The following is a 69,996-nucleotide window of genomic DNA, read 5'->3' as shown; positions in this document are numbered from 1 at the left end:
ATTAGTGGGTCGGTGCTTTCATTTCCATTTTCCTTCATTTTTCGCTGTCAAACACACCCCCCATTTGCAAAAAGTCTCCATTTTCATTCGTGGTAAATAGAATATCAAGTGTTTTAATACAGAATTTTCCATTGAAAAAAAAGTATTTTTGAGTGTTAAAGTGAAGAGAATTAAGGTTGCTATCTAGTTGAGATTGAGATTGGAAAAGAAAAAAACATACATACACACAAAAGAAAATAAAGCTCCAAGCTTTCATCATACGTTTTGGTTTTTGTTGGTGGAGGATGAACATCACTGGGAATTTGGATTGCCCCTGTTCTGTTTGTTGAATTGCTTAAATGGTTCAATCAACTTTTGAAGGATATGAATTCATCAATTGGTGCAGCCATGGATTCTGCTGTGCATAGCTACTGATGGAGCTCTTCATGAACTGGTGATTATAGAATTTGGATTTGTTTGAGTCACTGAACATTGTTGAAGATAAGCTTGATCAATCTTCCTAGTCAAGTTTGATCAATATGCTGCAAGTGTTTGATTAGATGCCAATTATAAAAGCTGAAGCCTTATTAATGGTTGTGTCTCAGTTTGGACTTTTCTTTGAAGAGAGGAGAAGATGAGTGGGATTTGCTTCAGCTTTCTCTGTGGAAACTTTTAGAATTCAGTAGAAACAAACAAGGTATTGATACCTTACCCTCCAAAAGAGGCTATGACTATGACTCCTTGAGCTTCACTCAGTTGAGAAACTTGGGGAGCTGGACTTGAATTCCTAGTTTCTTTGTTTGATTCAAAAAGCCTCATAGTAGCAGGTACTTAGTTGCATCAATCTCAGTTTTTCCTATGCTAGTTTAGTTCTAGACTTCTAGCTACATGACTTAAATTGGTAACCACTCAATTTAGTTGAATCTTCTACTTGTTGTATTCTTGTTGTGTTTCTTGATTCAGTAACCTCTAAATCTTATCATCCAATGACTGTTCTGTTTTACCTCACCAAGTTGATGATTTCAATGATATATCTGTAGCTATGTTTGAATCCTCTCAGTGTATAAGTTTGCATAAAGAGCATTGTTCTTCATATACCTACTACAAAGCTTTGGCATTAGATTTAAGGGAGTGTTCATAGCGTTCTGATGATTTTTAGCTACATATATTTGCTTAATGGTTTTGTTCATTGATCAGGTAGCATGATCTTACCACTGAAGTGATTCGGATGACAATTGTAATAAGGCCTAAAGACGAAAGAACGTAGTCAACTGTGCCCCATCATTATGGCAAAGAAGTCTCAGAGGCGCTCCATCCGGTATGAGAAAGACAAGTCAGGGTGTATGTGGGGATTTATTAGTATGTTTGATTTCCGCCATGGTCACTCAACTCGCAAGTTGATTGCGGATAGAAGGCGAAGCAACAAGCATGTTATTGGTAAGAATGGTGTTAAACATTATATTTTCATAGATCTGTGTTCCAAATAGTTGTGGAGTAATTGATGTTTTTCATTCCAAAAAATTTTCTAGAATGCTATAAAACTTTTCATCAGAACATACTTTCCCTATCTACAATCATGACTATTTCATTTTTGCTCACTTATGCATGCTGTACATGTATCTACATCAAATACTACTACCTTAAACTTCTTATACTTGTGACTAATTTTATCATAAATTGTTGTAGTATCTACATATCATATTTGTGCAGGATAGCCTATCTATGATTATTGTGGAATATACACTTGTGTGTAGCTGTGCTTGATTAAGAAAAATAAATCAATGTCAATTATTAATTTACTTATTATTTTTTCCTTCAGGAGGTGTGCCTTCGAAGAACAAGTTTGAGATGTTGAGCGATTTGGATGAAGTTTCTCATGGCAATTTTGTGAGTCTGGTCATCCCTTGTATTATTCAACTGAAACTCATTACAAGTGAAAGTTAACAAATTTTAGGACACTAGAAGAATTCAGTTATTGCTACAAGGATGTTTGTGCATTTATTGATATCAATATGTCATGTTTCAGGACACTGTAGAGAGTAAGAGGCCAACAGTGAAAACTGGTGCTGTTAAGCATAGTGTGAAGAAACTTATAGAAGAAGAGATGTTCATTGATCAAACCACAGAGAAGGATGTATATAATGCCAAAGTAGAACCAAATGGATCCAGATTAAGATGTGAAGTTCCGCAGCAGACGGATTACAAAAGGAAAAAGAAATCTAGCAGTAAAAGCTGTGATATGGACATTGATTATCTGAATTTGGATGCAACCATGAAATCCAAGTACTTGCATAATCAACACTCTCGGCGGCAATCAAAAGATGATCTTGATCTGGATAACATAATTGAAGAGTTTTGTCATTTTAAAGAGTCTTGTTCTGTGAAGCATGGCAATGATAGAGGAGTTCATAGTCAGTCAAACCAGAAGCATGCAATTTCTGAAAACATTGCAAGAGAGGTAATTCATGAATTTGTGAATCAGATGATACTGAATGGCAAAGATCTGGCAGAAGCTAGAAAATACCTTCATTCCCATGAACTTATGGAAGCACTTCAGTTTATAAGCTCAGACAAGGAATTGTTTCTTGCACTTCTACAAAACCCAAATTCACTTTTGTTGAAATGTATACAAGAGTTTGCGAAATCTCATGGGAGAGATAACAATGAATATAGTTCTGTTACTTGTTCCAACTTCACTGAACAAGATCTTGGAAATGAGGAACAAACAAGGGAGACTGTAAACCACAAGAAGCATAACTTCTTCAGGAAAAAAACAAAGTCTCAGCCGAAAAATCCAACAAATGAGAATGGCAAAACTGAGACTTCAAATAGAATTGTAATTCTGAAGCCTGGATCAATGGGGTTGCAAAGTTCTGAAACCAGAAACAACATTGCCTCATCCCTGCAATCTCATGATACTGCCAAACACAGCAGTCCTTCTGCAAGAGGTAGTTCACATTTTTCGCTTACAGATTTAAAAAACAAGTTGAAGCATGCAATGGGGAGAGAGAAACATGCAAGTCCTGAAGGCATCTCAAAAAGATACCCTGCTGAATGTCAAAGGCCTAGCAACAAAGCCATTCTTAAAGACAATGTTGGAATGAGATCTCCTAACAAAGATCATTTCTTCCTTGAGAAAATTGCAAGGCCTACTAAACTGAAAGATCCGGAGTTGATTGTTGAGCAAGAAAGTGGTAGTTATAAAAAGAAAAGGGCATCTCACTTATACACTGAGGCCAAGAAGCATCTGTCTGAGATGATAGGTAGTGGTGATGAGAACATGGACATGTCGAGTAGGCAGATTTCCAAGACCCTTGGGAGAATTCTGTCCCTTCCGGACTACAACTTTTCGCCCTTTGGCAGTCCTTCAAGGTGTTGGGAGCAACATTTTTTGACTGAACAGACAAGATTTTCTACCTCGGATAAAACTTGGGAGGCTTATGACAACATGTCCCCCAAACAGGCAACCTTTGTGAATAATTTAGCTCAGGAAACTGATAATCCAGAGAAGCAGTCAACTATATGTGACAGAAGCTCTAATAATTTAGTACGAGAAATTAAGTTGGAATCCAATTTTCCTGATGAACTTAGTCATGTTGATAAAGCAGAAGGCTACTGTGCTGTTAAAGACGAGATAGTTGTCGAAGGTAACGTTATAATTTAAGTAGTAGATGCATGCATGTTTGTATTTAGTCTATTACTTATGGAGTTCTTATAATTTATTTGTGTGCAGGTGATGTAGAATCTGAAAAAGAGATCAATATCTTGGAATCTTTCTCAGAACCAATTCGCCTCAGCATTAGAAATGAGGATCAGAGTTGTGATATCTTAGAAATTACTGAGGTCAATGCTTCACCCTAGTAATGTTTCATATTGCATTAAGTTTTTACACAAATCAATGGTTTGAGAATAAATTGATCTTTGTATTTATGTTGTATTCAATATCCACAAAACTGTATCTAAAGTCTAGACTATTATTTGTTCCTTCAACAGGACGGTATAGGCGAAAACCAACAATCTACCCCACCATCATCATCTCACTCCTCATTCACAAAGAAAACTGAAGAGCTAGAAAGTGGTGCAGAAATGTGTGGGAGGCCAAGTCCTGTATCTGTTCTTGATACACCATTCATAGAGGATGAAATCAGCCCCGGTTACTCCGAATATCAACCTAGTAAGAATTCATGCACTAGTGCTATCTGTGGTTGGCAAATTAAATTCTTAAGGAGGTTGCTATATCATGCTTCTCTTGACAATGCATAACACATGGTAGCATACCTTTTCTGATTGCTATATTTATTTTAATCTAACATCAAATTCATTCTTGATTTTCAGTTCAAGTAGCAGTACAGCCGCTAAATATTGAATTCGAAGAACAAGACTATTCACCTGTGAACCAAATCCAGAAAGGAAAATATTGCCTTGAAGAAAATGAATTGATATACAAGTACATCAAAGCAGTCCTGCAAGCCTCTGAATTGACTATGGATCAATTATTGATGAAATGCCATTCCTCGGATAAGATACTAGATCCTTCATTGTTTGATCAGGAAGAGCTTCCAGCAAACCAGCTTTGTCATGATCAGAAGCTTCTTTATGACTGTATCAATGAAGTTTTGATGGAGGTTTGTTGGCATTACTTTGCTGTCTCACCTTTTGTATCCTTTGTGAAGAATCTTAGCATAAGGCCAAGTCCAAACATGAAAGTGGTTATTGTCAAGGTTTGGGAAGCAATGTGCTGGCATTTCCTTCCCTTACCCCCGCCTCGAACTTTGGACAAAATTGTCAGGAAAGACATGGAAAAAAGTAGCATCTGGATGGATCTTCGGTTTGATGCTGAAGCCGTTGGTTTCGAAATGGGAGAGATCATTCTTGCAGAACTCATGGAGGATACAATATTGAGTTGTACATATCTGGATTAGACATTCTGATGCTTCAAACTGTTGTCAGTTTCGATTCGAATTGAAGGACAAGAAGAGTGGAAGCAATGTGTAAATGATTACTGATTACTGACTACTTCTTGTTCTTGCCACCTTTTATGTCCTTCAAAGCTTCATTCATGGCATTTCTGAGATAATAAATAGTTAAAACAGTTAGTGAAGATACTCGAATATGGGCAAGAAGTAAAAGGGAAGCAAGTTGCAACTGCTTCTTGCAAAAGTAGAAACAAAATTCTTGTCTTTAGAGTGACAAAGTATGAGATTTCTTGGGACCAAAGGTGTTTGATTGTAGATTCTGTGGGGTTTGATTTTCTGATTAATTTAGTTGGTGTGTGCTATAATTTTGTTTGGTAATCATCCTTACTTGTTTTGTGTATTTTATTTTTGATCAAGTTGTTGAATTTACAAGCTTTAAAATTGTAACATTGAAGTTAGTACTATACTAATGAGTAATGATTATCTCTGCTATACTAATTCCTTTTATCAAATACAAATAAAAATGACTAAAAAGACAAATAAGTCTTTGAATATTTACACTTCATACATATTAATTTTTGAAGGAAAAAATAAAAGTTTTCTACTATACCAGACGTATAAAAGTTATGTTCAAATTAAATCATTTTACCGTCATCATAAAAATTAATACGCCAATAATATGTTCATATCTGTTATCATAAAGAACTTTATTAGTAGTTTTTTTTCAAAGATTAATATATAAATATTGAGAAGTCCATTTGTCATTTTATTTTAAAAATATGGAAAATAAAAATGGTCTGGTTAACTAAAAAAAAGAGTAAACGATAAATAAGTCTCTGATTTTTTATTCCGAAAATAAATAAATTTTCGACTAATTAAAAATACAATAACATCGGTCATTTTTTAAGAGCAAGGCATCTAAGTCCCTTTAAAGGATTAATTTATCTTTATATATTTTGGATGGAAGAACTAAAAATTTATTTGCCTTTATATATTTTAGAAGATAAAATTTAAATATTTCGAAATTTAAAAGGTAAGATTTTTGTATTTTCAATTGGTGGGAGAGTTATGTATATTAAGGTTCAGTTTGGGTAACCAACTTAATTAAGCTATTTTTGATAAAATAACTTAAACAATAAATGACGGTTAAAAGTAACTTATAAATAAGTTATTTTGTGTTTAGATTTTTAACTCTAAAAGTACTTATTTTATAGAAATGTGATGAAAAATAGAAGTATTATGAGAGAAGTTATTTCTTTTAACTTCTCTATAAGCTCCTAAATAACTTCTTAATAACTTTTTAAAAAGTTGCAATTTGGTTTTGAAAATTGCACCAGACATTAATACTACTATTTTTCATAAGTCAAAAATTAAAAAAAGTTACTTCTAAAGTTTTCAAACGGACAGTAACTTATTTATATTTTAAAAAAAAAAAGAGAAACTTTTTTTTGTGAAAAGAAAAAGAACGGATTGATTTCCCACGTGTCCATGTCAAAGCGAAGGCGTATAGGGCGGGGCTAAAAAGTAAAAACAAAACTATATAAGAGTCTGAAACTGAAGGAAGGGATCTCCCCCTTCGTCTTTCGCATCTGACATGTCATCGGCAAATTCCTTCTCACCACGAAGAAGCTTTTCGCCGTCAGAGTGAGTAGATGCCCTCATTTAGAATATCAACTCCATTCATATCTACTTCATCAATTTTTCCTTCTTATCCTTCACAGAGATGACAAACAAGAAATTCTTGACACGGCATCATCAGCAGCATCACCTCCTCGTTATGATCCACTCAATCCTTGTTATAAACCAGGCATTCTCGATACAATTTACAAGGATCTTCCACCTCCTTCTCCCCAACCTAAGTCAGTACTTGCATTGCATGCCCTAATTTTTATATATCTCACTGCAATTCAGTTAATATAATTTATTGTCCTTCACAGAGATGGGATATCTCCCAAACCAGAGGCGTCTAAGTGAGTACATGCCCTAATTTAGATGAGATATCAATATCAATTCCATTCATATACATTCATTCTTAATTAATTGTCCTTCACAGATATGTGAGACCGAAAATTTTTAGCAATATACCATCAGCAGCAGCAATAGCAGCCAGAGTCCCCTATGCAGGCTATACTATTACTGAACCAATAATCATTCGAAATCGGCCCAAGTATCTTAATCCTCCTTCCCCCGAAGACAAAGAGCTATCTGAGTCAGTACTTGCATGCCCTAATTTATATCTCAATTCAATTCAAATTAACATTTAACACATATTCTTAATCACTTTTCCCTTATTACCCTTTACAGAGAAGAGAAAGAAAGGATTTTTGAGCGTCGTTGTCATTGGCATATTTTGGCTATGAAACACTACAATGACACACGAAAGGAAGGGGTTAGTTCATTTTCTTCTCATCTAATTAATAAAAAGTGGAAGCTGTAAAGTTGCACAACTACGTGAAGTTGATAATCGAGAACTATTAAATAATTGGATAGATTTGACTAAATTGTTATCTATCGGCTTTCCGCTATCAATTTCATGTGAAATTGACTCCACCTGAGTTTCTACCGTAATAAAACTCCAAATGGCAGTATACAATACTCAAACCTTTTATTATAAAATAAAGGTCTAAGTTGTCAAGATAATGGACTAGACAAGACACCAACATTTTGTTTCCTTTGTTCCTCTAACATGTATGTTTCCCTGCTGCCACAAGATTACAAGCTCCATCACCATCACCCACAACTTGAACTACATCTTCCTTCTAGCATGTTGCTTCATGATTTGTTCTTTCACAATTTTAGATGTACCTTCCTTCCCTTTACTAACAAATGACTCCATTCTCCCCTTATGCACCACCATCTCCATGTCAAAACACACAGCATTGTTCGATTTTTTCCTATGTGAAACATGTTTCTACTTAATGTAGAGCCTACCTTTTTTCGTTATATTAATGTTTTTTCAAAAAATTCTTTGTTATTATCTATTTTGTAGGAAGATGAGTATAAGATTTCGACGTCCTCGATTCCCAAGAGAATGGTTCAACCTTATATTACTCTTGGCTTCCTTCATAAGTTGATGTGGGAGGGGAAGCCTATATCAACCGAAAAGTCCGATTCCGCCAAGTATTTTTTTGGTGCAGTCCATGAAATGAATCCTGATGAAATGCACGTAGCATATGCCAAACGACTTAAACCAGGCATCTTAAATGAATTTCTCTAGTCTTTTCTCCCTCTTGATAACTTTACTTTTACCATCACGAATTATTGAACACATTGACTCCCCCACCTTTTCCTGGCAGATCGTTTCTTGGATCTTGATCCTGCTCTACTTCCTACACGCTGTGAGAGATGTGATATTAAGGATCATGATGACTTTAGGCAAGTCTGTGTCAATTAACTTGTGTTTTATTTTATTTTTTCTTTTACTGTAAAATTTTGTTGTTTTGTAATTGAAGGCAAAGAGATCAAGATTAGGAAATAACAAATTTCTGTCTTGGATCCAGCTTCAGAGATGGACTCGAGTAGGAAATAACAAATTTCTGTTCATATATCGATTGATGTTTCAAACATTTAGTTGTTCTTTTAAGTCTATCCTTTAATTGTTGCCTCTTCGTTTTATGTTTTCTTGTGGTGCCAATTGCTTATGTATAAGTACACTCATTCATATTGGTAAAGATTGAATCCCTCCTATTCTTTTCAAGTTCTAACATTATTCTTCTATGCTAAGGCCATTTCTCAAGCTTATGTAAACTAGAAAAAAAATATTGCTGGTCACTGAAAACTGTATTTGTTTAAATTCTTTTTAAGTAGAATCACACCATCTAGGGACACCAACCGTAATGAAGGTGGTGGTATGGAAGAAGAGATGCACAAAAAGAAGAATCGTGATGATGCTGGTGTTATTGAAGATGAGACACCCAAAAAGAAGGCAAAATTTGAAGAAGGCTCGGAGAAGGTGAAGAAGCAATTTCATGTTTTTCTTTGTTTTTAATGTTTTTTCTTTTAAGAACTTTTTGACGTTTTACTGTTTGATTAGTTGCATTAACCTACACCAGTTTAATTATCCTGGAACTCTTCTCAACATTACTATTGCTTTCAGATTTGTGCATATCCGTTTCTTTTTTTTTTTCTTGTTTTTCTTCTCTTATTTCTTATTCTTGAAATTGCAGATGGATGATATGAGCAGTGAGCCATCTAAAGAATAATAGAAGGAACGAATTCGAGATCTAGTATAGATTAAGACCCGTTTTGATATGCATCAACTAAGATACGCTAATGGTATAGATGTTGTTAAATTGATTACAGCAATAACTTTTACTAGACTTATGATACTACTAAATTGTCCTAGTGTGTTGTTATGTACCAAGTTTAATTTGGGAATTTAAGATATTCTCTTAATGTAGTAGGATTTTTTCTTTATCCTTTATGCGTATATTTTGGCAAACTAGTATTTTGCTATATGTGTGTGTGTGTGGCTTCTCCTCGTTAGTATAATATATATTGTGACTAAGTAATGCTATCAAATCTGATTATAGGTTTAAAATTAACTTGTAAATCTGTAATCATAAAAGATAGTTCCTATTATATTTTTATTAGTTTTTATGCAAAAATAAAATTTTTGGACTTTACTATGAGTTTTTGTATTTTTCTGTAATTTCAGGTATTTTCTGGCTGAAATTGAGGGACCTGAGCAAAAATCTGAATCAGAGGCTGAGAAAGGACTACAGATGCTGTTGGATTCTGACCCTTCTGCACTCGAAGTGGATTTTCTGGAGCTAAAGAAGCCCAAATGGAACGCTCTCAATTGCGTTAAAAAGTAGACATCTTGGGCTTTCCAGCAATATATAATAGTCTATACTTTGCCCGAGATTTGATGGCCCAAACTGGCGTTAAACGCCAGACCCTTTTCTGGCGTAAAACGCCAGAACTGGCACCAGAACTGGAGTTAAATGTCCAAACTGGCACTCAAGCTAGCGTTTAACTCCAAGATTGGCCTATGCACGTGAAAGCTTCAAAGCTCAGCCCAAATACTCACCAAGTGGGTCCCGGAAGTGGATTTCTGCACTATCTGCACTTAGTTACTCATTTTCTGTAAACCTAAGTTACTAGTTTAGTATAAAAACTACTTTTAGAGATTCATTTTGAAACTCATGACATTTTTTACATTCTATATTGTATCTCCTACGGCATGAGTCTCTAAACCCCATAAGTGGGGGTGAGGAGCTTTGCTGTGTCTCAATGGATTAATGCAATTACTACTGTTTTCTATTCAATCACGCTTGATTCTGTTCTAAGATACTCACTCGTATTTCAATATAAAGAATATGATGATCCGTGACATTCATAATCATTCTCAACTTTATGAACGCGTGCCTGACAACCACTCCCGTTCTATATGATCTCAATATAGTCATTGGGCGACAGCTTGAGTGTGTATCTCTTGGATCTCTAATCCACGGACCGAGTCCGTGATATTAGAACCTTCGTGGTAGAGGCTAGAACCAATTGGCAGCATTTCTGGGATTTGAAAAGTCGAAACCTTATCTGTGGTATTTCGAGTAGGATCTGGAACGGGATGACTGTGACGAGCTTCAAACTCACGAATGTTGGGCACAGTGACGGTGTGCAAAAGGATAGAGAGATCCTATTCCAACACAAGTGAGAACCGACAGATGATTAGCCGTGCGGTAGCTGTACCTGGTATTTTTCATCCGAGACGAGAGATCCGATAGTTGATTAGCCGTATAGAAATCGTGCCTGGTATTTTTCATCCGAGAGGACGGATGGTAGCCATTGACAATGGTGATCCACCAACATACAGCCTGCCATGGAAGGAAGCCATGCGTGTTTGGAGAAGAAGACAGTAGGAAAGCAGAGATTCAGACGACAGAGCATCTCCGGAACCTCAACCTGTTCCTCATTACTAAATCACAAGTATCATTTGTTTCATGTTATTTACTTTTCATAAACAAAATCACTTTATCACTAATCTACTGACTAAGATTTACAAGATAGTCATAGCTTGCTTCAAGCCGGCAATCTCCGTAGGATCGATCCTTACTCACGTAAGGTATTACTTGGACGACCCAGTGCACTTGCTGGTTAGTTGCACCGAAGTTGTGAAAAGTGTGATCACAATTCCGTGCACCACAAACTAACAGCAAAATTAAATTAACAACAAGATTATAAAAAACTCTCATGCTTAAATACATCTCAAGTTAGAAAACTTTCCATATGCCTGGTTCATATAGAAATCCCTAAGCTGGTACTCGGACTAAAAGAAAAGAAAATATCAAGTCTTATCCCTCAAAAAATGCTACAAAAGTGAGGAGAAGCAATGTTTAAAGAACAAAGACCATCTTTCCTACATTCTTTTCCACCATCGGGGCACAAGTCGGTAGACATCGTCTCAGGAATAATCTCGAACATCTCCTATAGGGTCCGAAAACACAAGCTCCTCTGGTACCTCTCTAAATAGAACTCCAGTGGTGGCAGACAAGTCGAGATCCTCCATCTGGGGGGTGGGGGAAGGAAAAGGAAGGGGTGAGAACCTATATGGTTCCCAGTAAGGCGACACCGTGAAAACACATCTCTCTCGTGAAACCTAGAGTTCTGCCTCTATCGTAACGACTCGCTTGTTAAGTTTCTCAGCTATTTTCGTATAGCAGACTTTGACATAACTTTATCTTGGCATCTTCCGTTGGGGTTAATGCCGCTCCATATGCAATTCTGTATGACTATTGTTCCTAGGTTACTATCTTAATCCAAGATTTGGAGAAATTGTAATTATAAAACTTTAAAACACAAACCTAAATTTATTCATTAGATTCTTATATATATATATACGAAAAAGCTATACATCCATGTAAAAATTACATGGATGGTATCCAAGTACCTTTCACTCCACGCGTTTTACCTCAGCCACACACTCGTTTGTTTTACACGCGCCTCATATAATGTATATAACATAATCCTTATTTTGCGTGATCAACATTTCTCATCGTAAACCTTTCTCAACGTAAACCTTTCCATATAATTTATTGTCCTTCACAGAGATGAGATATCTCCCAAACTAGAGGCGTCTAAGTGAGTACATGCCCTAATTTAGATGAGATTTCAATATCAATTCCATTCATATACATTCATTCTTAATTAATTGTCCTTCACAGATATGTGACACCAAAAATTTTAGCAATGTACCATCAGCAGCAGCAATAGCAGCCAGAGTCCCCTATGCAGGCTATACTATTACTGAACCAATAATCCCTTCGAATTGGCCCGGGTATCTTAATCCTCCTCCCCCCCGAAGACAAAGAGCTATCTAAGTCAGTACTTGCATGCCCTAATTTATATCTCAATTCAATTCAAATTAACATTTAACACATATTCTTAATCACTTTTCCCTTATTACCCTTTACAGAGAAGAGAAAGAAAGGATTTTTGAGCGTCGTTGTCATTGGCATATTTTGGCTATGAAACACTACAATGACACACGAAAGGAAGGGGTTAGTTCATTTTCTTCTCATCTAATTGATAAGAGGTGGAAACTCAGGTGCAGGCAACTTCATCACTTAATGTTGATAACTTTACTTAAAGTTAATAACTGAGAGCAGTTAAATAAAAATACAACTCTCAACTATCAATTTCAGGTTTCACGTGAATTTGACTACATACAATACTCAAACCTTTTGAAATATTATGAAATAAAGGTCTAAGTTGTCAAGATAATGGACTAGACAAGACACCAACATTTTGTTTCCTTTGTATGTTTCCCTGCTGCCACAACACTACAAGCTCCATCACCATTACCCACAACTTGAACTACATCTTCCTTTTAGCATGTTGCTTCATGATTTGTTCTTTCACAATTTTAGATGTCCCTTCCTTCCCTTTACTAACAAATGACTCCATTCTCCCCTTATGCACCACCATCTCCATGTCAAAACACTCAGCATTGTTCCATTTTTTCCTATGTGAAACATGTTTCTACTTAATGTAGAGCCTACCTTTTTTCGTTATATTAATGTTTTTTCAAAAAATTCTTCGTTATTATCTATTTTTGTAGGAAGATGAGTATAAGCTTTCGACGTCCTCGATTCCCAAGAGAATGGTTCAACCTTATATTCCTCTTGGCTTCCTTCATAAGTTGATGTGGGAGGGGAAGCCTATATCAACCGAAAAGTCGGATTCCGCCAAGTATTTTTTTGGTGCAGTCCATGAAATGAATCCTGATGAAATGCACGTAGCATATGCCAAACGACTTAAACCAGGCATCTTAAATGAATTTCTCTAGTCTTTTCTCCCTCTTGATAACTTTACTTTTACCATCACGAATTATTGAACACATTGACTCCCCCACCTTTTCCTGGCAGATCGTTTCTTGGATCTTGATCCTGCTCTACTTCCTACACGCTGTGAGAGATGTGATATTAAGGATCATGATGACTTTAGGCAAGTCTGTGTCAATTAACTTGTGTTTTATTTTATTTTTTTCTTTTTACTGTAAAATTTTGTTGTTTTGTAATTGAAGGCAAAGAGATCAAGATTAGGAAATAACAAATTTCTGTCTTGGATCCAGCTTCAGAGATGGACTCGAGTAGGAAATAACAAATTTCTGTTCATATATCGATTGATGTTTCAAACATTTAGTTGTTCTTTTTAAGTCTATCCTTTAATTGTTGCCTCTTCGTTTTTATGTTTTCTTGTGGTGCCAATTGCTTATGTATAAGTACACTCATTCATATTGGTAAAGATTGAATCCCTCCTATTCTTTTCAAGTTCTAACATTATTCTTCTATGCTAAGGCCATTTCTCAAGCTTATGTAAACTAGAAAAAAAATATTGCTGGTCACTGAAAACTGTATTTGTTTAAATTCTTTTTAAGTAGAATCACACCATCTAGGGACACCAACCGTAATGAAGGTGGTGGTATGGAAGAAGAGATGCACAAAAAGAAGAATCGTGATGATGCTGGTGTTATTGAAGATGAGACACCCAAAAAGAAGGCAAAATTTGAAGAAGGCTCGGAGAAGGTGAAGAAGCAATTTCATGTTTTTCTTTGTTTTTAATGTTTTTTCTTTTAAGAACTTTTTGACGTTTTACTGTTTGATTAGTTGCATTAACCTACACCAGTTTAATTATCCTGGAACTCTTCTCAACATTACTATTGCTTTCAGATTTGTGCATATCCGTTTCTTTTTTTTTTTCTTGTTTTTCTTCTCTTATTTCTTATTCTTGAAATTGCAGATGGATGATATGAGCAGTGAGCCATCTAAAGAATAATAGAAGGAACGAATTCGAGATCTAGTATAGATTAAGACCCGTTTTGATATGCATCAACTAAGATACGCTAATGGTATAGATGTTGTTAAATTGATTACAGCAATAACTTTTACTAGACTTATGATACTACTAAATTGTCCTAGTGTGTTTGTTATGTACCAAGTTTAATTTGGGAATTTAAGATATTCTCTTAATGTAGTAGGATTTTTTCTTTATCCTTTATGCGTATATTTTGGCAAACTAGTATTTTGCTATATGTGTGTGTGTGTGGCTTCTCCTCGTTAGTATAATATATATTGTGACTAAGTAATGCTATCAAATCTGATTATAGGTTTAAAATTAACTTGTAAATCTGTAATCATAAAAGATAGTTCCTATTATATTTTTATTAGTTTTTATGCAAAAATAAAATTTTTGGACTTTACTATGAGTTTTTGTATTTTTCTGTAATTTCAGGTATTTTCTGGCTGAAATTGAGGGACCTGAGCAAAAATCTGAATCAGAGGCTGAGAAAGGACTACAGATGCTGTTGGATTCTGACCCTTCTGCACTCGAAGTGGATTTTCTGGAGCTAAAGAAGCCCAAATGGAACGCTCTCAATTGCGTTAAAAAGTAGACATCTTGGGCTTTCCAGCAATATATAATAGTCTATACTTTGCCCGAGATTTGATGGCCCAAACTGGCGTTAAACGCCAGACCCTTTTCTGGCGTAAAACGCCAGAACTGGCACCAGAACTGGAGTTAAATGTCCAAACTGGCACTCAAGCTAGCGTTTAACTCCAAGATTGGCCTATGCACGTGAAAGCTTCAAAGCTCAGCCCAAATACTCACCAAGTGGGTCCCGGAAGTGGATTTCTGCACTATCTGCACTTAGTTACTCATTTTCTGTAAACCTAAGTTACTAGTTTAGTATAAAAACTACTTTTAGAGATTCATTTTGAAACTCATGACATTTTTTACATTCTATATTGTATCTCCTACGGCATGAGTCTCTAAACCCCATAAGTGGGGGTGAGGAGCTTTGCTGTGTCTCAATGGATTAATGCAATTACTACTGTTTTCTATTCAATCACGCTTGATTCTGTTCTAAGATACTCACTCGTATTTCAATATAAAGAATATGATGATCCGTGACATTCATAATCATTCTCAACTTTATGAACGCGTGCCTGACAACCACTCCCGTTCTATATGATCTCAATATAGTCATTGGGCGACAGCTTGAGTGTGTATCTCTTGGATCTCTAATCCACGGACCGAGTCCGTGATATTAGAACCTTCGTGGTAGAGGCTAGAACCAATTGGCAGCATTTCTGGGATTTGAAAAGTCGAAACCTTATCTGTGGTATTTCGAGTAGGATCTGGAACGGGATGACTGTGACGAGCTTCAAACTCACGAATGTTGGGCACAGTGACGGTGTGCAAAAGGATAGAGAGATCCTATTCCAACACAAGTGAGAACCGACAGATGATTAGCCGTGCGGTAGCTGTACCTGGTATTTTTCATCCGAGACGAGAGATCCGATAGTTGATTAGCCGTATAGAAATCGTGCCTGGTATTTTTCATCCGAGAGGACGGATGGTAGCCATTGACAATGGTGATCCACCAACATACAGCCTGCCATGGAAGGAAGCCATGCGTGTTTGGAGAAGAAGACAGTAGGAAAGCAGAGATTCAGACGACAGAGCATCTCCGGAACCTCAACCTGTTCCTCATTACTAAATCACAAGTATCATTTGTTTCATGTTATTTACTTTTCATAAACAAAATCACTTTTATCACTAATCTACTGACTAAGATTTACAAGATAGTCATAGCTTGCTTCAAGCCGGCAATCTCCGTAGGATCGATCCTTACTCACGTAAGGTATTACTTGGACGACCCAGTGCACTTGCTGGTTAGTTGCACCGAAGTTGTGAAAAGTGTGATCACAATTCCGTGCACCACAAACTAACAGCAAAATTAAATTAACAACAAGATTATAAAAAACTCTCATGCTTAAATACATCTCAAGTTAGAAAACTTTCCATATGCCTGGTTCATATAGAAATCCCTAAGCTGGTACTCGGACTAAAAGAAAAGAAAATATCAAGTCTTATCCCTCAAAAAATGCTACAAAAGTGAGGAGAAGCAATGTTTAAAGAACAAAGACCATCTTTCCTACATTCTTTTCCACCATCGGGGCACAAGTCGGTAGACATCGTCTCAGGAATAATCTCGAACATCTCCTATAGGGTCCGAAAACACAAGCTCCTCTGGTACCTCTCTAAATAGAACTCCAGTGGTGGCAGACAAGTCGAGATCCTCCATCTGGGGGGTGGGGGAAGGAAAAGGAAGGGGTGAGAACCTATATGGTTCCCAGTAAGGCGACACCGTGAAAACACATCTCTCTCGTGAAACCTAGAGTTCTGCCTCTATCGTAACGACTCGCTTGTTAAGTTTCTCAGCTATTTTCGTATAGCAGACTTTGACATAACTTTATCTTGGCATCTTCCGTTGGGGTTAATGCCGCTCCATATGCAATTCTGTATGACTATTGTTCCTAGGTTACTATCTTAATCCAAGATTTGGAGAAATTGTAATTATAAAACTTTAAAACACAAACCTAAATTTATTCATTAGATTCTTATATATATATATACGAAAAAGCTATACATCCATGTAAAAATTACATGGATGGTATCCAAGTACCTTTCACTCCACGCGTTTTACCTCAGCCACACACTCGTTTGTTTTACACGCGCCTCATATAATGTATATAACATAATCCTTATTTTGCGTGATCAACATTTCTCATCGTAAACCTTTCTCAACGTAAACCTTTCCATATAATTTATTGTCCTTCACAGAGATGAGATATCTCCCAAACTAGAGGCGTCTAAGTGAGTACATGCCCTAATTTAGATGAGATTTCAATATCAATTCCATTCATATACATTCATTCTTAATTAATTGTCCTTCACAGATATGTGACACCAAAAATTTTAGCAATGTACCATCAGCAGCAGCAATAGCAGCCAGAGTCCCCTATGCAGGCTATACTATTACTGAACCAATAATCCCTTCGAATTGGCCCGGGTATCTTAATCCTCCTCCCCCCGAAGACAAAGAGCTATCTAAGTCAGTACTTGCATGCCCTAATTTATATCTCAATTCAATTCAAATTAACATTTAACACATATTCTTAATCACTTTTCCCTTATTACCCTTTACAGAGAAGAGAAAGAAAGGATTTTTGAGCGTCGTTGTCATTGGCATATTTTGGCTATGAAACACTACAATGACACACGAAAGGAAGGGGTTAGTTCATTTTCTTCTCATCTAATTGATAAGAGGTGGAAACTCAGGTGCAGGCAACTTCATCACTTAATGTTGATAACTTTACTTAAAGTTAATAACTGAGAGCAGTTAAATAAAAATACAACTCTCAACTATCAATTTCAGGTTTCACGTGAATTTGACTACATACAATACTCAAACCTTTTGAAATATTATGAAATAAAGGTCTAAGTTGTCAAGATAATGGACTAGACAAGACACCAACATTTTGTTTCCTTTGTATGTTTCCCTGCTGCCACAACACTACAAGCTCCATCACCATTACCCACAACTTGAACTACATCTTCCTTTTAGCATGTTGCTTCATGATTTGTTCTTTCACAATTTTAGATGTCCCTTCCTTCCCTTTACTAACAAATGACTCCATTCTCCCCTTATGCACCACCATCTCCATGTCAAAACACTCAGCATTGTTCCATTTTTTCCTATGTGAAACATGTTTCTACTTAATGTAGAGCCTACCTTTTTTCGTTATATTAATGTTTTTTCAAAAAATTCTTCGTTATTATCTATTTTTGTAGGAAGATGAGTATAAGCTTTCGACGTCCTCGATTCCCAAGAGAATGGTTCAACCTTATATTCCTCTTGGCTTCCTTCATAAGTTGATGTGGGAGGGGAAGCCTATATCAACCGAAAAGTCGGATTCCGCCAAGTATTTTTTTGGTGCAGTCCATGAAATGAATCCTGATGAAATGCACGTAGCATATGCCAAACGACTTAAACCAGGCATCTTAAATGAATTTCTCTAGTCTTTTCTCCCTCTTGATAACTTTACTTTTACCATCACGAATTATTGAACACATTGACTCCCCCACCTTTTCCTGGCAGATCGTTTCTTGGTTCTTAATCCTGCTCAACTTCCTACACGCTGTGAGAGATGTGATATTAAGGATCACGATGACTTTAGGCAAGTCTGTGTCAATTAACTTGTGTTTTTTTTTTTTTTCTTTTTACTATAAAGTTTTGTTGTTTTGTAATTGAAGGCAAAGTGATCAAGATTTAGAGATGGACTCGAGTAAGAAATAACAAATTTCTGTTCATATATCGATTGATGTTTCAAACATTTAGTTGTTCTTTTTAAGTCTATCCTTTAATTGTTGCCTCTTCGTTTTTATGTTTTCTTGTGGTGTCAATTCCTCATGTATAAGTACACTCATTCATATTGGTAAAGATTGAATCCCCCCTATTCTTTTCAAGTTCTAACATTATTCTTCTATGCTAAGGCCATTTCTCAAGCTTATGTAAACTAGAAAAAAAATATTGCTGGTCACTGAAAACTGTATTTGTTTAAATTCTTTTTAAGTAGAATCACACCATCTAGGGACACCAACCGTAATGAAGGTGGTGGTATGGAAGAAGAGATGCACAAAAAGAAGAATCGTGATGATGCTGGTGTTATTGAAGATGAGACACCCAAAAAGAAGGCAAAATTTGAAGAAGGCTCGGAAAAGGTGAAGCAGCAATTTCATGTTTTTCTTTGTTTTTAATGTTTTTTCTTTTAAGAACTTTTTGACGTTTTACTGTTTGATTAGTTGCATTAACCTACACCAGTTTAATTATCCTGGAACTCTTCTCAACATTACTATTGCTTTCAGATTTGTGCATATCCGTTTCTATTTTTTTTTCTTGTTTTTCTTCTCTTATTTCTTATTCTTGAAATTGCAGATGGATGATATGAGCAGTGAGCCATCTAAAGAATAATAGAAGGAACGAATTCGAGATCTAGTATAGATTAAGACCCGTTTTGATATGCATCAACTAAGATACGCTAATGGTATAGATGTTGTTAAATTGATTACAGCAATAACTTTTACTAGACTTATGATACTACTAAATTGTCCTAGTGTGTTTGTTATGTACCAAGTTTAATTTTGGAATTTAAGATATTCTCTTAATGTAGTAGGATTTTTTCTTTATCCTTTATGCGTATATTTTGGCAAACTAGTATTTTGCTATATGTGTGTGTGTGTGGCTTCTCCTCGTTAGTATAATATATATTGTGACTAAGTAATGCTATCAAATCTGATTATAGGTTTAAAATTAACTTGTAAATCTGTAATCATAAAAGATAGTTCCTATTATATTTTTATTAGTTTTTATGCAAAAATAAAATTTTTGGACTTTACTATGAGTTTTTGTATTTTTCTGTAATTTTAGGTATTTTCTGGCTGAAATTGAAGGACCTGAGCAAAAATCTGAATCAGAGGCTGAGAAAGGACTACAGATGCTGTTGGATTCTGACCCTTCTGCACTCGAAGTGGATTTTCTGGAGCTAAAGAAGCCCAAATGGAACGCTCTCAATTGCGTTAGAAAGTAGACATCTTGGGCTTTCCAGCAATATATAATAGTCTATATTTTGCCCGAGATTTGATGGCCCAAACTGGCGTTAAACGCCAGCCAGAGACCCTTTTCTGGCGTAAAACGCCAGAACTGGCACCAGAACTGGAGTTAAATGTCCAAACTGGCACCCAAGTTAGTGTTTAACTCCAAGATTGGCCTATGCACGTGAAAGCTTCAAAGCTCAGCCCAAATACTCACCAAGTGGGTCCCGGAAGTGGATTTTTGCACTATCTGCACTTAGTTACTCATTTTCTGTAAATCTAAGTTACTAGTTTAGTATAAAAACTATTTTTAGAGATTCATTTTGAAACTCATGACATTTTTTACATTCCATATTGTATCTCCTACGACATGAGTCTCTAAACCCCATAAGTGGGGGTGAAGAGCTCTGCTGTGTCTCAATGGATTAATGCAATTACTACTATTTTCTATTCAATCACGCTTGATTCTGTTCTAAGATACTCACTCGTACTTCAATATAAAGAATATGATGATCCGTGACACTCATAATCATTCTTAACTTTATGAACGCGTGCCTGACAACCACTCCCGTTCTATCTGATCTCAACATAGTCATTGGGCGACAGCTTGAGTGTGTATCTCTTGGATCTCTAATCCACGGACCGAGTTCGTGAGCTTAGAACCTTCGTGGTAGAGGCTAGAACCAATTGGCAGCATTTCTGGGATTCGAAAAGTCTAAACCTTGTCTGTGGTATTTCGAGTAGGATCTGGAACGGGATGACTATGATGAGCTTCAAACTCACGAATGTTGGGCGCAGTGACGGTGTGCAAAAGGATAGAGATATCCTATTCCAACACAAGTGAGAACCGACAGATGATTAGCCGTGCGGTAGCTGTACCTGGTATTTTTCATCCGAGACGAGAGATCCGATAGTTGATTAGCCGTATAGAAACCGTGCCTGGTATTTTTCATCCGAGAGGACGGATGGTAGCCATTGACAATGGTGATCCACCAACATACGGCCTGCCATGGAAGGAAGCCATGCGTGTTTGGAGAAGAAGACAGTAGAAAAGCAGAGATTCAGACGACAGAGCATCTCCGGAACCTCAACCTGTTCCTCATTACTGAATCACAAGTATCATTTGTTTCATGTTATTTACTTTTCATAAACAAAATCACTTTTATCACTAATCTACTGACTAAGATTTACAAGATAATCATAGCTTGATTCAAGCCGGCAATCTCCGTGGAATCGATCCTTACTCGTGTAAGGTATTACTTGGACGACCCAATGCACTTGCTGGTTAGTTGCACCGAAGTTGTGAAAAGTGTGATCACAATTCCGTGCACCACAAACTAACAGCAAAATTAAATTAACAACAAGATTATAAAAAACTCTCATGCTTATATACATCTCAAGTTAGAAAACTTTCCATATGCCTGGTTCATATAGAAAATCTCTAAGCTGGTACTTGGACTAAAAGAAAAGAAAATATCAAGTCTTATCCCTCAAAAAATGCTACAAAAGTGAGGAGAAGCAATGTTTAAAGAACAAAGACCATCTTTCCTATATTCTTTTCCACCATCGGGGCACAAGTCGGTAGACATCATCTCAGGAATAATCTCGAGCATCTCCTGTAGGGTCTGAAAACACAAGCTCCTTTGGTACCTCTCTAAATAGAACTCCAGTGGTGGCAGACAAGTCGAGATCCTCCATCTGGGGGGTGGGAGAAGGAAAAGGAAGGGGTGAGAACCTATATGGTTCCCAGTAAGGCGACACCGTGAAAACACATCTCTCTCATGAAACCTAGAGTTCTGCCTCTATCGTAACGACTCGCTTGTTAAGTTTCTCAGCTATTTTCGTATAGCAGACTTTGACATAACTTTATCTTGGCATTTTTCGTTGGGGTTAATGCCACTCCTTATGCTATTCTGTATGACTATTGTTCCTAGGTTACTATCTTAATCCAAGATTTGGAGAAATTGTAATTATAAAACTTTAAAACACAAACCTAAATTTATTCATTAGATTCTTATATATATATACGAAAAAGCTATACATCCATGTAAAAATTATATGGATGGTATCCAAGTACCTTTCACTCCACGCGTTTTACCTCAGTCACACACTCGTTTGTTTTACACGCGCCTCATATAATGTATATAACATAATCCTTATTTTGCGTGATCAACCTTTCTCAACGTAAACCTTTCCATATAATTTATTGTCCTTCACAGAGATGAGATATCTCCCAAACTAGAGGCGTCTAAGTGAGTACATGCCCTAATTTAGATGAGATTTCAATATCAATTCCATTCATATACATTCATTCTTAATTAATTGTCCTTCACAGATATGTGACACCAAAAATTTTAGCAATGTACCATCAGCAGCAGCAATAGCAGCCAGAGTCCCCTATGTAGGCTATACTATTACTGAACTAATAATCCCTTCGAATTGGCCTAGGTATCTTAATCCTCCTCCCCCCGAAGACAAAGAGCTATCTGAGTCAGTACTTGCATGCCCTAATTTATATCTCAATTCAATTCAAATTAACATTTAACACATATTCTTAATCACTTTTCCCTTATTACCCTTTACAGAGAAGAGATACAAAGGATTTTTGAGCGTCGTTGTCATTGGTATATTTTGGCTATGAAACAGTACAATGACACACGAAAGGAAGGGGTTAGTTAATTTTCTTCTCATCTAATTAATAAAAGGTGGAAACTCAGTTGTAGGCAACTCCACGTAAAGTTGATAATTGAGAGCAGTTAGATAAAAATACGACTCGCAACTATCAATTTCACGTGAAATTGACTGCATACAATACTCAAACCTTTTGAAATATTATGAAATAAAGGTCTAAGTTGTCAAGATAATGGACTAGACAAGACACCAACATTTTGTTTCCTTTGTTCCTCTAACATGTATGTTTCCCTGCTGCCACAACACTACAAGCTCCATCACCATTACCCACAACTTGAACTACATCTTCCTTCTACCATGTTGCTTCATGATTTGTTCTTTCACAATTTTAGATGTCCCTTCCTTCCCTTTACTAACAAATGACTCCATTCTCCCCTTATGCACCACCATCTCCATGTCAAAACCCTCAGCATTTTTCGATTTATTCCTATGTGAAACATGTTTCTACTTAATGTAGAGCCTACCTTTTTTCGTTATATTAATGTTTTTTCAAAAAATTCTTCGTTATTATCTATTTTGTAGGAAGATGAGTATAAGATTTCGACGTCCTCGATTCCCAAGAGAATGGTTCAACCTTATATTAGTCTTGGCTTCCTTCATAAGTTGATGTGGGAGGGGAAGCCTATATCAACCGAAAAGTCCGATTCCACTAAGTATTTTTTTGGTGCAGTCCATGAAATGAATCCTGATGAAATGCACGTAGCATATGTCAAACGACTTAAACCAGGTATCTTAAATGAATTTCTCTAGTCTTTTCTCCCTCTTGATAACTTTACTTTTACCATCACGAATTATTGAACACATTGACTCCCCCACCTTTTCTTGGCAGATCGTTTCTTGGATCTTGATCCTGCTCTACTTCCTACACGCTGTGAGAGATGTGATATTAAGGATCATGATGACTTTAGGCAAGTCTGTGTCAATTAACTTTTGTTTTATTTTATTTTTTTCTTTTTACTATAAAGTTTTGTTGTTTTGTAATTGAAGGCAAAGAGATCAGGATTTAGAGATGGACTCGAGTAAGAAATAACAAATTTCTGTTCATATATCGATTGATGTTTCAAACATTTAGTTGTTCTTTTTAAGTCTATCCTTTAATTGTTGCCTCTTCGTTTTTATGTTTTCTTGTGGTGCCAATTGCTTATGTATAAGTACACTTATGCATATTGGTAAAGATTGAATCCCTCTTATTCTTTTCAAGTTCTAACATTGTTCATCTATGTTAAGGCCATTTCTCAAGCGTATCTAAACTAGAAAAAAATATTGCTGGTCCAAACTGTATTTGTTTAAATTCTTTTTAGCAGAATCACACCATCTAGGGACTCCAACCGTTATGAAGGTGGTGGTATGGAAGAAGAGATGCACAAAAAGAAGAATTGTGATGATGCTGGGTGTTATTGAAGATGAGACACCCAAAAAGAAGGCAAATTTTGAATAAGGGCTCGGAGAAGGTGAAGAAGCAATTTCATGCTTTTCTTTGTTTTTATTGTTTTATATTTCTATATATGTGCCAATTCTAGAACAACATTCTTGAGAAAATAATCATGGTGACATTTGGCCAATTTCCATTGTAGCTACAGTTACAGGGCAACCCTTTTGGCAGGAGATGATCAAAGCATATCGTGCAGTAGATATGATCACTGTCAAAGGGTATTGGCCCAGCTAACAACTTTGCTGCATCTTTTAAGCACGTTTTAACATTTGAATGTTTGATTAGTTGCATTATCCTACACGAGATTAATTATCCTGTTAACTCTCCTCAACATTAATATTTCTTTCGGATTTGTGCGTATCTGTTTCTACGAGGAGTGCTAGGACCAGCAAGTTTTGTGATTTGTAGTCATCAATTAGTATTATTGGTGTTTTTAATGAGCAATGTTAGGGGCTAACAATTTTTGTGATTGTTAGCCATCAATGATGATTTGATGGTGAGAGATTGGTGTGAGATTTCATCTAATGGCTCAATAAAACTGCTGGCCCTAGACTTTTCCAATTTTAATAAAAGTGATGGCTTTTAAATTTTTTCTATTTGTTCTTGTTTTTTTCTCTTGCTTATTTAAATTTTAAATACTAAATTCTAAATTTCAATAATATAAAAATAAGACGTTAATTCAAAAGTATATTTAAAAAATTATATTAAACAACATTAATGTGACTTTTCATAAGTAAAAAGTTTAAAAAAAAAGTTGTTGAAGCTTCCCAAACAAACTCGGTGTTAATTAATATTGGCAAAAAATATTAGTCTCTAATATTTTTAATTTTAAACTAATACTATTTTTTTTACTAAAAGTATTATTCCATAACATTCTCGTTTTTAAATTAAGCACTAAGTTGATAATATGATAATTGAAATTTCTTAAAGGAACACTAGATATGAACATTATGTTGAGAAAACAAATTAGGAACATACGTACATTATTACTTTTTATTAATCTCCTGAAAAAAGTATATAAACAAGGCATATTAACTAAAATTGCAGGAGAGCCGTACATATCCCGAATAAAAAAATGTAGTGTTTTCAGAGTTTAGAGGTTGCGAGGTTGATGAGATCCCTCCTTAGAATCTTGCCAGATGGATTTTTGGGTACGGAAGATATAAAAGCGACCTTTCTAATTCTCTTGTATGGAGCCACCTGCATGCATCACACACAAGATATAATGTAACTGAGACGCTCACAAAAAAGGAATGCTTAGTTAATTGGATTCAAACCTGTTTTGCCACAAAATCCATGACTTCCTTCTCCGAAATGCTGCTTCCAGCCTTTCTTACAACATATGCCATTGGAAACTGCCCAGCCTCCTTATCCGGAAACCTGATGCACGGAACATGAATAATGAATGAATTAGAGACAGTATCCAAACGCTGTCTTAGAGATAACAAACGAAACACTAGACTTACGGAATGACAGCAGCATCAGCAATGGCTGGATGTGTGAGCAACAAGGCCTCTAGTTCTGCTGGAGGCACCTAAAATATTGAGAATAGGGGTCAATAACTTTTGTGATTTGTAGTCATCAAATAGCTATCAATGATATTTTTAATAGTGTGAGATTTCATCAAATGATGTAGATTACTCATTTTTTATTTGCTGGTTATATGTTAGCCAAAATTTAATAAAATTGCTAGTCCCTTAAACTTTTTCTAACAACATAATGCATGTGAATGAAATGTAAAATGAAGGTAGAAATTTATTGTCTTCTTATGAAAACAATAATTGACAACAAATATGAAGAGTTATACCTGATATCCCTTGTACTTGATGAGCTCTTTCAACCTATCCACAATAAATATGAAGCCATCATTGTCGATGAAGCAAACATCCCCTGTTCTTAACCATCCTTCTGAATCAAGCGTAGACGCTGTTGCTTCCTCGTTACTGAAATAACCTGCATGCATGCGCCATCACCGTTACTCTTAACACTTTCATCCACTAGTATGTTTCAGCTTTCAACTTTCAATGAATAAAAAGAGACTCATTTTTATGATATATCAATGCGCACGCTATATTATGGTAGGGCCAAGGAATCCACTAGCTCTTAAATCTTAATGATAAATCATAATCAATTCATATTAAGAAATTCCAAGTTTACCCCTCAAAAGGATAAAGAAATTCCAAACTCCAAAAACAGCTAAAACTAAAAACGTAAAAAAAGAGAGAAAAAGTTGACTAGGAAAAGCACTAACTAACCTAGTAACGTACCTTTCATGATGGTGGGACCCCTGAGCCAGAGCTCACCGGTCTGGTTCACGGAAAGGGCGAGCCCGGAGTCAGGGTCGACAATCTTAGCCTGGGTTCCCGGAGAGAGGAGCCCCGCCGTACCGTACCTGCGGCTCTCTTCCAAGGAGTCGGTGGAAGCACCAACTCCGGTGGACTCCGTCAAGCCATAACCCTGAAGAATGGTCACGTTCGGATACTTCTCCACGAAGCCTTCTATCACCTCTTTACTCAGCGGAGCTCCACCCGAAAGCACCGAATGCAAAGACCTCAAATCATACTTCCCCTTAATAGCGTCAGCGTTGTTGAGCATCGCTACCAGAATCGGCGGCACCAGCGGCAGGTACGTCGCCTTGTACCTCTCTATCGCCGACAACATGTCGTGCATCTCGAACTTTGACAGCACCACGATTGTCGCCCCCGCCGCCAGAAGTCCCGTCGCAAACGCCACCAACCCTGTTATTAACACCGTTAGTTTCTAACTTTCTATTTATCTTTTATTTTCTACTCAATGCAATTAAGAATTAATTTGTCGCAGATTTTGGAGTTCTATTTAAAGTTCTGTTACTAATTAATAATTTATCCTAACACTCATTTAAGACGAAGAATAATCTGGTATTCGGCTTAATTAAGCAAGTGTTAGACTATTTAATTATAACTCAAATGATATAATTTTTCAATATTCATTTAAAGGCCGTGAATTCAAGTGTTAGATTCAAATTTCACGGTATATGCATGCAATAATTTGTTACCTAAGAATACCTTCTAAAGAAAAAATAGAGTGAGTTAGCAGTTACTACCGTATATATGGAACATTGGGACAGTGCAGATGAAGGTCTGGCCCTCTTCGATGTTGAATCTGCCGAGAACGATCTGCACCATAGCCATGAGGTTGAGGTGAGAAGACACGACGCCCTTGCTGGGCCCGGTGGTGCCGGAAGAGTAGAGCAGGGTGGCCGTGTCGTCCTGGTTGACTCGCTCTTTGACTCGGCTTGAGCTGCTTTCTTTCTCCATCATGCTGCTGAGGGTGGTGACGGCTGAAGGGAAGCTGCTGCTGGTGTCGGCCTCCATGAGGATGATCGGGAGCGAGGGGGAGGCGGCGGCGATTTTCGAGGCTAGAGGAGGGATGGCGAAGGCGATGCGAGGCTTGGAGTCGTTGATTTGCTTGCGGATTTCGGCGGCGGTGTTGAGAGGGTTGGTGGTGGTGATGATGGCGCCGAGGGACATGACGGCCAGGCAGACGACGGGGAAGTAGATGCTGTTTGGGGAGAGGAGGAGAACGACGTTGCCCTTGCGGATGCCGATGTCGTAGAGGGAGGAGGCGACGGCGTCCACAGCTCGCCAGAGTTGGTGGAAGGTGAAGTGGTTGCCGGTGGCGGCGTCGATGAAGGCGATCCTGCCATGGTGGGCGTGTGATGAGATGAAGGTGGTAACATCCAAGGAGGGGTTCTGTGGGAGTGGAAGTGGCTTCCTTTTGCTGTAGAAGACTGAGTTTGAGCTGCAGAACCCACTTCTTGGATCTATATCTCTTCCTTCCTCCATTTTTGATCGCTCTCTCTTTCTTTCTTTCTTTCTTTTTTTTGTTTCTGTTATCAGATTATTAAATAAGGGAATAATTTATATTCTTACTTTGGGAATTGAGATCCAATCAAATTAAGTACCACGTTATTCATATGTCTCGTTACTATATATATTCACTTCTTTTCATACTAACATTACTTTTATTGTGTGTTTTTTATTGAATAAAAAAATATTCTGTGCTATGCATGTGGAAATTTTTATTCATACAAAGAAAATACCTTATTATTTTATTCACAATGAACAGGTAATTAATTGCAGAATATTTGTTATGATATTTAAGTTTTAAAAATATTATTTATATACTAAAATTAGTTACTAATATATTTATATATAAATATATATAATTTAATTTATTTTTTATGTATATTTATATTTAATATATATTTTATACTAATAATTAATTTTAATGATTAATTTTAATTTACATATAGCATAATTCTATAATTTTACTTATACAGTTTAAAAGTAAAAGAATGAATATCATGTTCCTCTATTTTTAGACAAATTAAATTATTATTAGCAGCTATTTAGGTAGGTGCACCTGTGATCCGTGGACTGTGGTTGTTAAAACTTTGACTCTTCCAAGTTAGAGAGTGGACCGACCAATTAAATGCCCACATTCATATTTAAATATTAAATAAAATGATAAATAAATCAAAAAAAATTATATTTTAAATAAATTAATTTTTTAAAAAAATATTAATAAAATTAATTATGATTATAAACATAGATAAATTAGTTAAATTAATATTTTTTACTTTAATTATAAAAATATTTTAGAAGTAACGTATCTATATTTATTATTTTATTAGTATTTTTTAAGAGAATAATGTATCTTAAATATATACATACTGAGCAGGGAGTCACCAAAAAAAAATACTGAGCAGGGAACCATGAAGACGGAAAGGCCAGAGACGTGGTCACTTTTGTTTCCTCATTTAAGTTTGTCATAAAAAAAATTCGTTATAATATAATAGAATTGAATAATTGGAATAAATTAAATTTTTAATCAATTGTTATGTTTAAAATGAAGAAAAATATCAGAAGACCAATGTTTTTTTTAATATTAGTCAATTTGACCAACATTTTATTTGTATATATCTAAACTTTCAAATTTAAAATTTATATTAAATATTTAGAATGTTACTCAATTTTATTAGTTATATAGTATATTACTCTAAAATGAATTATATAAAATTAATATAACTTTATTTTTATATTTGAAATGATTTCTTATTTTAGAATAACACATACAAAAAAATTTGTCAATATAAGATAAAATTAATGAGCTTTTGTGTATGGATTTTAATATGCAAGATGTTGGAGCTCTTATCAACAAAGTTCTATCTATATATATATATATATATATATATATATATATATATATATATATATATAAAGGGGAGTTTTTTGATGACCAAGATAATAATGTTTAAAAGTAGCTAAAGATTGACTCACAAATTAAAAGTTAACATGTGAAATGATTGAATATAGTAAAAAATATTCTAAGAATATGTTTTTGTGAATTATATTAAAAATGAAAAAAACTAAGTTATAAAAAAAATATAAATACATGGAAGGCAAAAAAAAAAGAAAAAAAAAGAAAAAACTGAAAAGTTAATAAAAATGGGATTTATTTAAATAAATTAAATAAATACTTTATTTATTGGAATAAATAATTATAAAAATTACTACAAAAATACATCTCCCATCTTATCTCGTTTATTTATACTGTAAACAATATAATTATGAATATATTTTGTTTGTATTGTAAATGATATATATAAAATTTGAAAAAGTACACGTATTTCGTTTATCATGTAAACAAGATACATTTCAAATGATCCCGTTTACCGTGTAAACAAGATATGTCGTATGTGTATTTATAAATATAAAAATATTAATAATTTAAATTAGACCAAACTCTTAAAATGTGACGTTTCAAATAATAGGAGAAATAGGCGGTTTCAAATAATAGGGAAGAGGGACTATTTCAAAATAACAAAGAAGATAGGTGGGTTGGTTTCTAAGAAAATAATGTGTTCATTTTAAATGGACAGTTTAAAATGACGTGATAGGTACAGTCGCCCATTAATTAATTAGTTAGTTAAAACCGTTTATCTTCTTTGTTATTTTAAAACTGTTCATCTTTCCTATTATTTGAAACTGCCTATTTTCTCTATTATTTGAAACGTTTCATTTTAAGAGTTTGGTCTAATTTAAATTATTAATATTTTTTATTATTTTTTAAAATAATATTTTTATATTTACAAATACACACATCTCGTTTACATTGTAAACGAGATCATTATGAATATTTATACCGTAAACGAGATAGGTGTATTTTTTCAAATTCCATATATCTAAATTTATAGTGTAAACGAAATATATTCATAATTATATCATTTACAGTGTAAATAAACGAGATAAGATTGGAAGACGTATTTTTGTAATAATTTTATAGTTATTTATTTCAATAAATAAAATATTTATTTAATTTATTTAAATAAAAAATCTCAATTTTATTAACTTCACATTTTTTTATTTCTTTTTTTTTCTTTTATATATATATATATTCTATAACTTAGCTTTTTTCATTTTTAACGTAATTCACAAAAGCATATTCCTAAAATGTTTTTCATTATATTCAACCATTTCACATGTTAACTTTTAATTTGTGAGTCAATTTTTGGCCATCTTTAGGCACCATTGTCTTGGTTACCAAAGAACTCCCCTATATATAATTGTTCCACATTCATATAAAAAAGGGTAAAAAACCATAATAAGCCAACTGGCTCAAAAAATAACGTAAATACGCCAAAGCAAAAATCGTTTCAGCAATAAGCCAGACCGCATTTTTATATAATTCGAACCAGCTTGGTTCGAACTAGAAATGGTAGTAATTCGAACCAGGGTGGTTCGAATTAGGTTATTTTATTTGTTAATAAATCGAACCAACCTGGTTCGAATTATGAATGAATGTAATTCGAACCAAGGTGGTTCGAATTAGGTTATTTTATTTGTTAATAAATCGAACCAACCTGGTTCGAATTATGAATGAATGTAATTCGAACCAAGGTGGTTCGAATTATAGGGAGAAAGGGTTTTCCGTGTAAATCGAACCGGGCTGGTTCGAATTACACAAATCATAGGTCGAACCAGACCGGTTTGAATTAGGGTGAGACTGACTGAGCTGTTTATCTATGGACGAGGCAGATCCGAATCGGCCAAAGAGGTATTATTTAAAGACAATAATTAAAATAAAATATTATTCAGTAATAAAAATTAAATATTGGAAAGTGTCCAAACTATGGAAAAAAAAGTACAAACCACTATCATACATGATTGAACTTTAAAGAAAAAAATACATGAAACATGACTCATCTAAACAGATGCGACCCAGTGCCACAGCGAGGGGGTACCCGTGCCCTCTGACCTCGGCGGATCAACGGCTCCACATCCTCGATGTCATCCTCGTCATCCGGTGGGGCAGGCTGTGCTGGTGGCGCAACATGCAGGGGTGTCGCCGAAATCCCTGCGACAGACTGTGATGCAGCGGTGAAGGCGGATGGAGGAGTACCTCCGAGACGGAACTGGTGACCAGCGGATGAGGATGGAGGCTCATTCAGATCAACATCTAACGGGGCCTGTGTGCCTGAGGTCTGACCACCACTGCGCGGAGTGGCCTCCCCCTGCATGATGGCGCTGATCTCGTCAAGGAAGCGTGGACTCCCGAAGTCCCCAACAAGCGTGTCTGACCCAATGAAGTCTGACCACTGTGATCCGGGGATGCGCCAAGGTGTCCCCCCCTGCTCAGGCTGGTCATCGGCTGGCACACCAACGAAGTAATCTCCAAGAGGGCCTGATCCAAGTACAGCATCACCTGTGTAAGCCCCGGCACCCATCCCTGTACCATACAACTCACCTGCATGACCATGATCGTGTGTGGTAGTACCAGCAGATGCAGCAGCCCCTGAACCACCCCCACCAACGGGCCGATGCTGATCGTCGGTGTCGTCCCGATGGTCAGGACGACCCCTCGCCCTACCTCGCCGGCCTCGTCCTCCGCCTCTAGCGGGACCGGCGTCGTAATCATCGTGCACACCAAGGTCAGGGAACCTCCACTCACGCTGGCTCCTCCGTGTCCCCACACCCATCCTCCTATCAACCCTACGCCTGTCCGGCACGTCCTCCTGACGATCCATGTCAGGAACTCGCCCCGGACCCCGCTGTGAGGCCTCTAATGGAATAGGAACTGCTCTAGGATCCCCCAACTGCGACTCCGGAGACAAGAACCTCTTACCATACTGACGCCACCAGTCAAGGAACGCATGCGAAGGACCGGGGTCGCCTACAACGTCGAACCTCAGCACACAGTCCTGACGAGAGTCCCAAAGGAGATGCCACCTCTGCAAAGTAGACGGGAACCATCGATCGCCGCCTCTGCCGTCCTTGGACATCAAAAAGTCAATGTTCAGGGCGGGATGCGGAATGGGCTGAACCCCACCAAACTGCGGAAGAACACGATCTATCTGATGCCACTCTATCACAGCAAAGTAGATCAGCGCCGTCACAGAGCGCCACAACGCCATATGCCGAGGCTCCAAAACCTCTGGATGCACAACCTGAAGTACGTCCGGAGTAGTATACGGCATCCATAGAAACTGCAAAAGGAACTCACCCTTGTCAGGGCAACTTTATCACACAACTAGAAATGCTAGATTCTAAAAGGAGACTTGTTAAGTAGCATACTCACCTCCCCATCCTGTAACATGTCTATCCTGAGCCTCCACATCTCCACTCTAGGACCCTTCTCGCTCCCGGAAGGGTTGTAACCTGACCATCTGCACCATACACATTTGTTACATGAACAGAAATATTAATGACTACGCAGTTATGTATGTCAAATTGAAATAGAGAAGGCATAGTATAGTACCTGGATGCCAATGGCCAGCTCGACTCCTCATATCCTGCTGGCCTAAATCGAGGAAAGCGCCAAAAGATCCAAGACTGGAGCAGCTGAAGCGGGCCCGCTAACTTGACCACATGTCTGTTTGCCACTCGGCACATGCACCGGTACAACCAAGCCAGTGCGGCGGAACCCCAGCTGTAGGTACCCATCTCCTCCAGCCTAGCTACGTACGGGAGCCATCTGATGTGAATCCGGTTCCCGGACTTGTCCGCAAACAGCTGCGTGCCCAACAACATCATGATGTACGCACGGGCATAACGGCGCACAGTCTCATCATCAGCATCCTCAGGGCACTCCCCGAAGGTCTCCTGAAACCAGCTGCAGTTCACTGCGTACTTCTGAACCTGGCTGGGAGGAGGTATAACTCCGAGCAACTCCTGGAACCAGACCCAGGCTGGACGGCCACCCTCGATGTATATATGGAACTCGGACAAGCACCCGCTCACGTAACGGCCGTCCACTGGCAAACCCAGCTGGTATGCCACGTCCTGGAGTGTGATGGTGCACTCTCCGAACGGCATGTGGAACGTGTGCGTCTCTGGACGCCATCGCTCTACGAAAGCACTGACAAGAGCCTCGTCTAGCCGGAACCATCGGTCGTTCAGCCTTGCAAGATGGTATAGACCTGCCATCTGCAAGTACGGAACGTATCTGTCATCAAGTCGCATGCCCTGCTGCCGCCGCATGCTCCTAATGCATCGCTGGGGCTGCTCACAAAATGAAACGCTCAGTTAGAACCGGCTTGAAATCCAACCACAACCATAAGCAGCATCATAAATCATCAACATACCATTCTGCTAAATAAGACCGCATAACATTACATGAAAGATAACCATAATAAGAAAACAAATCCATAGACCGCACAACTAAACCGCATAAATAAACCAGCCTAACGAGAATCACCTACCCTAAACCACTAACATAAACCGTTTGCATAAACCACTCGCAAAAACCGCTAACACAAACCACCAACATAAACCACCAACAGAAACCACTAACAGAAACCACTAACTTAAACCACTAGCATAAACCACTAACAAAAACTACTAACATTACCCACCTACATAAACCACTAACATAAACCACTAACATAAACCACCATCTAACCCACATGCAAAACCACTAACATAAACCACCAACAGAAACCATTAACTTAAACCACTAGCATAAACCACTAACTTAAACTACTAACATAAACCACCTACATAAACCACTAACATAAACCACTAACATAAACCACCATCTAACCCACATGCAAAACCACTAAGGCACAAATACCGCTAGAATAAAAAATATTTCCGTACTAACCTCCTCCTCGATGACCCCGGCTATATGAGCGACTCCGTCCAACCGATATAACCGTGCCGGATCGTCCCCAATGAGCAGAGTATTCCGTTCAGCTATTATTCGGAGAGAATCTCGGTCGTTTTCTCTGAGATTTTGTTGGGTAGGGGGGAGGAATAAGAGTTCGAATGAGGGTGATTCGAACTCCTTATATAGCCGAATCAAGAGTAATTCGAACCACCTTGGTTCGATTTATGAAGGAGAGTAATTCGAACCAGCTTGGTTCGAATTACATGCTTTGCAATGGTAGTAGTTCGAACTAGCCTAGTTCGAATTATGTGTGAGTGAAGTTCGAACCACCTTGGTTCGAATTACGTTGAAATAACAACCTCTAATTCGAACCACCCTGGTTCGAATTACTACCATTTTGAGTTCGAACCAAGCTGGTTCGAATTATATAAAAATGCGGTCTGGCTTATTGATGAAACGATTTTTGCTTTGGCGTATTTACGTTATTTTTCCACTCATTTGGCTTAATATGGTTTTTTACCCTATAAAAAATGTATCCAAATTATCCAAGTAATATTAGTCAAACGCGCTCTCTTCCCCCCCTCATTCGTTTGTCATACACGCGCTACATATAACGTGCTGTAACTTAAAACTTTGCTCAATATAAAGCTTCTGCTGCAATGTAAACCTTTTTCTCTGTTTGCGTCTTTTCTTCGCGTTCTTCCTTTTTGATATACATTGCTTTCATCGTTTTCCTCTGGTCCGTTCATCTTCTCGTTTTCTTCTTTCGATCTGGTTATATTGTATTTATCTTCTTCCTATTCTTCTTCTGAAACGAATCAAACTAACGAAGTTTGAATTATTCAATTTTGAATCGAATTGAATGGAATGCAATTGTTAATTTAAATTGAATTGAATTTGAATTGAATGAACGGAGGTGTACTGAATTGAATTGATAATCTATAAATTGTAGGCAGAGCTGTTTGAATTTGATTTTATATAATGGATTATGTTTCGTTCACTCGATACTATACAATTGTTTCACCATGAGTACGCGTTCGGTTCATTATGCAGAAAGCTGTTCGAATTTAATTTCATATAATGGATTATGTTTCGTTCACTCAATACTATACAATTGTTTTACCATGAGTACGTGTTTCGGTTCATTATGCAGAAAGTTATTCGAATTTGATTTTATAATGGATTATGTTTCGTTCACTCAATACTATACAATTATTTCACGACGAGTACGTGTTCGGTTCATTATGTAGAAAGATGTTCGAGTTTGAATTTATATAATGGATAATGTTCCATTCATTTAGTACTATACAATTGTTTCACCATAATAACATGTTCGGTTCATTTCTGTTCTACACAATTCAAAACTCTTCTTCTTCACTTTCTACTGCTTCTTCACCAGAAAGAGAAAGAGAAAAAGACAAAAAAATACAGCAACAACAACAACAAAAGAATTACGATAAGGAGAAAACACGTGAAGAAGAAGAAACGCGAAAAAGAAGAAGACGAAGAAGAATACAGAATACACTCTATGCGTAAACGAACGTGAGAAGAAGAATAAGAGAAAAAGCGTTGGGCAAGAGCGATTTCGTATGTGTTAGGCACGTGTATTTCACGTTTCATTTAATAATATTGGATTTTTTTAGTGTTAAGCTAATTTGGATGAACTTGAATACAAAATTACATGGATGTGTAGCATGACTATATATATTTAAAAAAAAGAGTTAAACAAGAAATTAAAGTGAATTTTCTGAACTGATTTTTTTTCACAATATAAAACTAAAATTACAGCTAAATGTACTATTTTCAAATAAAAATAGAAGATCGAAAACAACTTCAAAAATTTTTAAGATGTATAAATTATATATCTGATTAAGGTTATTGTAAAAATTATAACATAACAAACAAAAGAGTATATTTCCAAAAATAAATTTTAAAAATATTGAAAATGGAGAAATGATAGTTTACAAATCCAAAAAATATGGATGAAACTATGTAAAAATCTATTAAATCTTTTGTTTCCAAAAAAGTAACTATATTTAATCGTCAAACAGATGCTTCAAATATAACTTGGTCATATTATGTAAAAGTAAAACTAATCGATAAAAATTCAAGAAGACAAATAAACACAAATTTACAAATTTTAGAATAAATATTCAACTCAGTACCTGTTTATTTTTTAACAGAGATATTTATAAAAAAGAAAAAAGACATTTTGACCATTAATAAAATTATTTTGGAATAATACAATTCTTTTACTAAAACATTCGTTAAATAGTAATAAAAATTAATATTATAAGAGTTTTATTTATAAATTTATGATAATTTTAAATCTTACAAAATTCTTTCCAATAATAAGATCAACTACTATCACTATTATTACTACCATTTTTGTCATCATTATATTATAACTTCTATTTCTATTACTTCAATTCTGTAATTATATTTTATTATCATTGTTATCTCTTGTATTACCATCAACACCAATAACAACACTATTAATATTATTATTCTCTTCTTGTATGACGCTATTTTTTTTTTTAAGATTTTTATATTGTAATTATTTTTTCTTTTTATAACATTATTCTCAACAATAGCTACTATTAGATTAATAATGGCGTGCGTTCGGACTTCTTCTCTATCTTTTCTGTGGAATAGAAACAGGCTTGAAAGCTTTGCTCCTAAAAGAGGGAGCTTACTCTTACCTAGGACGCATCTATGAGCTGGAAGAGTATTTGCAAAGCTTAAAAATGGTTGCAATATGGTTTCAGTTGGAATACTAGTTCTCTAGAACAAGTTTTATGGTTTTATGAGTGGTAGGCAGAGTATCCTTTGGCAAATAAGGTGCTTTACTTGCAGTGAGTATGTGTGGGACAATGGGGCATGGGCAATGGAATTTGGATGATCTTTATATTCATATATATCCCTTGATATTAAACAACGCATTTTCATCTACACTCCAGATAATCATTTTGGGAAATGTGCTTATTGGTTTTGGACATACTCTTCTTCTAAGATTTATTCTTTGAGCTATGGATATTTATGGCTTTGTAAAACACGTTATGATCGGGAGGATTGTGGTGATTGACTTTTGATATAGAAATCATCAAAAGTTTCTAAGAAATTCAAGATGCTCCTCTAATTTTGTCTTTATGATGTCATTTCTACTTCTGATTTTCTCTTCAAGTGAGGTATGTCTAACTCTAATCTCTGTCTTTACTGTCGTCTAAGACTGAAAACTATTCTTTGTTGTTTATGGGATTGTCCAAAAAAAAGTTCGGTTTGACATAGATTACACTTCAATTTAACTTGTGACATTATCTTGTCTTGGATTCTTCAAGGGAAGAAAAGTCACGAGTTGTTGTTCTTGACGGATTTTTTTGGTAGATTTGACGAGAGTGAAATAATAACATCTTTAATTCAAATGATCTGTGGAGTATTGATAAAGTGATATTTCTTATTCACTCTTCGGTTAAAGAACTACATAAAATTGACACCTTTCAATAGACTTATACTCCTTCTTTTTTTTTTATTTTAATATGATCTCCTGTCCAAAATCGATCAAGGTGAATTGTGATGATAGTAGTTTTGGATATATGATTAGTTTTGGTTGTGTCTTGCTTAATTGTTGGAGTGCTTGGTTGAGGTCTATGCTTTATAGTGAACTTTGTGCGATTTAGAAGTAAGGCCGACAATCTATACCTTATCCATGGGTATCCAACCCGGACCAATCTATTCGGGTAGGGTTGTTTACCCTATCCACTGGGTAGGGTAGGGTACGGGTTCAGGGTATACCCTATTTTATTCTACCTGCACCTCTAATATATTATATAATATATATATATATATAAAAGTTATGTATGTAGTGAAGAAAATGAGTGTTGAATTCACAATATTTCTTTTATAAAAATTTAAAATAACGACTAAACAAATTGATGATCATATTATTTGTAATTTTATGTTAGATTTCAAGATTTTATTATTTTAAATTTTAAGTTGAACTTAGTTTTTATTTTCTATTTTATTAATATGTATAAAATTTGGAATGATTGAATTTTATATTTGCTTAAATTTTTTTTATTTTTCTACGAATAAGATCGGGTAGGGTAGGGTTTAGAATTTTAAGGTGTGAGTAAGAGTAGAATTGAGAAATTCTCAATTTGTAGATAGAATATGGTAGAATTTAAAAAAAAAATCACTCTACAGAATTAGAATAGAGTCAAAACCTTATCTTATTCTACTCATTCTCATTCCTAAAGACTTAATCTTAACATAAAAAGTGAAATGTTAAAATGTTATCCGTAAAACCAATTGTCCAAAAGCCTATATTCTTATTACCGACAAAAATATTGCTGGTCAAAGCACACATCACGACTTGATAAGCAAGATTTTGAATGTTATGAAATGGAGATTGAAAGTGGAAATTAATTTGATACAAAGGAATCCCAACTGCATTACGGATTATATGACCAAATTTGCAACTACCAATGAGATTTTGATCAAATGGGATGGTTAGTTGCTAATTAGTATTAATTAGCATTATTTAGCATATCTGAATATTTATTATAAGATATTACGTTTTTATTATTTCGATTCTCTTAACACTTATAAATACTTTTTTATATTATATAATTTTAGACAATTAAAATACTCTCAATAATACATAAATTATTTATCCAATTTAATCGTATCTAACCGTTGCAAAAAGACTTTGCTCCTATGACCTTGGCTTAGCTGGCTCGTCCACATTTATTTATTTTTTCTTTTGTTTAATCTCTAATTACCAAAAAAAATTCTTGGCCAAAAAAATGAAATTTTCTCTAATTTTTATTTCTATATATTAGAACTTATGCTTCTCGTATTGAACTTATTATGAATTTTGTAAACCATTATGTAAAACTCATATCCATAAATTTAACTTCTCAATTGAATTATATTTTGATTGAATCGTTAATGATGTCTTGGGTTGAATGTGCAATCCAATTTTCAGAATCATAGGTCCATGCAAATAACCTTATTCTCTGAGAAAAGAATTTATATATTCGTTCTTGACTGTACCATTATTATTCACAAGTCACAACAAGCATAATATAATACATGTGTCATTGTGTGGGGGATAAAGAGAGAGAATGAGTGGATTGTTTTCCCATTTGTCACATGAAAAGGAAGGGATGAGAGGTATTCAAAATGTGGGCACAGAAAACAGATGGATCCATTCCAGCATTGAATTAAACCCTGCAGCAGCATAAGGATTGAATGGTCCAATCCTTTTTTATCAAAAAAGCAAAGAAAGAAAGAAAATTATATAGTCCATTTTTTTTAAGAGTAAAGCTAGGAACCAAAAGCATATCAGTCAAAACCCAGCCAAATACCTTTGGATGAATTCAAAATCTCTACGAATTAATATATATGGATGTTTCTTCTACTAAGTATCAGAATGTTTCTTTTTCATATTAAATGGATGTTCTTTTATATATTTTTCGAATTTGTGATTGTTGGAGGTGGATAAGTTAATGTGAGAGAAAAGAAGAAGGTTTTTATAGGTTTTAATTAGGTTTAGTTAATTAATTAATTATTAATATAATTTTGTTTAGTTTTTGGCTGATAAGCTTTTGGTTCCTTATACTTTTCCTTTTTTTAATACATTTTTACATGTTATTTTCAATGAAGCCATATGCCACTATGTGCCTAAGGCATTATGTTATTTTTTACCCAGACAATGTCCTAAATTACATAATGGCCTTGCAAGAAATGTTTGGTGACCCTTTTCTTTTAAATATGAATGAAAACCAAAATGGAAATACATTTTGCTAAACCTATTAAGTTAAATGCAAAAAATGTATGATGAGTAGTTTATAGGCTTCTTGTTAGAAAGAATTAGAAATGGTAATTTTTAGCTATGGTTTCTATAGGATGTAAACACACTAGTTTTGGTATTAAAACTTAAAATAATTCAAAACTATTATACATAACTCAAATTATATTGGATTTAACTGGTATATAGTATCAATATATTTTTTTTTCAAAAATGCTATTTGTATATTAAAATCAGTTACAAATATATTGGTGTATAAATATATGTGTAGTTTAATTTATTTTTAATATGTATTTATATTTCAACATGTATTTTATATTAGTAGTTGATTTTAGTAGCTGATTTTAGTGTACATGTAACATTATTTATTTATTTTTTTATATGTGCATATAATTAAATTTTGTCATACCAATAAAAATACTTAACTCAATTATTCATTATTTTAAAAGTGTTAATGCATAGTAATTAAACCCAATAATTAATTACTATTGTGTACCTATTGAGTACATCTTGAATCTTAAGACATTGCACATTCTTTAGTTACAAGGGTTTTGACTAATGAGTTGCCTAATAATTCTAAATTAGTATCTTTTGTTTCCTGACAAAACATGTTGTCAACAAGAGTTATCATGGGAGATAATCAAGTACAATGTATTGAGCAAAGTCAAAAATTTGGTCATCAATATAATTAAAGTGGCTCTAGAACTTGAAACTTTCTACTAGCTTTAGGATTAATTTTTTTTAGTCTTAAAAATGTATTAATTTCTTTCACTATATCTAGTCGTTCAATATTTTTTTTTATTGGATACAATATAGTAATGCCAAATTAGTTAATTTCATAGGGTCCAATATCACATTAGTGAAAGAGAATTCCTTAATTTGGTAAAAAAAGAAATTAATACAAAAAATTTTTTAGTGCTTATTTAGGTGTTATTATTTTAATAAAAAAATATTTTTTAATAATTTTTTTAACGTGTTTGACAAATTTCTAATAATAAAAATAAAAATATTAGAAAAATAAAAAATATCTTTTTTTAAAAAGTTGTAATTTACATCTTTTTTTAAAAGATTTTTTTCTTTAAAAAAGATATTTTTTCATGTAATAAATAAACAAAAAAATACTTTTATATTGTTATATCCAAACATAATTAATAGATAAAAAAATCCTTTTGTATGAGATATCCAAACATAAAATTACTTTTACTTTTTATAAGATCTTTTAAAAAAGAATAAAATATCGTTTTTGTCCCCAACGTTTGGGTAAGTCCTATTTGTGTCCCTAACATTTAAATCATACTATTTGTATCCCTAACGTTTTTAAAAGTGATTTAATGTTATCCTACTATCAATTATACTAACAAATCAGATTATATTTTTCAATTATTCTCACTTGGATGTATTCATTATCAATTAGGTCTTATTTGGATGTGTTTGATTTTAATATTATATCCCCTCTTTATGTTTAGATTCAATTATCTCCTTAGAAAAGTGAATTATGTAAATGTTGTAGGAATTAGTTTCAACTTTTGATGAGTTATTTTTCGGAGTGGATCATCGATTCTATCCCAGACATTTGTATTCTAACTTCAAAAAAAGATTTTTAAAACTCAAACTAAAGCGTTCATGATGTGTAATTGACATGAGGATAACATTGAATCACTTTTACAAACGTTAGGGATACAAATATGACGATTTAAACGTTAGAGACACAAATAGAATTTACCCCAAACGTTGGGGACAAAAACGATACTTTACTCTTTAAAAAAAGAAAACTCGAAAAAATATTTTCTTTTAGAAATTCACCAAACAAGTCCTTATTCCTTAATATCCTTTGAACTCCACTCATGTTATTATGTTGCATTTTAGGATGTTCCCTTAAACTTAGCTTGCTAATCAAGATGATTACTAAAATTGGCTCCTATCCACTTCTCACAACTTGATAACAAAAACCACAAACAAAAAAAAACTTAACAAGAATGAGATGTTGCACTCAACCAAGTATGAAACATGCCTTGTTTTGGAAATCAAATGTTTCTTTCTTTCCCTTTAAATTGGAAGCTAAGGTTTCATTGAAAGGTAGATGCATGTCCAAATATTATATATGACCATATCTTATATTGATTCACAATAAGATTCACCACCATGTCAGGCCAACAAAAATTCTACTTTTAGGAAGAAAATAATAATAATAACATAAGAGTAACTCAAGTTTTTGCATCAACAATCAACATCCAATGCAGTTTATTTCATAAAAGTGACAATATTAACTTCGTCTTCAGAACCAACACTGACGGTTCTAGTGTTTCATATCTAATGGCATGCACTGAAAGCTTAATTGTCAATTGCCAATTATAGGGGGTTCAAATTATTCATTTAATCATTTTTTAACTAATCATTTGAACTTGTCATTTTTAAAAACAATAATTACCATAGTTAAACACATTATAAATTTGACAAATAATTAATAGTTATTATATAAGAAATATACTATTAACATAGTTATTGGTAAAAAAAATTTACTTTCAACTCTGGAGATCATACTTTTGTGAGCTTGTTAATGACTGTGTTTAGGATACTACTTAGTAAAATCATATTTTATTTATTTTTTATCATATGGAATTTTTAATAATAATAAAATAAAAAATATATTTTGAAAAAATAAATAGTCATTAAGACCATTATTTTTCCAGAGCTTAATACATGCTTTTGTTTGAATCAGACAAGTGAAGCTCACTGCCACTGTTAGTGCCTTGTACTAATAAATTGCTTATGCAGATTTATTTTACCATTTTACCCCTAATTAATTTTCCATTTAAAGCAAAGATAGATGTAATAAAATCAAGCAAAAGGGGCAAAATTGTACAAGATGCATAGATGGGAAAAAAGATGATGAAAATTAATAAATTAATAACAACAATACTAATATTATAATAATTTAATAATAATAATAATTATTATTGTAGATCCCTTCCTCTTCACCCCTTTATTCCTATCAGAGGAAGCAACAATAGCAGCGGCTCATCGTCATCATCATCACCCAAAAAAAAAAAAAATCTCGAGAGTCAAAGCTTCGAACCATTCTTCTTGTTTTTGTTTCTCTCTCATACTTTCTCTCTCTTCGGCGCTTTAATCATCCAGTTCGAAGATTTTCCCTTCTTCTCAGGTATGCCCTCAACTCTTTTTCCCCTTTTTCTGATTCTTCAAACCCCGTTTCCCAATTTTCCCAAAAATCCATGCTTTTCGGGATTCCCAATCGAAAACCCTAGCTCCCGGGACCCAATTTTCGACCCCGCAATTTGGTTCTTAAGTTTGAGGTGAAGAAAATAGAGAAAAATTAATTTTGAAAAAATCGAGATTTGGACCCCGCCCAAAACCCTAGCTTTAGATCTTGGTTAGTAGTTCAAATTTCGAAGCTTTTTGTTGCATTAGGTTTGATTCTAGGGTTTCTGAAATTAGATGTTCAGCTCCATGTAGAATTCAGCTTGGATTTGTGGTGAAGTTAGGATTTTTAGGTGATTGAGCTTGTGGGTTTTGTCCTTGCATTTGAAGGAGTTTCGGTGCCGCAGTAATATGAGCTAGATATTCGGAGCTAATGAGAAACTGAACTGTTAGGAAAAAAAAAAAACAATGTTTTCTGTTTTCTCTTTCTGCTTTGAGTTTTGAACTTATGGATCGGAACTGGTTTGGTTTGTTTGAATTGTTTGTGGAACTCTCTGTCTGTCTCTTTGTAATTTATTACCGAAGTCCTAAGATATGGTTTTGGAGTTTATAATCGTGGCTGCTCCAAAATGATTTGCCACGAAGTTCATATTGTAGTTTGAAGTGCTAGTAGTAGCACTTTATATAGATACAATTTTCCATTTCGTGTTTTCAGTGGAATTCTTTTCTAGAGAAGTTTTAATGGGAACTTTATGATTTAATTGTTAGACGCCACATCATTACATAACGGTATTTAAACTATATCAGAGATACCACTTTCTCATCACTATTTCAGGGTCTAACGGTTGTTATTCACTTATTTAATGATATCGTTGTTGGCATGTTGACATTTGAAATGGTGGAGAAAGTGCTTTGGAGGGATATATTTAAAGATTTCTAACTTGGCTGTGTGTGCATTTTCTTAGAAGGATTAAGGAATATAGGTATCTACATAATAAATAAAACTTTTCCTTCCTCCAGCAGCTGGAGTGAAAATTGGATTTGTTGTAGGAATTTATGATTGTGTGTTCTTTTATTTTTCTAGATTATGTTTTGTGTCTAGCATTTTGACTGCATTCTGCAGACTGGAGTTGATTTATATCCCATCCTTAGCAGCTGTAGGAACTCCACTAATCCTGAAAACTATGTGCCAATCCCTTTTTCAATTAAACATCTTGTTATCCGTCATTCTTCTTCTGACATGTTTTTCTTGTTTGCTTGATTGGCATTGATTGGAAATGACTTAGATGACATTTTTTTATATGCAGTTTAGCTAATTACAGCTACTTGTAGTGGTATGATGCTTGGGGCAGTATGCCGGTTATAGTTGGGGGAAATGCAAAGGTATCATGCTGGCAGCTGCACTAGTGCAGTTAATAACAGTGCAATAGGTGGGCCATCTGCTAGAGATGGTGGAAGATCTGATTCATCTACTTTGCCAGCTAACTTCCCTTTGAATTCAAGGTAAGAGAATTTTTCTCTCGACGTTGTTCCATTAATATCACATTGCAAGTTTGATGCTCTGCTTGGATGTTTTCTTTTATGTAGATGACAGGCTATAATAATGTGTATATCTGTGTTTGCATGTTTGCAGCAGTGATAGTATTAGTTCCAAACGAAGTTGATTTAATGATAACACAGTTCAAAACTTTGCAATAGATTATGTTTATTCTGTATAATGGTCAAACCTGCATCTTATTTTAAAAGTCAAATTTGTTGTCTTCTGAGTGAAATATTAATATACTTAATTTTATAGAAATAGTTAAATAATTATTTACCTGGAAATATTGACTTTAACTAAGGAAAAGAATTTTTAAGGTGTTTAAGCCAGATATCTTTTCTTTTTTAAATTTGATTTCTTTCTCTAATCTGCAAACCTTACAATTATTTATTTTTCAATTAGTTATCACATATTTAGTTATTGGTAAAAGCATTCTTGGTTATTGAATCTACATAAATTAGAATTTGAAATTACAAATTAGGATTGGCCATTTAATTTTATTATAAATTTCTAGAATACTTGGAATAGCAGCTCTTCTTCTATTGAGGGTGGTTTGATCTCTTTGTTCTCTTTTTTCTGTTGAGTTTTTTTTTTTTTTTTTTTTTTATCATGGTTTATAGTTTTTTTAATATAAATTACAATTCTGATGCTGTTAATCATTCTGAACCAACTGTTCTATTTGCAGGCGACAACCACAGTTAGCCCCATATAAGTTAAAGTGTGATAAAGAATCGTTGAATTCTAGGTACTTCATGAACCTAATAGCTCATTGCTTAAATATTGCTTACTTTGGGTTATAAATAATAGTGTCATACTGTGCTATACTGCTATTTTATGGGTTGAATTTACCTATTAATTGTTACATATAGAAATTTTGCATGTACAACATTTTCCAATTCTTTCTATATTGCTTTTGTTTATTTACCCAAAGCATTACCTGAAAGCTTTTTTTATTGTTGTGTAATTAAAATTAAATAATTTTCTTCTCAGGCTTGGACCGCCAGATTTTCACCCCCAAACGCCAAATTGCCCTGAGGAGACTCTAACAAGGGAATATCTTCTATCTGGATATAAAGAAACGGTTGAGGGACTTGAGGTGCATCATTATGTTCTGCTGTTTTGTTCATACCAAATTTGATTATGTTTTTATTTATTATTTTTCACTCATGGTCCCAGCTACCAGGAGTAGGATAAGTATACAATGTTCACTATTTTGTGTGTGTGCCTCAGGAAGCTAGAGAAATCTCACTATCCCAGGTTCAAACTTTTAACAAGACAGTTGTCTTTAATTGCAAGGAGGTGAATCCCTTTCCTCTAGTGTTCATTAGATATTCATTTCCACTCTGTTTATTTTGGTTTCTCTGAATTTACAGCACAACGTCCACTTTCTATTTTTTGTATTCATTCTTTCATTTGAAGCCTTTTTAGATTCAGGTTAACTCTTGTATCTTTCATCTTTTTTCCAGGCTATTAGAAAACATCTTAGGGCCATCAATGAATCTCGTGCTCAAAAGAGAAAGGTAACCTTAACTGTGTCTTTTTTGCATTTTATCCTTTCTAAACATTCTGCTTTTATGATAATTCCATTGTTGTCAGTTCTCTTGTTATTTTGGATTTCGTGCATGTATTTGATCCACATCATTGTGCTTACTTTGGCAGGCTGGACAAGTATATGGCGTGCCCCTCTCAGGATCACAACTTGCCAAGTCTGGTGTTTATCCTGAATTAAGGCCATGTGGTGAAGACTTCCGGAAGAAATGGATTGAGGTATACTTGGCTAGTGTCTAGCTCACGCTGCTTTCCTCTTTTTGCAAGTCTTGTAGTATGGTCCATCTATTTGTTCCTACTGAAATTGGTCTTAATTTTTTCAAAGAATGGTAATCCAGCTGGATGTAGGGTATGGAAATCATGGTGGAATCTGGATTGTATTTATTTACTGAAAGATACTTACAGGCCATAGCTATTAATGAATAGCAGAGATGTTGTTATGTAATTTCCTATTGCCAATTTCTTAGGATTTTTGTTGTCCAGCTGATGGGTTGATATGCCTCTAAAAATCTTTAAATATATTTACTATTGCTGGTACTTCAGTAACTCAATTAAAGTTTTGTTATAGGGATTATCTCAACCGCATAAGAGGTTACGCTCTTTGGCTGACCATGTTCCTCATGGTTATAAGAGAACATCCCTTTTAGAGGTTCTTATAAAGAATAATGTTCCATTGCTGAGGGCCACCTGGTTTATAAAGGTTACTTATCTCAATCAGGTAAGATTCTTCAATTTTGGTATATTTATCTATCTGATTTGCGGTTACCTTTTAATATTTGAAGGTACATTATGTTTGAACTTTGCAGGTTCGACCTGGTTCTGGTAGTATTTCTTCTGGGGCTGCTGACAAAATTCAGCTGGCTCGTTCTGAGGTTTGGACCAAAGATGTTATCAATTACTTGCAATCTCTTTTGGACGAGTTTTTCTCAAAAAATGCATCTCATTCTACTCATAATAAAGAGCGATCACCACAAATGTCTTATGCTGGATCACTACAGCACAAAAATGATCCGTTACTATCTATTTCTGATGGTGAAGAGCCATCCTTACATTTTAGATGGTGGTATATTGTTCGGCTACTTCAATGGCATAATTCTGAGGGGCTACTTCTTCCTTCTCTTGTCATTGATTGGGTTTTGAATCAAGTACAGGTGGTTTACATTTTCTATCTTCTATTTTAACAAATTCTATATATGCTGATTTTGGTTTCAGGTTTTAATTTTCTCATTTCTGTGCCTTCCAGGAAAAAGAACGGCTGGAGGTCTGGCAACTGTTATTGCCTATTATATATGGCTTTTTAGAAACTGTTGTTCTTTCTCAAACTTATGTGCGCACTCTGGCTGGAATAGCACTTCGTGTTATTCGTGATCCTGCTCCCGGTGGATCAGATCTAGTAGATAATTCTCGGCGGGCTTATACAACTTATGCTCTGATTGAGATGATACGGTATTTAGTACTTGCAGTGCCAGATACTTTCGTTGCATTGGATTGCTTTCCTTTGCCATCCTCGGTGGTTTCACATTCAATCAATGATGGGAGTTTTGCACTAAAACTAAATGAAGTTTCAGGGAAGGTAAAAAATAGTTCAGATGATTTCGGTCATATTATTTCATGCATTCAGAAACATGCCGAAGATCTTGCTAAGGCCGCAAGCCCAGGCTATGCAGGTCATTGTCTGGCCAAAGTTGCAAATGCCTTGGATAAATCTCTTGTGCTTGGTGATTTACGTGGAGCATATACATTTCTTTTTGAAGATCCCTGTGATGGAACTGTATCGGAAAGTTGGGTTGGTAGAGTTAGCCCGTGCTTACGGTTATCACTGAAGTGGTTTGGGACTGTAAGTACATCACTTGTTTATTCAGTGTTTTTCCTCTCTGAGTGGGCAACATGTGAATTCAGGGATTTTAGTGCTAGTCCTCCTTGTGACATCAAGTTCACTGGCAGAAGAGATCTATCCCAAGTACATATGGCAGTTAGACTTTTAAACATGAAGATGAAGGATATGAAGATTTCACCAAGACAAATGAATGGAAGCAGTCATAGAGTCAGTTATTTAGAGAAATGTTCAAATCAGAGGCATAATCAAGGTTATGTGGGAAATGTCTCCAAAGTAAAATCTAGTTCAAAAAGTAACAGTTTTTCAGTTATGTTTGAAAGCCCTGGTCCACTCCATGATATTATAGTTTGTTGGATTGATCAGCATGTAGTGCACAAAGGAGAAGGGCTTAAACGGCTTCATCTATTTATGGTGGAACTCATACGTGCGGGCATACTTAACCCATTGGCGTATGTACGTCAGCTGATAGTAAGTGGCATAATGGATTTGAATGCAAATTTGGCTGACCTGGAGCGACGAAAGAGACACTATTGCATCTTAAAGCAACTTCCTGGGCATTTTATTCGTGATGCTTTGCAGGATTCGGGGATTGTTGAAGGGCCGCAGCTTGATGAGGCCTTGCAAACTTACTTGAATGAACGCCGCCTCATACTTCGTGTTCCTTCAAGTGGGAAGCAAGATGATGCTAGCAGTGCCAATATATCTGCCATCAAGCGGAAAGGACATCCAGCTTCTGTAAAGAGTGGGGCTTCTACTGTTACAACGTCAACTGATCCATCTAAAACTACTCTTTCTAAATCCGCATCTTCTAAAAATGCAAAAGATGGTGTTAGCATTGACGAACTGAAAGGAGCCATTATGGCCTTGTTACAGCTACCAAGTAGTATTGCTAATTTGAACACTACAGCAAGTGATGAATCCGAAGGCAGTGTTAGAAGACCTATCTTGCCTAACAGCAAGATTGATCAAGTGGAGGCTACACCTGGGTGTGAAGAATGTAGAAAAGCAAAGAGACAAAAGTTGAGCGATGAAAGAAGCTCATTTGCTCTAGTTCTTTCTGATGATGACGATACATGGTGGGTGAAGAAGGGGTTGAAATCCTCAGAGCCTCCCAAAGTTGATCAACCTCCAAAGTCAACCAAACAGGTTACAAAGAGTCGTCAGAAGAATGTGCGAAAGACGCAGAGTCTTGCTCAACTGGCTGCTTCAAGAATCGAGGGTAGCCAGGGGGCATCAACTAGTCATGTTTGTGATAATAAGGTAAGCTGCCCTCACCATAGAACAGGTACGGATGGAGATAATATGAGACCGGCTGATAGCATCCGAACAAGCCAGTGTGGGGATATTGTTTCCGTTGGCAAATCACTAAAGCAGCTACGCTTTGTTGAGAAAAGGGCAGTAGCATTTTGGTTAATTATGGTTGTTAGGCAGTCGGTTGAAGAGACCGAAAAGAATGTTGGCAAAGTTGGTCAGTTTGGCAGGCCCTTTCCTACAGCTGATGATAGAAGCTCAATACGGTGGAAACTTGGTGAGGATGAACTTTCTGCAATGCTTTATTTGATGGATAACTCTGATGATTTGGTAGCAACTGTGAAGTTCCTCCTCTGGTTGCTGCCAAAGGTTCCCAATAGCTCAAATTCTACAATTCATAGTGGAAGAAATGTTATGATGCTGCCAAGGAATGTGGAAAACCAAGTTTGTGATGTGGGAGAGGCTTTTCTGATATCATCACTGAGAAGGTGCTGAAAATATCTGATTTTGATCTTTATGCTTCTGGTTGACAGTTTCTTTCCAATTTTTTATTTCTTAGTTTTATAAAAATTAACTTTCTTTTTCCACATTGCTTGCTATACAGGTACGAGAACATTCTTGTTGCAGCAGACCTTATTCCCGACACACTGACATCTGCAATGCATCGTGCTGCTGCTATTATAGCATCTAATGGAAGGATTTCAGGTTCAGGAGTCTTGGCATTTGCTCGGTATTTATTGAAGAAATACAGCAGTGTGGCTAGTGTTATCGAATGGGATAAAACTTTTAAGACTACTTGTGATGCAAGACTTTCCTCTGAACTTGAACGGTCAGTGGATGGGGAGTTAGGGTTAGTTCCATCTGGAGTTGAGGACCCTGATGACTTTTTCCGTCAGAAGATAAGTGGTGGTCGGTTACCTTCGAGAGTAGGCTCAGGCATGAGGGACATAGTGCAGCGTAGTGTTGAAGAAGCATTTCACTATCTCTTTGGAAAAGATAGGAAGGCCTTTGCTTCTGGTACACCAAAAGGTCCTGCTTTAGAAAAATGGGATAATGGATATCAAATCGCTCAGCAAATAGTCATGGGCCTCATTGACTGCATTAGGCAGACGCCAGGTGCTGCACAAGAAGGTGATCCATCGTTAGTCTCTTCTGCCATTTCTGCCATTGTTGGCAGTGTTGGTCCAACATTAGCAAAGATGCCTGATTTTTCACCTGGCAATAATCATTCGAATACAACGTTGGCAACAAGTTCTTTGAACTATGCCAAATGTATACTCCGAATGCATATAACCTGTCTGTGCCTGCTTAAGGAAGTCTTGGGAGAACGCCACAGTCGTGTATTTGAGATTGCTCTTGCTACGGAAGCGTCTAATGCTCTTGCTGGCGTTTTTGCTCCTAGTAAAGCATCTCGAGCTCAGTTTCAAATCTCCCCCGATTCCCATGATACTGGCAGCACTACTCCAAACGATGTGGGAAGCAACTCCAATAAAGTTATGGTTTCAAGACCAACAAAAATTGCTGCTGCTGTTTCTGCACTTGTTGTCGGTGCCATTATACATGGTGTTACCAGCTTGGAGAGAATGGTATCTATCCTCAGATTAAAGGAGGGATTGGATGTTGTACAATTTGCAAGAAGTACGAGGTCCAATTCAAATGGAAATGCGCGGTCTGTTGGGTCTTTTAAGGCAGATAGTTCAATTGAGGTTCATGTCCACTGGTTTAGATTGCTTGTTGGAAACTGCAGAACCATGTGTGAAGGATTAGTGGTGGAACTCCTCGGGGAACCATCTATTATAGCACTTTCAAGGATGCAGCGCATGCTGCCTGTAAGTTTGGTCTTTCCGCCTGCCTATTCAATATTCGCCTTTGTCAAGTGGCGACCATTTATTTTGAGTGCTAATGTTGCAACCCGTGAAGACATTAATCAACTTTATCAGTCTCTAACAGTTGCCATAACTGATGCAATAAAGCATTTGCCTTTCCGAGATGTATGCTTTAGAGACTGTCAAGGTCTTTATGACCTTATGGCTGTGGATGCAAGCGATGCTGAATTTGCAAACTTGCTAGAGGTGAATGGCTCCGATATGCATTTAAAATCCAGGGCATTTGCTCCTCTTCGTTCTAGGATTTTTCTGAATGCCATGATTGACTGTAAGCTGCCCCAAAATTTGTATACAAAGGATGAAGGGAGCCGGATTTCTGATGAATCTAAGCTTCAAGATAAGCTTGTTCATGTTTTGGATACCTTGCAACCTGCCAAATTTCACTGGCAGTGGGTTGCGCTCAGGTTGCTTTTGAATGAACAAGCCCTTATCGAAAAACTGGAGGCACATGACGGGTCCATAGCTGATGCTATACAGATGACCTCGCCTAGCGCTGAGAAAGCTGCTGCTGCTGCTGCTGCTTCCGAGAATGAAAACAATTTTATTGAAATACTTCTCACAAGATTGCTGGTTAGACCTGATGCTGCTCCCCTTTTCTCGGAGTTGGTTCATCTTTTTGGTAGGTCCCTAGAGGATTCGATGTTGTTGCAAGCTAAATGGTTCCTTGGAGGCCAGGATGTACTATTTGGTAGGAAGACCATTAGACAAAGGCTGCAAAATATTGCCGAGGGTAAAGGGCTTTCTGTTAAGGCTCAATTTTGGGAGCCATGGGGTTGGTGTAGTTCGTCTACAGATCCAGTGACTGTCAAGGGGGATAAGAAGTTTGATACCACAGGTCTTGAAGAAGGAGAAGTTGTTGAAGACGGCATGGATTCGAAAAAAGGCCTAAAAGGGTCCTCTCAAGCATCTGATTGTGAAGGCACTGGTGGGGACCAGCAGCATGTGACTGAGAAGGCTCTTATTGAGTTAATTCTTCCTTGTATAGATCAAGGCTCCGACGAATCCTGCAATTCCTTTGCAAGTGATTTGATTAAACAGTTAAATAATATAGAGCAACAAATAGCTGCTGTTACACGCGGGGTAAGCAAGCCAGTGGGAAGTACTTCCCCTGGAATAGAAGGTCAGACAAACAAAGTAAGCCGCAAAGCTATGAAAGGTGGTAGCCCTGGATTAGCTAGACGACAGGTAGTTGTAACAGATTCTTCTCCTCCGTCTGCTTCGGCTCTACGAGCTTCTATGTCATTGCGTCTGCAGCTGCTCTTGAGATTTCTTCCTATCCTTTGCACTGACAGGTAGTTAAGAGTATATTTTGTTGTGTTTAGAGTTGTTTATCTTGACTTGAATGAATGGTATATTTCTTGATTACCTATTTAGTAGTGTTACCTACTTGGGGGGAAGACTAGCCATTCATGTTCTCGACTGGGAGAAACGGAGAAAATGGCATTGAGATCCTTTTTTAAGTTATCTACTATTCATGTGCCCAAGAGACTGCCATTCATGGATTTAGTTGTCTATATTTAATAATTGAATTACAGTGCTACAAATGAGTCGAATAAATCAATTTGTAAATTGAAACTAAGGATATATATGCTGCTAGAAATTTGCTTTAATTGTTGAGGATGATAGTTGGAACTTCTAATACTCAATGATAGAGGCAATTGAGGAGTTTCACATGTTTAATATTGCAGGGAGCCATCTGTGCGGAACATGAGACATTCACTTGCTTCCGTAATCCTTCGTCTGCTTGGTAGCCGGCTTGTCCATGAAGAAAGTTCGCTGCTGAAGAGGGAGGTGGATTCATCTACTGAAGCAGCTGCTGGCGCAACTCTAGACTCTTCTGCTGAGGGTTTATTTGATCGTTTGTTGTTGGTTTTGCATGGATTGTTGAGTACTCATCCTCCGAGTTGGCTTCGGCTTAAACCTGGTTTGAAGACAATCAATGAACCTACGAGAGATTTTTCTGGAGTTGACCGAGACTTATTGGAGACTTTGCAGGTTTGGCCTTTCAACCTATGGATGTTGTATAGCTTTTGGTTTTGGTGACTCCAGTATTACACTGCTTTTGTCTTCTTGAATAATCATTTTTGTGTTGATGACATCATTGAATGTTGTCTAATGTTTTATATTGTCTAATACAGAATGACTTGGACCGCATGCAAGTGCCTGACACCATCCGGTGGCATATCCAGGCAGCGATGCCTGTATTCTTCCCCTCTCTGCGATGCTCTTTCTCGTGCCAGCCACCCCCTATTCCACCATCTGCTCTTGCTTGCCTGCAACCCAGCTTTATGAATCCTTCAACTGCCCCACAGAGGAATCCGGTTCCGTTATCAAGGATTGCAACTAATGCATCAGGGAAGTCAAAACAACAGCAAGATAATAATGATTTGGAAGTTGATCCTTGGACACTTCTAGAAGATGGTGCCGGATCTTGCCCTTCTGCAAGTAATACTGTGAGCATAGGAACCGGTGACCCTGCCAATATTAAAGCTGCCAGCTGGCTTAAAGGGGCTGTAAGGGTGAGACGGACAGATCTTACATACGTTGGTCCCGTTGATGATGACAGTTGATTAACAGGATTTTTATCATCAGTTCAAAGTGTATGATGGAGCCCCTCGTGACAGCGGGTTCTCGGTTGTCGAGAATCATCGCATGAATGGCATAAAGATGCTGTTTTTGTTCTTGCCGTTGGATTGAAAGGAGGCTGATGAGGGGCATTGTTTTTTTGAAGAAAATGGGTTGTAGGGATTTTTCCCTAATTAGCTTGGTTGACTGCTAACCCTGTTGATCACCAATCACCCCATCTTGGATTGTGCACTTCCCTGGCACAGTTCTTAGGTTTGTTGTATATATAGGGATATGATTATTTCAAATTTACCAATTGATCCGAGTAATATATCTCAAAAAATGTGATCTGTTTCATGCTCATTTTTATGCTCTAGTGTACTCGTGAGTGTGTGTTCACAATGTCTATAATCTTTTGGAGGAGCACTAGCACACACAAAGGGCACTCAATCTGTCAACCATTGTTTGTACTTTGATACTATATATTATGTTCAGATCACCATAGTTAACTGCTTGTTCCTTGAGCATTAGCATTAACTTTTTCATTAAATTTAATTCTCTTATTGTAATTTTGATACTATATCACGAGAAAGCATGTATTCACTTGTAACAAGAAGATACAATCACATTTATTTTGGGGTAAAATTTGATTGAGGTGGATTAGACGAGTTAATGATGATGATTGATATTATATAAAATATAAGGTAAAGACGTTTCGACTTTCGACTTTAAGTACAAAAGATAAAAAGCATAGTTCATTAGTCTACATAAATAAGTTCGGGTGTTTGAATTTTAACTTGAGCATGTAATAATTTATCATTCAGTTAACGGTAAAATTTTAAATGGAATTTAGTTCTTAGTTTATTGAGATGTAAAATTTTAAATGGAATTTAGATTAGTGATGAATTAATTCTTAGTTTATTGAAATACAAAAAAAAAATGAAAAACTTAATAGAAAAATACAATTGAGAGAAGAAAATTAAAGACAATATTATTCGAAAATTCTACTCTTAAAAGTAGTATTTATTTTTAGAAATTGAAATTGAAACTTAGTATTGTATTTAGTGATCAGAAGGATATAGAAAACTAACATTTTTTGAAACTAACATTTCTAAGAATAGAGGCAGAAACTTTAACATTTCTTTCCGAAATTATCATCATTTAACTTTTCAAATTCTAAACCCTCAATCTCCATATTTGTTTTAAACTAAACATGATACTGAGATAGACATAATTTAGTCTAATATATTTTACATCAAACATAACAGAGAAACTTAATTTAGTTTCTATCTTTTAGTTGATCTCCATCTCCCTTCCAAATAAACATATAAAATAGCTCAGAATCTAATAGTACAAAAATATTGCAGCTGTTTTTATCTCAATCAATCTATGAAGTTTGATCCCAAACTGTTTCCTTAAGAAGTTCCTAATTCCCTATTCAAATAGTCAATAAACATTCTCTTTGCGCTGTCTGCGTCCGAAGGAGGTGGTGGCCCGCTTAAACTTGTTTGCCCCGTCAGTTTGATGAAGGTTCGCCGCATCCTGCGAAGCTCCGGCAGCCCAACTGGCCTTGAAATATTGATAATAGGCAAGTCTTTCCCCACAGAAATACCAACAAGAGGTCCACCAAGAGATTGTGATTGCGCCTCAGCTATAGTGTTTGTCACCTCCTGTGTTGCCTTGTCCAACTCATACAGAGAATTCGCATCCGAAAAACGACTTGTCTGAGTCGCAATAGTAGGCTGCAATATCTTGACATCCCTGGTTTTGGAATCCACCTTCTTGGTCAAGTATGAAACAGCATCCAGAATGGCAGCAGAAGACTTGTCTATTCCATCTCTGTGAGGCCATAGCTCAAACAACGGCGCATCCCACCGGTTTCTGCTATCAGGTCTCTCAAACCTCCTCACCAAATCATCAAAGATAGTATCATTGTAATTCGCTTCGCCTTTCGCCCTGCGCTCCTCGTTCCACTTCCTACAATTGTTTTCCTCCACATCACAGTAAACAACACAGTATCTAATCCCAGCTGCTCGAGCCAAACACCATAACTCGTATCGATAACCCTTGATGCTATTCAAAGAGTCCACTATAATGATATTGTCTTTGGCCACAGATCTATCCACTTCGGAGCGAAGCACTCCTCTCAGATTCTTCTCAGAAGGCATATTTGCATAGCTCTCATTGCGATCTAGATGAAAGGAAGCTTCATCAATGATCCTCACTTGGTACTTCACTTCGGATTCTTTGAGAGATTCAGCTAGACAGAGTGCTGCTTTGGATTTGCCACTGCATGGTTGCCCGCAGATCACAACCAATGCCATTCCGGTCAGAAATTACCTCTCTCTTCAATGATCTGCAGCATAATAACAATCGATCCAGTTTAATTTTGATTCTCTTAACAGTTTCAATGAAATTATTTCCCTTCCTATCAATTTCTCCACTAGAATACATGCATACAAATTAAATTCCGAGGATTAATGGACAGCGTTATTTGCAAATCAAGTGTAACAATCCAAAATAATTATCGAAGAAGAGACAATAGCATCATCTGAAAAGAACAAAATGAGAATTGAAGGATAAAATATATGATTCGCATTCAGCAAACAATAACAAGAACAAGAACTAACCGCAGGGGCGAAACGTGAAGACAGAGGCGGTGTATCGAAGGAGCGATGCGAGATATTTGATTTGATTTAGAAGAAAAGAGATGAAAGAGATTAAGAATCAGAAAAAAGAAAGAGAAAGAGAAAGTGAAACCCTAGAGACTCAGATTCGCGGGTTAAACTATTCAGTATTCGCAGCTCAGCAATACTCCTCTTGCTCCCGAAAATATTTTCGTTTGAATTTTATATGCACTTATAATCTTCTATCACACTTTAAGAATATAACTGAATATTGAAATTAATAATAATAAACTTTTGAAATTTAAAGGATTTCTATTATATTTTATTTTATCACGTAATTCTAACCAATTTTATATGGTGAACAAGCAATTTTTTTTTTTTTTTACTTAGCTTGTCCATTTGAATATTCTCCATTTTTATGCTTATTTTGACCATTTTATCCAACAATAATTTTCAAATGATGATAGTAGTTTGTTACTTGTTACCTTTGGAACTGAATATGAAAATAGTAACCTGATGTGATGTTAAAGAACTAATTTTCATACAGGTACACTTGATTACCATTGTATAATACAATCATCTGCTACCTAAGTTTTAAAGACTATAGTTTACAGAAGAGAAAAAACAAAAGTACATGATTGGAAGAACATCTTGGTTTCTATACATGTTGGTTTCTCATTGACTTATCTGCACAATGAACATCTTCAATCCAAGCAACAATGTTGAATGCTAAGCCTTCTAAAACTCTTGAGTAGCTTTCTAGTATTGCTTTTCCTACATCCTGCACAACATCACTTTCATTAGCCTAGTAGGTGTTTGTCAAATTGTCTAGTTCAGTTTCATCTTGTTCCTTTTTTACGATTCTACCTTTTTTTCAGGGTACATTGAAAAATCAATATATCTTGACAATTAGTTGCTAGATACATCCATCTTTCAATGATGTTCAAATTGACAAATATTTTAATTCGAAGAAAGTATATACCATGACTCACAATACCAGAATGAAGGCAATGGTGAGTTGAAGTAGCAACCAACCACTTTTTGATGCATATTATATTATGAATTTGAACATAGTTAAACTCACCTGATTGTATTGAATTTTGCATGTGTCCAAGGAAGTCTGTGAAAGTTCAGGATATCTTTGCTTCAAGCAGAACAACAAAGTCTCAGCTTTCTCAGCTAACAAAAAGTTCTTGTCTTTGCGGTCGGTTTCGGCCATGAGATCCTTCACTTTGTTCCATGATGATTTTGAGTTGCTTAAACAAGCCTTTCGCCGCCATGTGTACATCGAAGATTCAACCCTATCTGCCAGCTCAAGTGCTTCATGTTCAGAGCTTATTTTAAGGCAATCAAGAAGGTGATCAGGTGAGAATTTGTCTGCAGAAGACATATAGCGGTAAACTGTGTCCCCTAGGCATGCTCTTCCACTCTGAACAAATTGATGATAAAAAAGTCAAATAAAATGAAATGGAAATGCATTCTCATGCACTCAATGTGTATAGAAGATTTTGTTGGTTTATTTTTGCTAGTGTCATGCATTTGTAATAGATGTAAGCCTTTATGCCAAATGTAGTTCTAAGTAACTTTCAAAGAAAGCCAAAAGATAATTGACATGAAAATTTAACTGTTAGTCCTTGGTAGTGTCTTCCTCTATTTTTCTACTATTAAACAAACAAAGTTGCATTATTGCCATCAGGATCAAATTTAGCGAACTCTCAATAAATTATATGTGAACAATGAGGACTAACCTTGGGAAGATTTGCCATGTATGTCTCAGGGATAACCATCTCTGCTAGAACACTGCTATTTATTGCCATGGCTGCTTTATGAATTTGATTTGCACAATCTCTTTTCTCAATCAAGTGCTTCCTTGACTTATCAGAGAGGCCACCAGGGTGAACACAGGGAACTGGCAACCACCATTTCTCGTCTTTCCTCTGAACAACCACCCTTCGAAACGATCCGGCACGCGACCGAGATGAATTCCCCGACATACTCCCTTGTTCCGCATACCAAAATTCAGTATCCTTGAAACTATCCAATATTTCCTGTCAAAATATAAAAAATATTGTTCATAACCTTAAAATGTTGGGACGAAAACATTGTTGTCAAACACAAGAAGCAAATTCAAGGTGTATTTTCTTACCATAAGCAATGTGTCAAGTTTCTGCAAAGCTGGAAGATTGATATAAATATCTGATCTTGGTCTGCTTGTCATCATCTGGGACACATAACCAGATGTAAAAAACATTGTTCATATCCTTGAATTGCAAACTTTGTAGGTATAGATGGTAAAGTGCACATAAAAGGTTCATTATGATAAAGGATTAACTTTAGTTTCAACTAATTTAGCAGATGTCAGATACTAACGGTTGGTTGAGACAAGAGAAAAAAGAAATGAAAATATAACTATAGTTCACCTCTACAATTGTGCCATCATCTAAGCATTGTGCAGTTGGAGCAAATTCAACTATGTAATCACAGAGAGATAGAAGACAATTCATTTCTCTTTTCCACATGGCCTTCTTCTCAGCCTTCAGAGGCTCCAACTTCAGGTTTTGTCCAAAAACAGTTGCTGCAGAATTTTCCCAACCAAAAACATGTTTAGTGGAAGAAAAACAATAACATTTACCAAAGATATTGCCTCTATTAAAGATATTTATTACCATAAAGGTTAGTAATGGAGTTTGAGATTGTAACTGCAGTGCATACACCTTTTCCACCACCAGACATGTCTTCCCCCAATAGAAGCTTTGCAAATCTTTCCTTCATCATTTCAAGCTCTGCAAGTGACCACACAATTGAGCTAATTTCTACAAAACTAAACTTCTTCATAGATAAATATATTTTAGTTTATGAAATTATACCAAAATTTTGTTTTAGTCCATGAAAAGGTGTAGTTTGTTTTAGGTCCCCAATTTTAGAAAAATGTGCATACCTGGTCTTAGTCCCTGAATTATGCTGTGATAGGGACAAAAATAAGAAATACAAGTTTTTGAGGTTTCTTTTTAAGGATCATTTATGATCATTTTATGCAAATCTTTCCTTCATTATCATTTCAAGCCTCTGCAAATATAACAAATTTATGAAAAATGTGTGTAGTTAATCTTAGTCCCTAAATAATACCTGTGACAAGGACCATAATAATGAAATTTAGACTAAAACCAACCAAAAATATTTTTTTTATAGAAGTTTAACAAAAAGCTGTGTAAACCAACCTGACTCCAATAGATCAAGATCATCAGATTTACTATCTAGTGAATGCATCCTCTTCTTCATTCCTCCAAGACTTGAAAGAGCAGCTCCATGATGATGACTAGGCTCGGTTTTCATGGTGGCGGCGGCAATCCACCGAGAAGGCGGCGAAGGTTGAAGATCACTACTAGCAAAACTATGATTGTCATCAACAGGCTCTAATGATGACAAGTTTGAGGCCTCTGAGTTACTCCTACAATATGCAAATGAATCACCACTGAATGGAGAGTATTCAGTACTTTGATCATTTTGATCCATAGAAGAAGTTGATGGCTGATACCCCAAATCAGAACTTTCATCAAAACTTGATGAATTTTCCATATCTTAGCTCAAAAACTTAATCTATGCTCAATTTTTCTCAATACCCTGCAAATACATAATCATGAAAGTTGAGTCATATTTTGAGTTAGTAAGGTGACATACTATGATATAAAAGCTTAGCATAAAAAATTTACATTGCAATCAAAGCTATATAAACAAAACAAAACAAAAAAGGAAAAAAGGTGCTATATTAAAAGAAAAAGGTGACAACATGTATGTTCATGACTTGTTTATACAAAAAAGCAAAAGCTAACAAAGAATGTTCCTGCTATAAGAGACCTAAAAATAATTCAGCTGTAGAATGCAGTAAAGTGTATGTGAATAAAGCATTGTCTGGTTTGAGAACTTTGTGAGAATGAACATTGATTAAAAACAAAAGAGTTAAAAAAAATAAATATTTAAAACTTCAAGACCAATAATAATTAAACCGTTGGAACAAAAGCATTAAAAATAATTAAAAAGCAACGGTCCCCAACATTCTTTTTCATGTTACCTTTTTTTTTTCAATTTATTTGTGCTTGGTTTTGAATTTGAAACTGTAGCTTAGATAAACATCATTTGAAACAGTTCCCTCCTCAGTGATTGTGCCTTTATTTATCCAGAAGAAGAAAGCAAGCTTTGTTTCAAGGACTCAGAAGCTAAGAAACAAAAGAAAGAAGAAAAAGCTAGTAGCAGATATGTCCAAAATCATTGTATAGGAGCAGAATAAGACATAAAATGTGATTATATATATGATTAGACATAACACTAAATAGTATTCTAATCTTGTTTGCATTGGTTACAAGTACTCATTATTATAACGTGTAAAACAGAACATATATTTAAGAGTTATATTTTTATGGGCTTATACAAAATTATCATATTTTATTTTTTGGTAATAATAATAGTAACAAGAATAATGAATTTTTAATTACATTTTATTATCCAAGACTAGCTGTAATTTTTTTTAGTTGTCATGGTATTCTCTAGTCCGACAGGTTAATGACTAATTTGTAGTGAATGTGAACTCTATTTAACGATTTGTCGTTAGCCAATAGGTTATTATATGCACAAGACAGGATTCGAATATCTGACACTTATTTAAAAAGATGAGTCACGAGTGAATTGATCACTCGATCAACCAAAATTGGTTAGATTAGCTGTAAATTGATTGCATTATTTTGTACTTTGGCCTGAATCACTAATTGTTTAGGTAGTTGATAATATTAAATGTTTTTTGTCGGTTTTTCTTAACTCTTATTTTATTATTTCTCTTTTAAGTTTTAACTTGTGTGAAATTTACCATGCAAGATTCTCTTCATTTCCCAGGCCATGAAACACTATTATAAATTTATAATACGCCGGTTTTTCAGATAGGATAAAGATGAATTAACAAGAATTTATGGTCAACAAAACAGGTTGATGAGTTATGGGTGAAGATTGAAATGGCTGCATGTGAACCATATGAACTAGAAATCAAGATGCTCAATTTACACATATCAATGATTCTCTAATATTTTAATAGCTTTCAATACTCATTTATTTCCCCTAGTACATACATAGTACATTCATCTTAATATAAAAATCCTCATTAACAAGAAAAAATAACCTTTATACATATTATTTTATTTTTTTAACAAAATAATCAATTAATAATTAGAATAATTAAAGTAGAATAACAAATATATTATAATTAAATAATCAAATGTTTTTACTAAAATAATCAAATTCTTTTTATGATCACTAAATATATTCCTATAATAATTGATTAGTAGCTGACATTTTGCATGTATATAGTATATAGTTGTATTCAATATTAGTATGCAACTTTTTCTAATAGTTGCATTTAAGTTAGCTAATTAGTTATGTTATATATATATATATATATATATATATATATATATATATATATATACTAAAAATTAATTATCATACATACTGATGAATATATGTTAAAATATTAAATATACATTAAAAACTTATAAATAATATATGTAAATAAATATAAATATATGTGATTAATTTGATATTATATATAAATAAATATATGTAAATAAGTCAATCTTTGTGTGAATAAGTCATTCTTGTTTAAAGTATATTATATATATATGTCTGTATTTAATCATTTATATTTATAAAAAAAATTAAAAAACCTATCTAAGCTTAAAACTAAGATTTAGAAAATAGGATCCCAGTTGCTATTTTCTATTTTGTTGGTTGGAATTTAATAGTACTAAAGTAGCTGGCCTATATAATTGTATAAGTAAGGGTTAGTTAGAAAGGCGTTCATGTGAACAATTATTATTATTATTTTAGGGTTTGGGAGGCACAAAGATGTTCAAAGACGTGCAACCCACATTTCTCAAAATATTGTCTTCATTTGGCTCAATGCTGCTTGATGAAGAATTAACAGTCTAACAACCTACAATGAAATTACGGTATTCACTATCTCAATATATTAAAAGTCAAGACTATTTAATATAGCATGCACGAACAAGGACTTTTAACATTATGTTTAATTAAATTAATTAAATATTAGTATGTGTAACAAACAAGGAAAAAGATAACCAACTTAGGTTGGTTATCAGTTCACTTTGTATATGCAGCAATTCACTTTGTGTATGCAGCAATTCACTGTCTAGCGACAGAGATGAATATAAAACAATTTTTTTAATTTCTCAATGTATTTCCATTTTTTTAGTTTATAGGTTATTATTGTAATTATTAGAATATCATAATTAGGAAACAAAATCAGGAAAATATCAAAGAGAATAAGAAAAAAATCAATGTAATTTATTAGAATATTATTTCATAACGAATGTACTCTTAGCGTACTCTTGATTTATATATTGGTAAAAACTTTGTAATCCATGATGAGAAATATGAATAATAAAAATAATATTTTTTAAATAATTCTTCGTTTCTTTCATAAATTTTTTGTACCATGGTAACATTTTTTTTGATCTATTAAAGTATGTAAATAAAGAACATTTATTTATTTTAAGAAATAAAAATTAAACTTATATGTAAACAAAGAACATTAGATAACTAATTAAACTTTGAAAGATATGTATATATATCTTTGAAAACCTAAAATTGACACTAAGAAATAACAAAAAAATCCATCAGCAGTTATTCTACTGGAGGTTGTTATCATCTTCAGCAGGATTGTTAGTAACAACGCCAATGGAATCAGCAAGATTGCCCCAGTCAGGATCAAACTGACCCTGGAGTTGTTATCATCGTCAATAAGATTGTTAGCAATATTGCCAATGTGATCATCATTGCCAGCAAGAAAATTATCGGCAAACTAATTCAGGGAGTTGTTATCATCTTCAGCAGGATTGTCAGCAAGATTGTTATCCATGTCATTATTAAACTGACCTTGGAGATTGAATTGATGTTGGACAATATTAAGAAAATTGACGTCAAATTGTAATTGCATCTGGTTCGGGTGAAGTGGTTGGTCAAGGAAGAATAGTTCATGCAAGTATAAAGCATCAGCCCACAGCTCATGATTATCATCCAACATTAGAGCCCTGCTAAAAAGTTTAGAAAAAAACGAATAATTATTTAAAAAAATATTTTTTTTATTATTCATATTTTTCATCATGGATTACAAAGTTTTTATTAATATATAGACAAAGAGTACACTAAGAGTACACTTGTTATGGAATAATATCCTAATAAATTACATTGATTTTTTCTTAATCCTCTTTAATATTTTCATGATTTTGTTCCTTAATTATGATATTCTAATAGTAATCACTTACGATTTCAATTAGGAGAATTCTGTTGCTATTTCTTTGGTTTCACATTAAATTTTATATCAAATTCTGCTACTATTTCTTTGGTCCTAGTAAAACGAAAAGAGTATGCAAAGATAATAAAATTGTGAAAGAATAATAATGAACGAAAAGAAAAGATGAAGAGATTTTATTGATTGTTGATTGATTGAATTGTTCACTATGAAAGTAAAACTAAGTATATATAGAGCATTGACCTATGAAAGATAAAAGTAAATAAAGATAAGATAAAGATAAAGATAAAGATAACTATAAAATAAGATAAAGACTAAAATTATAATTGAATTTGTGTATTCTTTTAGGCTGAATTTGTGAGTCGTGAGACGTTTTTATTGTTGTCATGGGTTAAGGTGAAAGGGTGATTTAATAGGTCCACATTAAATTTTGTATCACTCTTTTAAAATAATGCAACTACCTTCATTTAAAAAAAAAAAAGAAAAGGATAAAGTATATAGATAGAAGTGTTCTAATCATACATGATTTATTAATTAGTTGAAGCCTATAAGCTGTTAATTATTATTATTATTATTATACGAAATTTTATATTTTATCATCTACACATACTATACAAATCGAAAACTAGTCCCTAGCTAATAAAGAAACTAAAGAGGATGTTACCCTTGAAAAATAATCTAATTATAATGTGTTATTAATTGCATGAATTTTGAGATATCAAAGATGAAAGTCAAATATTTTAATTATTAATGTAAAATTATACAGTTGAAATATCTTAGTTATAAAAACTCAAAACAAATTAAGGACATTACATGAGTCTAGAAGTACGTGTTCAAACTGGTAATTTATAAAAATTAACAAATAGTAGCAGCCATTATAGTTTCTATAAATTCTATCAAAATTAAATGATAATCTTAATTTCTCTTTATTACTTTCTCTTTAATTAGAACTCTTTTTATTACAGAAAAGCAATACTTTCCACCATGATATTGTCCTCCATAGCTTCATAAAAGATCCAAAAATTGAATTTGTTTCTTTCTTGGGAGCAATGAATTCTTTCCCCATCACATTCACATACTCATAATTTTCTTTCTGCAAAAAATTAAATACTAATTAATTGTTGATTATCATTTCGATAATTAAATTCAACACACACAAAATAAAAGCAGAATTAAATTTATTATTACATTTGCAAAGAATTTTAATCCAATCTTTATCTGTCCTTGGTATGTGTGATCTTCAAGGACCACATTATATGGAGTTGGTTTTATTTCTATATGTCCTTCTTTAATTCCTTCGGTGATTAATCCACCTATGTAAACCCTGCTTTGTAGGAAAATGAATTCAAAATAAGATTCATAAATATGAAATTATATAGAGATAAGAAGTCCACTAGCCAACTAATTTCACAATATATATATATATATATATATATATATATATATATATATCTTTCAAAGAACGAAAAAAAATTAATGAATTAAGTGTTAACATTTGTTAATAAATTGCTTATGAGTAAGATTTGTTTATATAATATAATGATAATAGTTTCTAAATTTATTGTTTATATTCTGACCCAAAATATAAAGCTTGGTTTAAAAGATTAAAAATTCATTTAATAAAGGTGACTTCTTTTATCTGATCTCTACGATAATGGAGATCTGTTCTGCTTATTTGACTAAGCAACCGATACCTAAAATATTTCTTATTATCTCTCAATTCATCTCGAAGGAGAATCTCAATATATTCACAAAGAGTCTAGACTTCACGTCCAAACCTAATAAGAACTAAGTTTCAGGTAATTTTCGAAACATTAATCTTATTTATTAGCATTTATTAATTCTAACAATAATTAATAAATATTAAATAAAATAAATTCTAATTATTTTTAGTTAATTTTTTGTTACTAAATATTTGTAATAATATAATACCAATTAAAATTAAAATTATTACACACTTTTCTATAAAGTTTATTGTCTGATTTTTAACTTTAAGACATCAAACAAAGAGTAAGAAAAAAATATGAATGAGATGAATTAATTAATTACTTGGCTTCACCCACAAATCCACCATGTCTATAGGGTTTTGTGTCCATGATTGTGCAGTTAACATAGGTTGAATTTTTATAATCCAAAGATGAGAAATCAAATATGAATTTCTCATTCCACCAAGGTTTCTTATGTTTCCCTGTATCATCATTAATTACTCAGGTTACTATTTAATTAGAATTTAGAATCACTACGGAAATAAAGAAACATTAATTAATTAAGGTAGTCTAACCTTTTGAAACTTTGCTTCTTTGACATTGACACCCACACTCAATAATAACATAATAGGAAGGTATTCCTATATAATGCCAAAAATTAGTTATAACCAAAGAAAATTTCTAAATTTGAGTTAAAAGAAAAAGAAAAGGGATGGAAGGGGGATATATATACCAACAAGGTTTGTGTGCTTAATTCCTTTAGCATTAACAAGAAGCACTTCAAGAATTCCTGTATTCATTTATGTGTCTATAATTATGCAAATTATTAGAGATAATGAAAATATATGGTAGATGGAAGGGATATATAAGGGTGACACTTCCATAAATCTAAACGTATTATTCAGTTTAATTACTAATAATTCTTCAATCAGTTCCTAAAAAATATGTATGTTATTAATTAATAATGGTATATTGATTGTTTCATTTAGTAAGAGACTAAGAGTTACTATTTTGTGTGCATGGGATTTTTCATTTGCATATAGCCATATATAATATATAATATTTTCAACCAAATTTTAAATTTCTTTTTGGTTGCAGTGTGGGCCAAAAGGCCCAACCAAATTTAATTTTTTGGGAGTTATGTTTCTAGACTTGGGCTTATTTTGACATTTTAGAGCTCTTTGGGCTTTCTAAACAACCAAAGAAGCCTATCCAAATAAAAATGACCAAAGAAAAAAAAAATGAAAAAAGACAATTGTCTCCAAATCCAATCTCCATAGTAAATTCTTACTTTGGTCCTTGAAATTTACGTAATTATCTATTTTGGTCTCCAAAATTTAAAATTATCTATAGTGGTCTTCCAGATTTAAGTTCGGACACTAATTTAGTTCCTAAAACCCTAACTTCTGCATCCTCCTCCTCTCCTTCTTCAAGTTCGGACACTAATTTGGTCCCTAAAACCCTAACTTCTGCATCCTCCTCCTCCCCTTCTTTTTCTAACTTATGCTCTCACAGAGAGAGAGAGAGAGATCCTCCTCCTCCCCTTCTTCTCCTAACTTATGCTCACACACACACGCACACGCACGCGTGCGGAGAGAGAGAGAGAGAGAGAGAGAGAGAGAGAGAGAGAGAGAGAGAGAGAGAGAGAGAGAGAGAGAGAGAGAGAGAGAGAGAGAGAGAGAGAGAGAGAGAGAGAGAGAGAGAGAGAGAGAGAGAGAGAGAGAGAGAGGCACTAACCCACTCCCAACAACAAACCCATAAACTTGTTTCTCCTACATCGAATAACCAACAAAAGCAGAAATAAAAAGTATGTCAACAAGGCTTACAAGATCTGGCGATAACCAATAACGAGTGGTCATTTTAACAAACAACTGAAGTGTCGTATTTGTCTCAAAAGCATGAGAACAAGCAGACGCAACGGAATTCCAAGAAACTAAGTCCTGAATGCCTCTTTGGCACAATTCATCAAACATGTTGTGCGCGTCTTGGACATAGCCACACCTACCATACATGCTAACCACAATATTACAAACGAATACATTAAAGTTGAAGACAGATCATAAAACAGCAGTGTGGAGAAAAGTACAGGCAGAAAAAGAGAGAATATCAGCACAGCCTTAAAGATAAAAGGAAAGGCATAATGGTCAGGGTCCACCCATGATCCTTCATCTAATGGTAGAGGACAATGGCATCGTAAGAGTCCCGTGATGAAGGGAGCGCCTTATAAGTTGATCCTGCCAGAAAATAGAGAGCAACGATCGAGGAGGGGGTGAGAAGGAAGATAGTGGCACAGATGGTGGAGCTGAGGGCAATTATGTGGCAGTGAAGTGGTAGATGAAGTGGTGGAGAAAGTTTTGCAATGTGACTTGTTGTTGTAGGAGCTTGGCATGAATTAGGAAACTGCATTATTTTAAGATTGTAGGATTGACTATAAAAGTGAAATAAGAAGAAAGGCGAGTAGTGATGAGTTGTGGGAGTGATAATGGCAATGGTAGAAGAAGAAGAAGGTGGGGGAAGAAGATAGAACAGAAGTTAGGATATCATGGACTAAATTGGGTCCAAAATATAAATCTTGTCACGTCAACTAGTCATTGCAGTGTCTACATAGCAAGAAGGATACCACTTCAGCACTTCATTTGCTGAGTCATCGCCAAAAAGGGTCGAAGACCAAATTGGTGCCTGAATCTGAATTTGGATTACCATTATAAATAATTTTAAATTTAAGATACTAAAATGAGTAATCGTGGAAATATCATAGATGAACTCAATTACACTTGCAAGGATGATAGAAATAAATTTTCAACTAACAAAATATTTAGTTTTTAAGTATATTTTTCATAATATTAATCTTTATTACTTTCAAGATTAATTGTGAGTTATCTTGGTTCAGATGATAGTGTTAGTTTTGCTTATGTTATTAGAGATTGTAATGGGAGTTGGCAAAGGAGATGTTTGGGAATGATTGAGAGTAGTAGTATTCTTCAAGGGAAATTATTTGCTATATATTTGGAGATGATATCTCTTAGCTTGGGATGTGGGTCAACGAGATGTTATTTGTGAGACGGATTGTGTGGAAGTATTTAATCTTGTTACTAATCACCAAGATAGTTTTGGGTTTATTGATCTATTTGTGCTCAAAATAAGAGATATCATGCATTGAAATTGGCGTGTTGACTTTCGTTTGATTATGAGAGATGCAAATACGGTGGCAGATATTATAACAAAAATGACAATGAAATTATAACTTTCTCATGTGGAGCTTCTTCATCTTGAGAAAAATTTAAGAGTAGTTTTAAAAAGAATTATCCCTCTATTTAAGAAGATCCTTTATTTAATTTTTTTTTAATTTATTTCAATCACAAAAAAAATCTTTATTACTGTTTTTATTGGTCGATACGTACGTTTAACCGGTAAAGTAGCAAAAACATTGTTTTCAACTTGAACAAAAAATTCATTAATCAAAATATATGTTTTATATTTGATGAATGAATCAATTATAATTATAATTTTGTGTTCATACATGGTCAAATAAATTGAAAAAACAAAAAGCAAATCATCATCAAGTGATCGATGACCCACTAAACTAACACAACTGCAAGAATCTGAACATTTATGCATAATACATAAAGGTCCAATTTAGTCACCAGTAATCATCATCATCATATATAATAGCATACACGTGCGTCCCATCATTTCATCAAAGTTAAGAGCAACAAAAAAAAAATGTAACAAACATTTTATGTATGTGTACGTGGAGTTTATGCAATTATTTTGTTAAATGTAAACTACTAATTCAAAAGGCTATATTCAAATTACTACCTACTGTGTCTAACATTGGACACATTCAAAATAATTGAATGCCAAATTAAAGAGCATATATAATTTAGTTTAATGGGACCCAATTTGAAAAAGACAATTAAGTTCTCTCTCTCTCTCTCTCTGGCTGCACTATTTGTCCATGCATGCCATATGCATCATATTATCATATATCTTTCAGGACATGTTCATTGATTGATTGATGAATATCAGCATCATAATAAAATTGTAGCTAGGGACCTAATTAACTAGTAACTACTATACTACTTCTATATATATACTTTAGTAGAGATATAATGATTTATGATAGATTTTTCTGTCAATTTAAGCATTTAAAATGAGTAGTTTTATTCTTATATTCTAATTAAAATCTTACTCTTTAATTATTATATGAAAATAGTTCTTTTTTATAATACATAGATACTGATACGGACACACAAAATACAATATAATACAGGACATTTGAATACATAAATTTTAAAATTTTATAAGACACATGATACAGTATATATCTATATATATATATATTATTTTTTAGATAAATTATAATAAATTTTTTATATTTTATTGGTATTAATTAAAATATAAAATAATTTTTTAATTTATTTAATGTCTTCTTTTAACTATATAAAGAGTATATAAAATATTTTTTGTTTTAATAAATAATAATATATATTATTTTTAAACTCATTTTAAAAATACATGTTAAGAATAAGGCTAGACACACTGACATGTAATGGTGTTTAGGTGTGTCTAAGTTTATTCGAAGAAATTTTTTTATTTTTTATCAAAACATGATTGGATACGACAAACACATGTATCAATGA

At 34.7% G+C, this 69,996-nt stretch overlaps 8 protein-coding genes across 11 annotated transcripts in view; 4 read left to right on the top strand and 4 right to left on the bottom strand.

Moving 5' to 3' along the window:
* LOC130961590 (uncharacterized) overlaps window positions 1–5,381 on the top strand; it is a 5,485-nt gene extending 104 nt beyond the window's left edge. Inside the window, exons 1-8 of one of the 2 annotated variants that reach the window (XM_057887548.1) lie at window positions 1–433; window positions 585–806; window positions 1,177–1,416; window positions 1,799–1,866; window positions 2,006–3,626; window positions 3,713–3,822; window positions 3,973–4,153; window positions 4,315–5,381. The exon at window positions 1–433 is cut by the window's left edge and continues 104 nt beyond it. In XM_057887548.1, the coding sequence (XP_057743531.1) occupies window positions 1,266–1,416; window positions 1,799–1,866; window positions 2,006–3,626; window positions 3,713–3,822; window positions 3,973–4,153; window positions 4,315–4,901 (2,718 nt within the window). In that variant the 5' untranslated portion in view covers window positions 1–433; window positions 585–806; window positions 1,177–1,265 and the 3' untranslated portion in view covers window positions 4,902–5,381. Of the gene's footprint in view, window positions 807–1,176; window positions 1,417–1,798; window positions 1,867–2,005; window positions 3,627–3,712; window positions 3,823–3,972; window positions 4,154–4,314 lie in introns of both variants that reach the window. The other variant, XM_057887547.1, reaches the window with a different exon arrangement.
* A 1,088-nt stretch (window positions 5,382–6,469) lies between these two features.
* On the top strand, window positions 6,470–10,153 carry LOC130962098 (uncharacterized). Of its 2 annotated transcripts, XR_009079720.1 has the most exons (10): window positions 6,470–6,539; window positions 6,617–6,754; window positions 6,833–6,865; window positions 6,949–7,104; window positions 7,200–7,284; window positions 7,885–8,089; window positions 8,192–8,270; window positions 8,703–8,847; window positions 9,062–9,170; window positions 9,553–10,153. XR_009079720.1 is itself a non-coding variant. In XM_057888193.1 (9 exons), exons 1-9 carry the CDS (start codon window positions 6,490–6,492, stop codon window positions 9,095–9,097), a joined length of 927 nt encoding a protein of 308 aa, XP_057744176.1. In that variant the 5' UTR covers window positions 6,470–6,489; the 3' UTR covers window positions 9,098–9,242. The 2 variants fall into 2 exon arrangements, 1 of the variants encoding a protein (XP_057744176.1); XM_057888193.1 differs by lacking the exon at window positions 9,553–10,153 and having other exon boundaries at window positions 9,062–9,242.
* A 2,890-nt stretch (window positions 10,154–13,043) lies between these two features.
* LOC130962196 (uncharacterized) lies at window positions 13,044–15,231 on the top strand. 2 transcript variants are annotated; one of them, XR_009079741.1, is made up of 5 exons: window positions 13,094–13,162; window positions 13,265–13,343; window positions 13,780–13,924; window positions 14,139–14,247; window positions 14,631–15,231. XR_009079741.1 is itself a non-coding variant. In XM_057888325.1 (4 exons), exons 1-4 carry the CDS (start codon window positions 13,114–13,116, stop codon window positions 14,172–14,174), a joined length of 309 nt encoding a protein of 102 aa, XP_057744308.1. In that variant the 5' UTR covers window positions 13,044–13,113; the 3' UTR covers window positions 14,175–14,389. The 2 variants fall into 2 exon arrangements, 1 of the variants encoding a protein (XP_057744308.1); XM_057888325.1 differs by lacking the exon at window positions 14,631–15,231 and having other exon boundaries at window positions 13,044–13,162; window positions 14,139–14,389.
* A 9,647-nt stretch (window positions 15,232–24,878) lies between these two features.
* Window positions 24,879–27,852, bottom strand: LOC130961350 (probable CoA ligase CCL5). The gene is made up of 6 exons (XM_057887184.1): window positions 27,041–27,852; window positions 26,226–26,696; window positions 25,766–25,911; window positions 25,425–25,492; window positions 25,236–25,338; window positions 24,879–25,158 (listed from the first exon to the last, which is right to left on the bottom strand). The coding sequence occupies exons 1-6, from the start codon at window positions 27,780–27,782 to the stop codon at window positions 25,045–25,047; spliced, it is 1,644 nt and encodes a 547-aa protein (XP_057743167.1). The 5' UTR covers window positions 27,783–27,852; the 3' UTR covers window positions 24,879–25,044.
* A 15,046-nt stretch (window positions 27,853–42,898) lies between these two features.
* LOC130961262 (mediator of RNA polymerase II transcription subunit 12) lies at window positions 42,899–54,219 on the top strand. Its single transcript, XM_057887030.1, has 13 exons — window positions 42,899–43,082; window positions 44,386–44,581; window positions 45,304–45,363; window positions 45,609–45,714; window positions 45,849–45,917; window positions 46,085–46,138; window positions 46,278–46,385; window positions 46,735–46,884; window positions 46,973–47,317; window positions 47,410–49,742; window positions 49,859–52,432; window positions 52,829–53,135; window positions 53,279–54,219. The coding sequence occupies exons 2-13, from the start codon at window positions 44,454–44,456 to the stop codon at window positions 53,708–53,710; spliced, it is 6,666 nt and encodes a 2,221-aa protein (XP_057743013.1). The 5' UTR covers window positions 42,899–43,082; window positions 44,386–44,453; the 3' UTR covers window positions 53,711–54,219.
* A 641-nt stretch (window positions 54,220–54,860) lies between these two features.
* Window positions 54,861–56,565, bottom strand: LOC130962087 (protein KTI12 homolog). Its single transcript, XM_057888182.1, has 2 exons — window positions 56,336–56,565; window positions 54,861–56,061 (listed from the first exon to the last, which is right to left on the bottom strand). Exon 2 carries the CDS (start codon window positions 56,027–56,029, stop codon window positions 55,121–55,123), a length of 909 nt encoding a protein of 302 aa, XP_057744165.1. The 5' UTR covers window positions 56,030–56,061; window positions 56,336–56,565; the 3' UTR covers window positions 54,861–55,120.
* Window positions 56,566–56,874: 309 nt separating this feature from the next.
* Window positions 56,875–60,259, bottom strand: LOC130962086 (rop guanine nucleotide exchange factor 3). The gene is made up of 8 exons (XM_057888181.1): window positions 60,188–60,259; window positions 59,551–59,953; window positions 58,999–59,115; window positions 58,753–58,907; window positions 58,479–58,553; window positions 58,081–58,380; window positions 57,417–57,761; window positions 56,875–57,113 (listed from the first exon to the last, which is right to left on the bottom strand). The coding sequence occupies exons 2-8, from the start codon at window positions 59,906–59,908 to the stop codon at window positions 56,991–56,993; spliced, it is 1,473 nt and encodes a 490-aa protein (XP_057744164.1). The 5' UTR covers window positions 59,909–59,953; window positions 60,188–60,259; the 3' UTR covers window positions 56,875–56,990.
* Window positions 60,260–63,024: 2,765 nt separating this feature from the next.
* Window positions 63,025–66,153, bottom strand: LOC130961146 (elicitor-responsive protein 3). Its single transcript, XM_057886866.1, has 6 exons — window positions 66,087–66,153; window positions 65,929–65,994; window positions 65,697–65,835; window positions 64,836–64,971; window positions 64,624–64,740; window positions 63,025–63,114 (listed from the first exon to the last, which is right to left on the bottom strand). The coding sequence occupies exons 1-6, from the start codon at window positions 66,151–66,153 to the stop codon at window positions 63,025–63,027; spliced, it is 615 nt and encodes a 204-aa protein (XP_057742849.1).
* Window positions 66,154–69,996: the final 3,843 nt, after the last annotated feature.

This window comes from Arachis stenosperma, chromosome 2 (genome assembly GCF_014773155.1).
Source record: "Arachis stenosperma cultivar V10309 chromosome 2, arast.V10309.gnm1.PFL2, whole genome shotgun sequence".
Lineage (NCBI taxonomy): Eukaryota > Viridiplantae > Streptophyta > Magnoliopsida > Fabales > Fabaceae > Arachis > Arachis stenosperma.
This window is presented reverse-complemented; position numbering and strand designations above follow the sequence as displayed.

Coding starts and splice junctions, on each gene's coding strand:
- LOC130961350 (XM_057887184.1), bottom strand. CDS start 27,782: ATGGAGGAAGGAAGAGATATAGATCCAAGAAGTGGGTTCTGCAGCTCA. Junction 25,493..25,765: donor TCAAGTACAAGGGATATCAG/GTATAACTCTTC, acceptor TCAATATTTTAG/GTGCCTCCAGCAGAACTAGA. Junction 25,159..25,235: donor TGGATTTTGTGGCAAAACAG/GTTTGAATCCAA, acceptor TGATGCATGCAG/GTGGCTCCATACAAGAGAAT.
- LOC130961146 (XM_057886866.1), bottom strand. CDS start 66,153: ATGAATACAGGAATTCTTGAAGTGCTTCTTGTTAATGCTAAAGGAATT. Junction 65,836..65,928: donor AAGAAGCAAAGTTTCAAAAG/GTTAGACTACCT, acceptor ATGATGATACAG/GGAAACATAAGAAACCTTGG. Junction 64,741..64,835: donor GATTAAAATTCTTTGCAAAT/GTAATAATAAAT, acceptor AATTTTTTGCAG/AAAGAAAATTATGAGTATGT.
- LOC130962098 (XM_057888193.1), top strand. CDS start 6,490: ATGTCATCGGCAAATTCCTTCTCACCACGAAGAAGCTTTTCGCCGTCA. Junction 6,755..6,832: donor CCTCCTTCTCCCCAACCTAA/GTCAGTACTTGC, acceptor TGTCCTTCACAG/AGATGGGATATCTCCCAAAC. Junction 6,866..6,948: donor CCCAAACCAGAGGCGTCTAA/GTGAGTACATGC, acceptor TGTCCTTCACAG/ATATGTGAGACCGAAAATTT.
- LOC130962196 (XM_057888325.1), top strand. CDS start 13,114: ATGAATCCTGATGAAATGCACGTAGCATATGCCAAACGACTTAAACCA. Junction 13,163..13,264: donor TGCCAAACGACTTAAACCAG/GCATCTTAAATG, acceptor TTTTCCTGGCAG/ATCGTTTCTTGGATCTTGAT. Junction 13,344..13,779: donor AAGGATCATGATGACTTTAG/GCAAGTCTGTGT, acceptor CTTTTTAAGTAG/AATCACACCATCTAGGGACA.
- LOC130961262 (XM_057887030.1), top strand. CDS start 44,454: ATGCAAAGGTATCATGCTGGCAGCTGCACTAGTGCAGTTAATAACAGT. Junction 46,386..46,734: donor TCCGGAAGAAATGGATTGAG/GTATACTTGGCT, acceptor GTTTTGTTATAG/GGATTATCTCAACCGCATAA. Junction 53,136..53,278: donor ACTTATTGGAGACTTTGCAG/GTTTGGCCTTTC, acceptor TGTCTAATACAG/AATGACTTGGACCGCATGCA.
- LOC130962087 (XM_057888182.1), bottom strand. CDS start 56,029: ATGGCATTGGTTGTGATCTGCGGGCAACCATGCAGTGGCAAATCCAAA.
- LOC130962086 (XM_057888181.1), bottom strand. CDS start 59,908: ATGGAAAATTCATCAAGTTTTGATGAAAGTTCTGATTTGGGGTATCAG. Junction 58,554..58,752: donor ATGATGGCACAATTGTAGAG/GTGAACTATAGT, acceptor TATGTGTCCCAG/ATGATGACAAGCAGACCAAG. Junction 58,381..58,478: donor AACTTGACACATTGCTTATG/GTAAGAAAATAC, acceptor ATATTTTGACAG/GAAATATTGGATAGTTTCAA.